Source organism: Prinia subflava, chromosome 5, assembly GCF_021018805.1.
Source record: "Prinia subflava isolate CZ2003 ecotype Zambia chromosome 5, Cam_Psub_1.2, whole genome shotgun sequence".
Classification (NCBI taxonomy): domain Eukaryota; kingdom Metazoa; phylum Chordata; class Aves; order Passeriformes; family Cisticolidae; genus Prinia; species Prinia subflava.
The window spans coordinates 53,571,464-53,625,044 of record NC_086251.1 but is presented as its reverse complement, the minus strand read 5'-3'; the positions used below and the strand labels follow the sequence as shown (position 1 = coordinate 53,625,044).

General features: G+C 46.2%; 1 protein-coding gene across 2 annotated transcripts; it reads left to right on the top strand.

The window, feature by feature from the left end:
• The first annotated feature begins 14,916 nt into the window (after positions 1-14,916).
• LOC134550631 (exocyst complex component 3-like) lies at positions 14,917-38,931 on the top strand. 2 transcript variants are annotated; one of them, XM_063397363.1, is made up of 12 exons: positions 14,920-15,467; positions 16,803-17,397; positions 19,062-19,179; positions 22,730-22,804; positions 24,901-25,001; positions 26,016-26,108; positions 27,420-27,552; positions 28,487-28,597; positions 30,217-30,372; positions 33,391-33,512; positions 34,984-35,169; positions 36,976-38,931. In XM_063397363.1, exons 1-11 carry the CDS (start codon positions 15,182-15,184, stop codon positions 35,162-35,164), a joined length of 1,971 nt encoding a protein of 656 aa, XP_063253433.1. In that variant the 5' UTR covers positions 14,920-15,181; the 3' UTR covers positions 35,165-35,169; positions 36,976-38,931. The 2 variants fall into 2 exon arrangements, 1 of the variants encoding a protein (XP_063253433.1); XR_010080381.1 differs by lacking the exon at positions 33,391-33,512 and having other exon boundaries at positions 14,917-15,467.
• The last annotated feature ends 14,650 nt before the right edge of the window (positions 38,932-53,581 follow it).

Here is a 53,581-nt window from a genome sequence, read left to right as displayed (position 1 = left end):
TCCATTTCTCCCATTTCTTGCTTAGGTTTATGGACATGAGAAAGAATAATGTTAGTAACACTTATGAGTCACTTTTTCCATCTACACACACCATGCTTAACCCATTCATGTCCTTGTACAGCGTTGACTCCAGTTCACTAATTACTCACATGAATCAATCAGACTGATTTTTGCAATGCCCTCTCACAGATCATCTCCTAGGTGCTAACAGAAAGCCCTGCTTTGAGCAGCATATGATCCGAATGGATGCCAAGGAAAAACAGATGGAAAGAGATGGGTAAGGGAGCACAAAGAATTAGTGAGACATCGTTACTCAGCACACAGGCAACGGTGTCAGCACACCAGCTGCCTAATGCTTGGGACAGCTTTTGCAGGCTATGTGGTGCGTTCTTGTTTTAGTGTTGGCTGGTTCATGTAAATATCGTCAGCTTTCAGCCATTGAAGAAAATGTGGGATGGGGTAACCTAGATAAAACAGATTCTGGCTTGTACAGGCTATGGGATATTTAGGAAATAAGAACTTAGTCAGGTCTTCTACAGGTGAAAGGGTTGTAGGAAACCTGCCAGTTTCTGTCCTGAGCTTTAACCCAAATGGGTTAATGCTGGGGTGAAAGTGGGGCAGAGCCCAGGGGCTTGAGTTCCATGTGTGGTGTTGTGGTGTTTTAGCTGTGGTTACTATGGGGAGGGAGTGTCTGGTTAATCCCCAACCCAGCTAATCTTCCATAGCTAACTGAAAATTGAATACACTTCATTTTCTGAAAAATCTGGGCTTTTTGAACACTCATTACCAAGTATAACTCCACAGTCATCAGTGGAGTTCTGCACTAGATGCAAAATCATGGGAAGACGTGCCTGATCTGCTGCCTGTCTTGTTTTGCTTGTATATCTATGCCCCCAGCATTACCCTTGCCTGGGTTTGCTTATCTGTGGCCTCCAGAGGCCTTGCAGCAGATAGGATGCTCTGCTAGACCTGCCAAATCTCTGCTCACATCTGTGTATTCCAAACAGCCTGCACGGGGGGGCATTTCAGTGGGACACATTGCAGACAGGAGCTGATGCAGCAGATCTGTCTCCTCCAAGGCAATGCTTCAGGACAGGCTGTGTTTCAGGCATGGTCAGAGAGAAGGGATTGGCCTGTGAACAACATTAGTCAGACACTGTGCCAGGACTCCTGGTGGGATGTGCCACATCTTCTGGCTGAAGGAACAGAGCTCTGAGGACTAACGAGGAGATGTTTAAATATGTTGTGGGATGGAGCTTCTGTTATGTAAAATTTATGGTGCTGGCAGGCCATTTTTAATAAATAATTACCCTCTCTGAAGAGGACAATGTCTTCATTTCATGCTTGTAAAAAAAGAAAAATGAAAGAAAAAAGGGATATTTAAAGAATGAGTCTGATGTGATTTAGAACTTGCTCTCACAGCAGCTTTGTACTGGAATGCTACATGAACATTCCCACGAGGAAAGGTAGCAGTGAGGGGAACATCACTTTGGTGAGAGGAGGAGATGACTGGTGTTTTCTGTTTAGCAGGAATAAAGGAGTTGCATTTCTCACCTCTGCAACACCTTCAGCTTCTGGGCTGGCTCTGTGACCTTCAAAGATCTCATGCATGGTGCTGGTGGGACACAGAGCAGGCCTGCACCAGCTCTCCTGTTACAGCACAGCTGATAACCCAGCTCCCATTACACCTTTCCTGCTGTTTTTTGTTGGCCTGTGCCTGTTGTCCTGCACTCATTAGCACTACTTCTGTTACCAAGATCAGACTGTTTTCCTTTGGGCTACTCATAACTTGTGAATAGCGAAATTTCTAAGGGACTTGTGAAAGTCCTGTGTACCTTGAGCTAGTAAAACATGATGATGTAGCCCTTCCTTTGTAACATGAGTTCTTCCTCTTGAGGGAAGTCAGATAAATGAAGAAGAAGCTATTGTTTGTTGTTGTTACAAAAGGCTCTTGAGCTAAATGGGACTTTGGCACCAACCACTAACTGCGTAATTTCAGGAGTGTAACTGAAATGGCTGGAAATCAACCTGGTTTTGCTGCTAATGAGTGCAGTGAATAATTCTACTTTCAGTTCTTTTTCAAGGCAGTATTAGCTTGCTGGTTTAGACATTAAGATAGAGAATGCATGTGTCAGGGACTCATTAAGTATATGTGGATTAACTGACCCCCCCTCAAAAAATGGTTACAGAAAATTCACTGCAAAGTTACATACGAGCTGTTGCAGGTTACAGATAACAGAAGTGATCTGTGTGTGAGTATTATATTGAGGGATGGAAAAAAAAATTGGAAAATTTGGGGTATAAGAAGCTGTCTTCATAATGTTTGTCTCAAACCAGTGGTTTCCCTGGGACTAATATTAGAAACATATGGCATATCAATGTCAGAGGATGAGGCAGTGAGGCATGGCTAAGCCTCCAGCCAGCTTGTATCAACCAGACCATTACAGCTTTTAGAATATGTCCCATGTTCTTAAAACACCTCTGAGCATGCCTGAGTAGCATTCTTCCTCTCTGTGTCCTAGACACAGAGCTGAGTTCCCATGCTATGCCATGTGTAACAGGCCCTGTCCTTTCCCTGTTCATTTGTGCTGCTTTTGTTTCCAGGAGAACCTGCTGTTGCCTGCCCTGCATGGAAGATGTAGTTTGTGTAACTCCATCTGCAGGCTATACCTGATGCTCTTGGCAGAACGGTCTTGCTGGAGAAAGAAATGTTATTCAGGGTTTGGAAGGTGAGTTGGATCTGCTCCAGTTGTCTTTGTCTTTGCCTGTGTTGCTTCTGTTGAAGTTCTTGTTTCCTTCTGCAGGTACCTGGATGGTACCAGCTGTTACCTAAGGGAGGCAGGATGCTTGGGATGGGAGATTTAGGGCTTGAGATAAATTTCAAAGGACAGATGAAAGCAACTTCAATGAATTTTAGTGTCTGCAATGTGTTGGTGTATTGCCAAAGAGGCACTTGAGATCCCAAAAGGGCCCTTATTCTGGGGCAGCAGATCTTGGGCAAGAGACAGAGGCAGAAAAGTTGTCAGCAAACACCAGACTCTCCCAGCCAGCTCCACTTTTTCCCTTTTTCTCTGTCAGGAGAAGATTGTCCCCATGCTTTCATCCTCTCAGCAGCACATTCCGATGTTCCTTGTGCAGCTTTGAAGCCAAGAACCAGAGGTGTTTCCCAGCTGTACAGAAGCCCTGGGCTGGTAGTAGTGTTCTGGGGAGGTGGGCAAAGAAGATTCTGTGTGGAACTTCCCTCCTGCTGAGGTGACTCACCATAGCAAGCAATTTTTGCCGGTTCCATTGCACAATCCGCAGCCCATCATGGCCAGGACTCATCAGCCATACAGCTGACCCCATGCCCTCACAGATCATACACATCAGTTTTTTTCATGTGAGTGGAAAGTCAGAAGACCTGTGGGCCTGGAGATGGGTTCCTGACATTCTTTGTTGTAGTTAATTTCTGGAAATTTAGGCTGTGGTTCATCTGTTCTGACATACACATATCAGTGCCTGAGCTACTCATTCTAAACTCTTTCTGCTGCTGATGAAGAGAATGAGCCAGTGCTGGTGTGCTGCTGGACAAGCCTATTTTAGATATCTGCATTCACTTGGGAGGAAGGACACTGCCTAATCCTGTGTCATTTTTCTGCTTATAGAAGCAATCTGGATTATCCACAGAGATGTACACTCCTTCACACCGGCCATGCAGTTAGTGGAAGGACTCACCTCCTCAGGACTTGGATAGTCTGATGACTTAAGCACTGGGCAAAAACTCTGGACTGCCCAGATAGCCCAGGTGAAAGCCAGGCAAGTAGAGATCTGGACACAGAAGGTCCTGGCTACAGGGGCCCTCTCCTCTGGCTTCTTTGTCTGATGGATATCTGTCAGGGTTGTGACCACTAACCTGCTGAATGAAAAGCTGGTGCAGGATTTTGTTTTTCACTAGTTTTGTTTGTGCCAAGGAGGTAAGAAGAGCTCCCATGAAATAAACTTGAGTCTCTGGACAAGTTTTCTTCTCACTGAACTGGGGTCTCCTGCTGACTTTTGTCTGATTGCTGAGGTCTTGGGTATACCCTTTCAGGAGTTGTGAATATATGCATTTTCTATTATCCATCCAACTCTGCTTGATTTCCCATCTCCCATAACCCCAGTATCTTTTCTGCTCCATATCCCTTGTTACCTGTGTCACTATCTTGCTTTTTCGTATTCTCTCCGTGCTCTTGCCTGGTTTCATTTGCTCATTGCTGCCTGTCATTTGTTTCACTGACTGCCAAGGCATGCAACCTGCAAGGTGTCTAAATAGTCTGAATTTGCCTTTTAAAAAGAGGCCCAAGATCTCAGCAACCAACCCAAAGAAGTGTAAAAACAAACCATCCCAAACAAGACAGACAGGAAAATATACAGTGGATCTTTCTCTGTGCTCATAAATAAAAGTCAGACAATCACATGCTCTTCTAAAAATAACACCCATAGCAAGTGTTTTGGTAGGAATAATACTGACCTAGTTTGCATGTTGCCCACATGCAAAAAAAAAAAAGTTGGCGAGGAAAACCCACTGCCTGACAGGGTATTTGCATTTACTGAACCAGATCTGAATTAAGAGACTGACAAACAGCTCTTTTAGTGCCTTCTTTGGACAATATTCTTGGGGATGTCCTGTGCAGGGCCAGGAGCTGGACTCCTTGGATGATCCTTGTGGCTCCCTTCCAACTCACCATATTCCACAATTCTTGGTGGCCCCCCTGGAGGTTTCAAAGGAGAGGGGAAATGCTCACTGGCAGCATGGCCCACAGCAGTCACTTGCCTTTTGTGTAGGCTGGATGTGTGGGCTGCACCCATGTGGTACAGGCAGTGAGGGTCCACATGAGCAGAAATCCTCTTCTGCAGCCTCAGCCTGGTATGTTCATGTCTGGAGAATGGACAGGATTGGACTCTGTGATCTGTGAACCTGAATTTGTTTGAGTTTAGCTTTCTGTCTTCATCTGTGGCACAGATTGAAACATTTTGGTGTTGAAGGAAATGACCCTTGACTGCCCAGCTCCTGCCCACCCCACGGACTCAGTCTGTGCTCCTGTCCTTGTCCCTGTGCCCAGGACTGCAGCATAGCCCTAGGGCAGCAGCTGTACCTTGGGGCATATGAGAGAGTTATCCCTGTGTGCCAGCTCCTTCTTGACCCTTCTGAGTGGGTATTGTTCAGGTCCTGGCCTGGACCTGGAACTGTTCTCTGTGGGAAGCTCAGCATCAGTGACAACAGTGACAGCTGCCATCAAGGGCTGGTATCACGGTAGCATCCCTCACAGTGATGGACACCCTTGCATTTCCTGGAAATCACCCTCGGAGATCTTTTGAGTATTGTTGGTTACTATGCAAGATTACTGAGATGGGCATATGGGGGGCCTGACGGGATCTCAGCGAGATGAGGGCCAAGTGGATCAGCAGCAGAAGCTGGATGAAAAGGTCCTTTCCCTAGGGCTGACCCATCTTTCTGCTCCCCTGAGCCTACCACTATCTTTACATTATTGAATACCACAGGATGTGTTTCCCACGTGTTGGAGAACTGGCAGAAGGAGAAAGTGTCCTGCATGGCTCATTGGTTGGTCATGGCATTGCTTTATTGAGGCCCCCCTAGCTTCCCAGGGGTGATGCATGTGCTGAGTCTGCAGCTGGATCCCACCACGACCCGGCAGTGCAGGGCTCAGCAGCCCTTGCTGGCTCATTTCCTGTTGCTGTGACATGAACCAGCAGTCCTGCATCCAGCATGTCTCACTGCTGGCTCCGAGCTGCTGAAAGCTGCAGGTGGCTCCGGGGCAGCGAGCTGGCCGCCCTGCTGTGCGCTGGTGTCCTCCTCAGCTTTGGTGCATCCCAGCCTCTCCAGGAGCTCTGGTCACCCTGCTGTGCACTGGTGTCCTCCACAGCTTTGGCACATCCCAACCTCTCCAGGAGCTCTGGTCACCCTGCTGTGCTCTGGTGTCCTCCTCAGCTTTGGTGCATCCCAGCCTCTCCAGGAGCTCTGGCTGCCCTACTGTGCTCTGGTGTCCTCCGCAGCTTTGGTGCATCCCAGCCTCTCCAGGAGCTCTGGCTGCCTGGCCTGTCACGTGTTCTGTAAGGAGCGCTCTAGCCCTTTGCAGACTCTGAAATGAGAGCAGAAGTGTGTCGGGGAGTGCTCTGTGGGGATATGGATAAAGTTTTTATGGCAAATGGATGCCATCACTTTCCCTTAAGATTATATCCTCTTCCTTACTTTTCCCGTCTCATGAAAAGTGATACATGAATTTCTGACTCTGAGCAGCCTTGATGCTGGGAATGCTCCCATTCAAGCAGAGAATCTAGGTCAGCTGTTCATAAGAATAGATCAAGCCTTCATTGAATGCAGTGGACAGACCTTCAGCGGGATGGGTTTTTCCCTGGCTTGTTTTGCTCATAGCGAGCTCCAGAAGTTGACAGGCATTTTGTGGACAGAAGCTATAACATCCTGCCAGCAGTCTCCATGTGAGCATTACTGAATCAGTGCATCACAGAGGAAAATCAATACTATGAGGTATTAATTGTGATTTTATTTATTTAGCCTAAGATAGGGGACTCTAGTAATGAAGATCTGTACTATGGTGAAGAGGATCTGATTTGTCAGAACGTATATTATAAAAATGGAGTTTGAACTTTTTCTCTGATTTCACATCTATAAATAACTGCTCTTACATATGGCATCTAATTATTTAATTGTATATGCAGATTAGACAGTCATTTACATGCTGTCATCAATGACAGCAACTAATAGCACTGGCAGTTATTTCCAGTAACATATGGTAATGCCAAAGGTTTTAAATATTAGTCAGTATCTGCCATACATATCAATATCTCTCCCGATCTCTTCCTTCCAAAAATGTTAGAATAAATTAATAATCACAGGGCGCATCTGCTTCTTCTTGGAACTAGTTGCACCACAGATCTGGTGTATTATATATTTCATATAAAATTACAGTCCAGCTTGGAGTTCCTGATTTATTGGGGTGTGATGACTCCTTGAGACTGGGAAGGAAGAGGAAAGAAAATATTAATATTCTTTTTCTCCATTTTATTTACATATGCAGCAGGTGGGAGAAGACAGTTGCAGATACTCAGGTCCCACTGGTACAAAGTGTGATCCATAGACATTTTTATCCAGAAGATATTTTACAGCTCTTTGGCCTTGCTTTTGTGTAGACTAAATCGTTACCCACGGTAAGGTTAATAGGAACCAGGAGTAGGGAGTGCCCAGTTCATCTTCTTGTCCTCATCAACAAAATCAGTGCAGTCATCTTTTTCCTGATGTAAAACATGTTTTGAGCATGAAAGCTTATATTTTTGCTGCCATTTTACATGTTTTGCCTACATGTGTAAGGTGTATTGAGCTGTGAAGAGTGGGATAACAGCCAAGGAGACCTCAGTGAACATACAACCATTGTTGGGCTTGGAAGCTCCACATTAAAACCTTGTGCAGAAAATCCCATTATTGACCCATTTATTCAAACAGAAAAACTCCAAGGCAGCTGCCTGACAATCCAGTGATTCTATGCTGTGTCAAGATCAGCTGTGTTAACTTGGTTTGCAGTTTGTGTGATTTTCAGAGGTTATTGACTCCAAGGCATTTGTTGTCATGTAGACATGGAGCGTACAAACACCACTCTGCATCACTACTTCCTGCTCACTAAACAGATGTGTACAGTTAAGAGGCTGAATATTCTCTTTGAGACAGAAGGAAATTATCAGTTACTTAAAGCCTTTGTTGCAACGTGGCCTTAATGCTCCTTTTTTATTAATTTTCAAGAGTCTTGGCTCCTGACAGCCAGTAAATAATACCTGCAGGAGATCTAAGTTTGTAACAGTGCAGATAACGTGCTTGTTCACGATGGGAAAAAAACCGATTCCTTTTTTGATTTGCTTGATAGTTTAGAAACATACTTACAAGTCACCTAATTTTGGTTCCTCGAGGACCACATCTTCCTCCTTTACACGGAGTATCTTTCTGTGAGCGATGAAGGCGGCAGAGTGGCTGTGAAGGAGGCGGCAGGGGAACAGTGCCAATGTGCTGGCAGTTGGTGCTGTGCAGCTCTTGGGAGCTGGGGTAGTGTCTCTGGATCTTTATATAGCACTTCCTCCACTCTGCTGAGACGTGGGAAGCGATGGGAAGATGAGATACATCCTGATACTGACAGCAGATGCATGCATTACAAATACTCTTCCCTTTCCTTTACCTTGCCTGTTCCTGATGCCTCCCTCCCCAGTTTTGCCCACCTCTTGTTTTCTTAGTATTTCTTTCATTCCTGTAACACAAGAATGGGTCTGAAAATGTTGAAGACCTTCAGGCAGCTCCAACATAATGAAAAAGTGCTGAATTTTCTAGTGCCATTTCTCTTCTAAATGCTTTTCTGGTTTTGGAAGAAAACCCGGTGATGTAGTGTAAATGTTTTATCACCATGTATTTGGGAAGCCTGTTTTATTCAGCCTGAACTGATGCTAATAAAAATTTAATGCTTCTCTTTGTGCTCATGAAGAGTTTCTCCCCAGGGTATTTTTCTGAAGTAGTTTCAGAGGATGATTGGCTCTCTCCTAGGAGCCTTTTGGGTGCCTCTTGCTGTAGCAAGTCCCTCACTGTGGCTCGCAAGCTCCAGTGCTAAGATTGGAAGAATCTTTCAAAATGGACCTCTTAACAGTGTGATTTAGCATCTTGGACATCCTGAGCTTTACCAAGGCTAGTGGCTAAACCAGGTTGCTGCTCACTGTGGGGTGGGAAGGGAATTCCTGCTCAGGTTGTCCAGAGGTGACAACGGGATACACTTGGTGCTGAGCATTTCTGAAGATTAAAAGCTGATCTCTTTTCTTCTACCTCCTCTCCTAAATAACCTTTTTAGCCAGGATGATGAGGGTCCTGAGTAGTGTTGTTAATATACCCCACCCCATACTAATAAATGTATTAATATATTGATATACTACATTACATATTATGATATATTTCATAAGAAGTGTCGATGTGGTAAATAAGAATATATATTTATTTAAATATATTAATATATCAATAAGACCTACCCAATAGCTCCTTTGGCAGTGCAAGTGCAGGGGCATTCCTGCCTTGGTTTCTATCCAGACACACTTGTACTGAATGTTGAGGGGAGAAACAGTTGAGTTTTGACATTTTGTTAATATTGAAATATGCCTGCTCCTGTCAGAGGTCTCGAGGTGTCCTGGCAGCTGATCTGTAGCTATGATTTTTAGCCTCCAGATGGTGTCTGGCAGATGTGTCTGTGGAGCCATGACAGTGCACTGGGAGTGAAACACTGAAGACTGGAATTTAGACAATCACTAGCCTCTCATGGCAGCAGAAAATGCATGTAAATGATGTCATGTGGATTTTCAGTCCCAAATCTCTGCATATGCTGCTGTATGTAGGGTTGTTGGTACAGATGTGTGTAGGAAGTTTCCTCTGAAGTGGAACCTAAAATTTTTACTGCTGGAAAGAATTGATGTAAAAATGCACAGAAGAATCCTGTTGATCTGAGGCAAATGAAGAGACTCAAAATTTTAGGCTTGTCTGTCCAAATGTAGATGGAATATTCATATTACAAACTTTCCCCAAAAAACCCTCTGGATAAAATCATGGATCATCTTGAAATGAGACATGGTAGTGGTTGAGGTAATGCATTCTTCACCACACTAGCAAACAATATCCATGACTCATTTTTTAAAAAAGTTCTTTCCATTCCTGGGAGACCAAGCAGCATTTAAGTTGTAGATTTCCTCTGACAAAGCTGCACTTGGAGCCTTCCTTGGGTAACTGAGATGACTCATAAGACTAGAAACCAAGCTGTTGGACTGCTCTTCACCTTGACTGGCAGCCTGCAGTGCTGGGGTGTTTTATGTGGCAGAAAACTTTGCTGAAGACCAGGTTGCTACTCTGAAAAATGTTGTTTCAGTCTTCTTTTACTATGTGAATTAAGATATTCTCAATGCAAGGATATAGGGCCACTTCAAACACCTCTATTGCTTGATTCTCTATTGTTCATCATCAAAATTTTGAAGATTGTGGGTTTTATTTATTATTACTACTATTGCAATTTTTGTCAAAAGGGGAACCATATTCCTTAAAACAAAGCTTGTTCCATTCTGACAAGAAAAAACAGAATTAGGCAAAATCCCCAGGAATTAGCTAAAAATGTTCTAAAGGAACAGCAAAGTGGGTTACTAATTATGTGAAAATTGAGGTCAGTTTGAAATGGGGTCCTCACAATCAGAGGGAAAACAGAGACAGTGCAAAATTTTATATTACATCCAATGTTTCGTTTCAGTGTTCAGGCCAGGAGAAGGAACAGTATCCAGTTCTTTGGGGAACTTGTCCTTATGACTTTAGTGTGGCTGCTGAAAGTGCTGGCACCATGGAGTGTCTCTGTCAGTCCATCTGTCTGTCCTCTCCTTGTAAACCAAATTCCTCCAGTTTCAGACAAATCCAGAGAAGGACAGAAGTCTCAGATTAACTCTTTCAAAATGGGATAAAAATCAGTGGCCAAGCAGATAAAAGCTCCTCAAGCAAACACACTCAGGAAGAGAAAGGAAGAAGCTTTCATCTTTCCCTTCTGCTCCAATATCTGTGGCCTGTTCGGGGCAGTATAGATCTCAGGAGGTGAGAGGTTGCAGCCTGGGGCCAGGAGTCCCTGTAGGGAAGCAACTATTGTTATAGGAAAGGCTGCCTGTATTAAATATTTGTGCTGCTTTATTTGCTCTTGCACATGCACAGAGGTGGTCTGGAGAGTACAGGGGATTTGGTGAACAAGAGAGGCAAGGAAACCGTGTTTGTGTACCTTCAGACTGAGCTGCCAGGTAGAGACTCTGGTGTGAAATAAAGGCTGAGTTCATGCTGTGTTCTCCTCCTTTGCAGGGGCAGTGAAGGTCTACCCTCTCCTCAGATGTGTATGTTTATGAAGTGTGTAAGGATGTAATATTTTGTGTGAGCGACCTTCTGTCAGTTTGGTTAAACCTGGCTTTAAAATTGGTTAAAACTCACTTAAAATCCACTCTTGTGCATTAGGGCAGGGGATCACATGAACAGAGATACACACAAGCTCTGGCTGTGTTGTCATGTTTCCTTGGGAAATGGAGTTATCCTTAGGAAATAAGAATTAATACATGCTTTCCACAGGATGATAAAGATCTGACTCTGCAGAACAGGCAAAGTCACCTCTTGCATACGACTGTGATGGCAATGCCAGCTGCAATGCCAAATGTGAGGGGAAGGTGCTTTTGTTTAATTTCTTTGTTGGTTTGTTTGTTTTCTCTCTCAAAAAAAACCCCCTACCTTGCTTGGAATAGAGACTTGCTCTTCTTTGATTGCTGATGAATCAAAGGTGCTGTGTGAGAGTGGAGGAACACATTGTCAGACTGCAGCATAGCTTCACAGAGTGGATTTGCATGGATTAATATCCTAGGAAGCCAAGATCTTTCTGTGCCATACTCTGCATGTTTTATCATCGTAGTTAATATTCCTTTCTGCCATGTTTCATGCCTTTGGTTCAAACTGGTGGAAAGTACCAGCATGTTCTGGAAACAAAAGAAGGAGGTGAAAAAGCTCTCTCTCCATACTGCAATCCGCCTGCCTGTTAGGACCAAATGTATTTCATATAACAGATGCTACTGAACACAAAGTTTCCCTTGTCTATGCCTGGCTGTGTTCATGTAGTCTCCCTGCAAAGCAAGCAGGGGCATCACTGCATTGCTGGAATTGGAATATTAATGTAATTGGACTCTTGCAAAGTCATTTAATTTGTAGTGCTAATAGTCTGATTTCATCCAATTAGCATTAACGCGAAACAGCTATTGTTCAAGTCAGGCACACAATCCACTTGTTATGAAGAGATTTTATGTATAGGTGGAATAACTGGGAAATAGCAAGATAAAGAGTTAAGTCAATAAAGAAACAATATAAAAATTTATCCAAGGTGTTCACTTGTTTAAATGGAAAATCCCAAAGACAAAGGAGTTGCAGTTTTTCTGAGATAGGAAGATGGAGTCTCAGTGATGTGGGGAGGCTGTGGACTTTTCCAGGAGCTCCAGGAAATGAGAGAAACTCCTGAATGCTGGGGAAGTTCCTAGGAGACAAATTGCTTCTCTTTCACAGTAAACATAGCAGGGGTCATGGCAGAGAGAATGACCCTGCTAGAGAATATCCCACTGTGGATAAATGGAGGCATTGAGACACCAGGAACAAGGAGAGGGCTGACTTCCAAGCAGTAGCTTTGGAGGAATAAGAAAGTTATTTGGTACACCTGACAAAGGAGTTTGTTGAGAAGCAGAACTATCCTTGTGCTTGGTCTCATGTCTTTGTGGTTTCCTATTGCCTTTCTTTCCTTGGAATGGCTCCCCTTGGGTGAGCAGCTCAGCAGCCCATGGAAGGAGCAGATAAAATGTGGCTGTGCCCCAATTCCTTTGCCCAAAACAATCATTTTGGGCAGCAAACAATCCCCTTTGCATTATGTAAACTCTGTGAAAACCTCTGTTCTAGTTTGGTCTCAATACTTTTATGTAAAAGTGTAGCTTTCCTGTGAGCTTTGCCTGTCTTGGCACAGCACCATCCATGGGAGCACTGTGGTGGATGATGTTCCTAGAGACTCAAATCATCCCCACGTATTAACTGCAGAATTTTACCCTGAGCAGTGACATAGCATTAGAAACAGAGGGGAGAGACCTGTACACCCTGCATGTGCTGTTAAGGCCCAGAAAACCAGGCTGCTGGTGGCCTCTGGGCAGCTCCTTTGTGGCATGTCCCCTCTTGCAAGAGTGCATTCCCCTCAGAGACAACGTCCTTCAACCCAAAGAAATTGTGGAAAGGGGGTGCAGAGTGGGTGACAATGGACTGCTGAGGCATCACCTCCTGCTGCTGCTGCTGGGCTCAGCACCCTTGGTCAGACTGACCATCCCCACCCTGCTGTCCCTTTGCAGGGTGCTCCTGGTTGCCTGCTGCCAGAGGCCATGGCCTGTGTGCCTCTGGCTGAGGGGAAGGCAGGACAGAGGAGCCATGCTGGTTGTTGGTGTTACAGTGCTCGGGTGGACTGTGCCCTGAGGACACTCACATCTTGGGGAGTGCCTGACATTCCCTTGATGGAATGGGTCAAGTGGGCCATGGAGTAAGAGTTGGTCCTAGCCTCAGGACATCAGTTTGTCTCTGCAGTCACTCCCTGTTTCCACAGGCTTGTATTGTACTCCCTTGAAAGAAGCTTTCTGGGAAAACACAGCAATTCCCACACATCATGCTGCCACAGTTCAGGGCACGATCTGCAATGGTAAATGTGTTCAAAATCTGTGTACTGCAGAGAGTCTTGCCTTCAGGACTGGCACTTTGACATTGAATTTCCTTCCACAGAGAAGTCGAGGGAAATGTTTTTTGTTAGAGACAGGCTTGTTGGAAAAAATGCTGATGAAGTGAAACATAAACATATTGTGTTGGAATTTTCATGGGAAAATATTGCTGAAGGCTTTCAGCATGCCTGGAATGCTTCTCTCAGTGCTTACCCTCTTATTCCATCTTGTATTCATATACTGTGCAGCTATAACACTCCAGATGAAACATTTTAACTTCAGCCGATTAAAAATTAAGGTCAAAATGGAATGTGTATAAAGCCTCTCAATTTTCGACTTTATTCACAAGCTGGGAAAACACGGTATTTTGCAACCTCAGTATTTCCTACTGGCAGCAGCTCAAATGTGTGACCACTGCTGGAATTTCTGTTTCTCTTTCCAAATGAAATGTATTTATTTCCTCCTCCCTATTGTTACTAATGGATCAAACGGCTTTGTGATAATATGCTGGTGGAATTAAGCACCTATAAAAGAGCCAGAACAACATAACATTTACTTGGTTTCCAAGTAGGAAGCTAGTGGAATTTTACTATCATGAAAATGTAGAAAATCTTGGAAGAAACTGCAGGCATTAAACCCAGAAATATGAATTAACATATTTGAAACAGCCTAGATGATGTGTAGAAAAATCACCCCTGAAATGCATTCCCCTGAAGTCATTGTTGCATAGTGTATGGTTTTGAATCAATATAGCTTGTAATGATTAATACAAACTGTCCTCAGCTGATGAAAATCCTCAAGTTTTGGATTTAATCTTCATAATAATGGAATGGAGAATTAAACGCAGTTTGTAATACTCTTGCAAGAAGGGTGTGGTAAGGACAGCATTTCAACTCTTCTCCAAGTTCTCACAGCAGTGTAGGGACTTTAAAAAAATCTATTTTAAATGCAAGCTGTTGGATTTAAAGGATGCTTTCTGTGGAGGTATTTTTTCTGTGGTTTATGGTCAGAACCTTTGGCAGCCCAATATGGACCTCGTGCTAAGCAGACACACACCTCCTTTTCCTTCACTCATGGATATTGGCTGGTGAACTGATCCATATGTGTGCATACATGTATGAACACACACACATATACATATATAGGGTGGATTGCTGCAATGTTATGCCATTTATATCCGTGTGTGTGCTTAAATTTAAAATAATACATAATAGAGTAGGTAGTTGCCGGAATATTGCACATTCCAGAAGGCTGAGATCGCTCTTATCTCCTCTGAATGGTGTTATTAAAACATGGAAACCAACACCCATTGTCTGGGCCTTTACTTCCCTGGTGGCTAGCACTAGGCTTGCTGGGAGGTGAGGGAAAACTTGGCTCCAAACCCAGATGTGAACTCCCAGCCAAAGAAAAACTCAGGTGCAGCTTGGGCATGTGAGGTGGGTGGAAAAGGATGTGTGCTTCGTAGAAACTATTACTAATCAACTCCCTTGAACTAATAGGATTGTCATCAAGATAACTGGCAGTGCAGGGATATTTTAATGGTTTAGAAAACGCCAAAAATCCCCTTGGCTTTCCCCTAGTGATTGTGGTTAGATTATGTATGAGGTTTTTGACATTATTTACCCAGAAGAGGGAAGGATTACATAAGAGGCTGGGAGCCTATAAAAGTGTCCTCACTTGGCACAGACAGGAACCAGGTTAGACTTTTGCAAAGGCAGCTGAAGCCTGTAGCTGCACAGAAAAAAATAAATCAGAGGAAGAGAGAACTTCTCTAGGAGATAGATACTAAGATTACTTTGCATACAACTGTTTCTCATGTTTTCTTCTGATACTATTCCCAGCTGGACAGAAAGCACCTAAATCTGCTTGGATCATGAGGAAGACAAAGCATTCCTGGACAGCCTTTGTAGGAGGAGGCCACAAGAAGGGGGAGAAAATGGCTGGGGAAAATGCAAGAATCTTGCCCAAGGCCACACATGAGGAGAGAAAGAAGCAGGAAGCAAAGAGGAAAGGGAAATTGAAAACCCTGGCAGCCAAATTGCTGAAGACTGTGGTTGGTGGGAAGGAGATGGTGGAGATGGCTGATGCTGAGGATGTGGCGGGGAATTTGCTGAAGAGGCCAACCAGTAGGAAAGGAGTGGAGAGAGGGACGCCTGCAGGTAACCTTGAAGTTATCTCTGGGTGCAGGCCTGGATCTTCTCTGCCCCTCCCATCCCACAGGCTCTTGTTTTTCATAAGCTTTTGGATTAGGTACTTTCCACTCCTCCTCCCCATCCTTCACCTGAATCCTTGTCCCTTCTGAACCCTAGACTTGCTACTCTGTCAGTTCTGTATTTCACTTTTTATTTGCCTCACAAACGTTTCTCTTTACTGTTCTTATTTTTGTCTTTGCAAAGACTCCTGATGTGTCTTGTGAGAAAGATGATGTATGTGTGACTGACACCCTGTCCGTGTGACTGTGCTGTTCCTCCACAGATGGGAGGGGAGGTGGGTTGCACACAGGCTGGTTGTGCCAATTAAACATTTCCCATGTGTTGCATGTATCGAGGCAGGACGGGTGCAGCTTGTAGACCCTTCCTGAATAACTTGCCAATTGCTTTGCTGAACATCCTTGCATCAACCCTTCTCCATCTCATGTCATGTTCCTCCCTACAGTCCTTTTCAATTTAATTCTTACTTCACATATGAGATGTTTTCATAGAGGAAAGGTAGGAAGGATAGAGGAAAAATATAGTGGAAGTTCATACTCCTTTCATTCTTCACTCTACATTCAAAGGTGTATCCTGAATTATTTAAGTCCCACTGCTTCTGGCTTTATTTAACTTTCCCTGCATTCTCATCAAGTTTGATTTGTCCTCTGGGCTCTGCTCCAGATACCTTTGGACACAGCTTAACCCTTCATTGCTCAACCTTGTAATCTATAAAACAATGGAAAAAACTCTCCAGCTCTGTACATCTGTTGTGAGAGTACATTTAACTATTGTTGGTTGGTGGGATGTGCTAGGAAAGATAACATCAGAAACAAACAGCACTGAAAATCTTCCTTCCAAGGGAGCTTGCAGCACTTTGGTCCTGCCAGGGTTCTGTAGAGGAGGCAGAAAATTCCTTCCGGGCTTGACTTTCAGCTGTTGGCTTGTTCAGAAGGTGTCCTTTCTTTAATGCTTTTCTTCTGAACAGAAGGTACATATCTTAAGGAAAGATTGTAATTAATGAACCTTCATTGCTCACATAAGGTAGTCTGTGGAATGATGACAGAAAGCGGCAGACCAATCTGCAGGTTTGGTTAACCTGGAGGAGAAAGGTTGGAAGAAATTTAGAAACAAATAAGTTCTTGCCCTAAGGAAACTGAGAAATGCTAGTGCTAGACCTTAAGTGGGCTGATCTTGAGTTGATCCTGAGGAATTTTGGAATACATATGAACTAGATACCTCATAACTAGGATGGTCCTATAGACAAATGAACAAAGAGCAAGTTGTGTTCTTATTCTGTTGCAGAGGAAACCATCTGCAGATTCATTGAGCAAAGAAAATTTTTGGAAGCTTGTGATCAAATTCATAATGTGGAACATTCTGGAAATGATGGTATGGGAAAGTCTGAATCACTTTATGCACTGCTGGCTGAACGAATGTGGATTGTAGTGGGAGAAGCACTCAGTGGAAGTGATAGGATGCTCCTGGAGCCTTTGCAGTCAGTGGGAGAAGCACTGAAGTGGGAGAAGCAGAAGGAAGCAGAGAGGCTTGGCAATGGCCTAGAGACAGAGTGTGTTTCCACCTGGAGCCCAAACTTCTGGAGAAAAGATCTGGAGGAAAAGCTAGTGCAGTACATGACCGCCAAGATTCCCCTGTTTGATTCCTCTGCTAACACAGGGGAGACTGCACTAAAACAGCATCTGAGTCACCTGGAAATGACATTTCTCCCCAACCTGGAGCATGGAAGTGATGTCTTCAAGGAAGCAGGATTGCTCACCACCTATGCCCGCTGCTGTCACGCCTCTTTGTGTTCTCACCTTGCCACACTTACTGACAGTAACTGTTTCAGCTTCAGCCAAAGTCTTTTAATTCATGAATGGAGCATTAAGATGTACAATAGGTATGTCTGAGGCACTTCTTTTCCTACATTTTTCTATAAGTCTATTTTTTGTTTCTGAGAACAGTTCCTGCTTCCTGATAACACAATGATGATCAGGACTTTTGCTGAGTTTAAGTTTGCCCACTGCCTCTTTTATCTTCTATGCTCTCAGAACCAGAACCTTTTTTCTTTGCAATACTGCCTCTTTCTAAATTATTAATACCAGATTCAGGGGCTTACCTGAGATGGGCAGGTATTTTTCTGCTGGACTCCTGTTGGATATGCACAATTTTCTGCTTCATTGAACAATTTATTTCCTCGCATCAAGCCTTTTTTAACAAGATCCATAATACTCCAATTACCCCAGAGTAATTTTCCCTGGCTTTTATGCCAGCATGGCGCTCTAGGGATTTCTCTTGTTCCGCCCTTGGTTCTCCCACTGCTTTATCTGGCTTGTAGCTTTCCCAGTTGTTTCTGTATTTCCTTCATTAGAGTTCAGATCACAGGAAAAACATGTAACAGATCATTAAATTCCTGCCCAAGTTTGGGGAAACAGATATGGCTTTCCCTCTGAAGAGCTGCACATCTGGGACCCTTCGGCCCAATGTGAATTCAAAGCCTGTATGTGTCATCAAAGCCTGAAACTTTCTTGTGATTTCTTTTTTTATGGTGGGTGAAGCATTTGATGCTCTGTGTCCATGGTTTAATTGCTACTTGGCAGCTCCAAACTACTTATGCCCTAGTAGATCTGAGTGTTTCTGGATTATTTGATTGCTTTCATCCAAGCCTACAGCTTCTCTGTTCCTTGTTTTAATTACACTTATAAATGCTTGATCAGCTCATAAGCAGTTCCTCAGGTGGGCTCTTCCCCCAGCCAGCTCCAGAAGGAGGGAAGCAGTGCAATGAGTGCACACTGGCCATCATCAAGCACATGGTAAATGTGGTCAGGAGGCATCCCTTTTACTGCTGCTTTTAAAATGGTAAAACTTCTGAGTAATGGATTGATAAAATATTGAAAACTTTCTAAAAATTGGAAGTGAAAAATTATGTAACTTAATTATATAAAGAAAAGTCAAATATAGGTAAAAAGTATTATATAAATGCAGAATTCCTTCAAGGAAAAAAAAAAGACCCAAACAAGTAAGACCAGTGACTGTATTAGTCAGATGGTAGTGAAAAAAGTGGAAATGAAAAGAGCAGAGATGCCAGACTTCAGCATTTAATTTTTTCTCTCTTTTCCTCTCGCAGTTACAACCTCTATAAAAGCTCATGCATAGACGCAGTTGTCTTGGTATATAGCTGCTTCTTATTCCATTCAGAAAGAATATGTGACACTTGCAAAATTGTACATTCATGCAAGTGTGCTTGGGAGACTGTCCCCAAGCTTGAGAAGAAATTGAGCAGCAGTGATGGGAGAGGGGAACAACAAGCAAAAACCTTAACTTGGGCAGCTAACGTAGGAAGAGGGAAAAGAAGCAGGACAAAAGAAAAGCTGGCAAAAGGCCATTGTAAAGATGATTTACTGTGCTGTGGCTGCTCAAGCATGGCAAAGACTGCTGGGCTCTTGCAGGACACCCTGTTTGCTTAGTGTGAGGCTGCAGTGCCAAGCAGGGGGTGCCAGGCAGGCGACGCTGCGGACCCGTGGGCAGCTGCCCCTCCGGCTGAGCTCTTGTTTCTGTACACAGAGGCAGCCAGGCATGTGTGAGACCTGGGCACAGCCCCCAGCACAGCCTTTCCCTTGGTGCACAGTGCCTCGTGTGGATTCCTTTGAAGACTGAAGAAAAGTTACTTGCAATCACACGGGTAAGAACATGGGAGTTTTACCCCAATCTGCCTGTTTTATTGCCATGGTTTTAAATTAAGGGCTGCCCTTGTTAAGTAGCAGCTCTGCTCAGCCATGTGTGAGTCTCAAGGTCTCCATCTTGACCAAGTTCCATTGCAGAGCCCAGATGTGAAGACCCATGATTGTCTGCTGCCAAAGGGAGGCTGCCCTTCCTTGCTCCTTAGCAAGGAAGTGCTGGGACATTTGCAAATCTCTCTCCATCCCATTGCTGTATATTCAGAGAGCTGCTATCTGCTCTGTTCAGAAGCCCATTTATCTGGAGGAAAGAGAGACTATGGGTGAAACCCACTTCCTCATTAAGGGCCATTTCAAAATATTGTTCATCCTCTCTCTGTCTGTTAATGATTCCACAGTGTGCAACAGTTGCAGTTTTTTTACAGCCCCTTTGCCTCAGCTTTGCAGGATATTAAGGCTGCTAAGTTTGTCTGTGTGTGAACCCCTCACAGTCCTCTCCAGACTGTTGGTCTGACACTGCTGATGTTAGAGCAAAGATTATTTCCAGAGCCCAGCACAGGAAATGTGCAGCTGGTGCCCACCCAGCAGCCCTCCACAGAGAATCCTGCCTTGTGATCCCACAGGTGACCCCAGCCCTGTGGCTGCAGCATCTCTTTCTTTTCTCAGCAAAGCTCCCCCTTTGAAGAACTCTGTTGACACATGCAGAATACAAATGAAACAGGGAAGATGTGTTGTAGCAACGGGGAGTTCCAGGGGAAACCACGTTATTTGGAAAACTCAGCAGGGCCTCTTTTATTCAGCTAAAGCTGAAACGAAACAGCAGGAGTTACCACACTCAGCTCTCTTGCTTTCCATTTCCACCAGCCCTTGGGGAGGAGAGGAGGGGAAATTCCATGGCAAACTGCTGAATCATCCCAGGGAAAGTACTCTAAATTGCAGAGAATTCCTCAAGAGCTATTCCCTGAAGGGGAACATGAAGGTAGTCACAAATATGGGAGTAGAAGTGCCAGCTGGTGACAATATGCTTAAAGCCTACTGGTTTCAGTATTTAAATATCTTTATGGGCTGTTTCTAATCATTACCCTAGGGAAGACCATGTGTTCTTAAGCTCTTTTTTAAACTTTTATTTCAATGAAGGAAGTGACTTAATTCAGGATAGTGCCACTGAAGTTATCCTAGAGCAAGTTGCTGAGTCATTGACAAGCCCTCAAAGAGGTTGACTAACAGTGACGGGAAATTTAACTTTTTTTTTTCACTTCCCTCTAATGTAATAGCTGAAGAATGCTTTTGCTTAACCATGGGCTTTCTGTTTTCCTGATACACCCTATGCTGAGCAGGTTCACCTCAATGTGGCAGTGGTTATGAGCTTTTGTGCCTTGCTGCCCTGAGTTTTCATGCCATCTTGGATCCTGAAGCATCACAATTCTATGTGGTGCTGAGAAGTACAGAAGAACAAAGCTGGAAGTGCTGGACAGTGTAGCACAGCATTGCCCAGCTCACTTCAAACCTGGCCAGCTTGGCAACAGCTCCAGAGTCAAGCTAAAGGGCTTAAGTGGACATAAGCTGACTCCATATGGAAAAATTATGGCTGTCTCTTCAGCTCAGAGGCACAGCTTATGAAACCTGCTTTATTCCTCTATTTCTGCTTCTAGGGTAATTCAGCCCTTCATTATGCTAATATAGAGGAAGTTGTTATTGAGCAAATATCCTGCTGCTGTCTCTTAACAATTGTCATACATTGTTGCCACTGAATCACATGGTGTATGTTTTGCCACTTCAATGGATGACTACATTTTTCAGAATGAGAAGGTCCTGACCAGAATAAGCCATGATCTGCTTTGCTTATGAATACCTGGCTTATCATTGGGTGTGGCAGTCTGATATCTGTGCAAGCTAAAAGCACTTTAAACAGAAATGAGTGGTGAGAACTGTGAGCATATCTGAAGGTGCTGAGGGCCCAGATGCCACGCGGGGTTCAAAACCACTTTGAAACTGCAGTGTAGGGAACTCAGTCAGCTCTGCATTCTCAGTCTGGACACACCTGGGGCAAGGAAGCTTTGTGCCTTTGAGGTAACAAAAGTAGTGAACTGAGAATGCTGATGCCATTGATTGGGTTGAGTTTGTCACCTCTTGTGGCCCTTGCTGTACTGGGGAATTTGACGAAAGCACAAGGCAGACCTTCTTGCATGATGCCAAGGCTCATTCTCACATTCTTTTACACTGACCTGCAAAGGATCACTTGGGTCTGTGTCTTCTCCTCACTACCCCTCTATTTTTTCAAGTGGACAAAAGGAGGACTGAGAATTTTGTGCTCTGCAGTCATCACAGGTTTACTGACCATCCACAGATCTGAAGCCTTGCAACATTTTGGTCAGAGAGGGAGAAACAAGAAGTAAACTGGGCCTGTTTATTACAGGCAGAAGTTTTGGTCCTCTCCACATTGGGGCTTTGGTGCCTGACATGCTGGCACTACAAGAGCTACAGACAAGCAAGCTGTTTCTAATTCAGACACATCATCTGATCAAAACCAGCTAAGTGCTGTCCTCAACAAGTTATTAATTGCCTTGCAGTTCCTCACTAAGCCATGCTTTGTCCCATTGTGGGGGGCAGGCTTGAAGTGTTTGTGCAGCTCAGCTGGGATGTGCTATCTCAGCATATCGTGTTCACACATTTGCTCACAGTCAGGTGATGGCACTTGTGAGGAAAGAAATTTTTCTGGGTTGTTTACAACTGCTTATTTGTCTTTGATTAACACTTTTCAGTGAATATGGGAGAGCAGTTGTTTTGAATATACTTTTGATGAAATTCTTCAGCTGACAGCCACAATTTTCTTAATTCATCAGCCAGAAAAGAACAAAGACTGAAATGGGAGATCAGACTTTATATTCCTTGGAGGAAGATTCAGAAATGAAAGAATAAATAAACAAGCCAGACTTTTGAGTTTAAAGCTTCTATAAAGGTCAGATCATGTTTTAAGCAACAAGCCCTTTCTCTTCAGTGCTAGTTTTGTTTTTACAGCCATTCAAACTAGCATAAGCCAGCCAAGTCTTGGGAAATTTCCCATTGTGCAGCCTCATGGGGCCCATCTCACCATGACAGTAGCTCTAAACACTAACCCAGCTCCTCTTTGCACTCACAAGACCCTGGATCAAGCAAGGGAATGGTTTTAATTAATGCTGGCTGGTTGGAGAGAGGAAGGGTGGAAAATCTCAGCTACAGTAGCTGGCAGCATGGAGGTGTCTAAGCATTGTTTTGCTGTGTGGGCGCCTTCATTTGAGCTAAGCTAACTAGGGAAGACTGTAGATAACCCAAGCTGACACTGGGATGAAAGAAAGCTGCAAATCATTTAAACTCAAACAAACAGTGTAGAACAAAACAGAAAAATGTTATTAGGTCAGCTGGAAAATAGCCAGGTTTTGGGTTAAATGAGACAGCCAAAAAAATGGAGGCAGAAATTCATCTAGTCCAAATGGATAATGAGAGGCTGGGAAACGTAACTTGTTATGAATGCCATTGTATCTTAACTGTACTTTTAAATTCTCTTTTATCTTTTAGAAGGAAGTAGGGAAAGCACTGAAAGAAGCCTTTGATATTGGGAAACCCCCTTGTGCAGATGCTGCAGTCATTGAGGTAAACTGGGGGGGGAACTGAAAAGCTCCCATACTTTGGGGCAGTCATGGTTTTGTACACAAGTTTGTGGGTATTTGGCAAAACCCAGCTTTGCATGTCTCAGTCTCAGCTCAGTGTGTTAAAATCCTGCAAGCTGGCTACCATACTTAAGCTGTGTCTGTTCCCAAACCTGTTTTTGTCCTGGGCATACATAAAGAAAAAAACTTCTTACTAAACTAAGGATAAGCCTGAGCTGATTCAAGCTGAAGCTGCATTTTCTTACATGCTGCTGGATCTTTATGTAACCTTTTGGGAAGTCATGGTGTGTGTTACCCTGTGAGGTCTGTGTGAGCTCTGCAGACACTTTTCCAAAAGCAGGGAGAGCTGCCGAGCCACGGCAGGGCCCCGTGTCCGGCAGTGCACGATGCAGGCAGGCTGCTCCCTGCTTGTCCCTGCTGCCCTGGAGGGTCAGGCAGTGCGGGGGATCCTGCAGAGCACAGCGAAGGCGAGGGCTCCAAGGGCACTGCAGGAGCACACCCTGCTGATTTGTGAGCAGCAGATACTGTGGGCAGAGGGTGTTTGGATCAAAACCTGCAGGAGGATTAAAATAAATCCTGGAGTTTATATGTGGGCTCAAGTGATGCTGGAGATCAGGGGCAGGTTGTGGGCTGTCACGACTGTATCTTCTTCTCTGCTTCCACCACCCCAGTGGCAGTCGTGTTTCAGGTCATGAGAGAGGCAAGTATCTCTGTGGTCCTTTAGGATGGCAGACAACCTTAGGCATTGGAAGCATTGCAGATCAACAGCAGCTGGTTTTCCTTGTGAGGATACAGCTTTAGCTGGCAAGAACTGGCTTTTCTGGCCCATCTCAGACCCAGGCACCAAATGCAGAGCTTACAACAGGGACTGTTACCTCCTTGCCTTGCCCTGTACCTGCTGGAGCAATGGAGCAGTGATGTGCCCAGTGATGTACCTCTGCTAGGGTACTTTTAGCTACCAAGATGGTTTTTCCTGCTCCTTGTTCACAGTGGAAAGTTTTCTAACAGGAACTAGGACAAAGCATGGTTTGAATCCCATAGTCCTCATATCTGTAACATCTGGCCATGCTTCAGCATGAGTGGATTCACTCTGTTGTGTATGCAACTGACAGGTTTGAATGCTCTGGGGTGGGTGATGGAAAAACCTGGATTAATAGGAAAGCCTTATGAAATTACCACCTCCTTAATTTTCTTAGGCTGACACTTGAGATAGAAAATGAATAAGGTGTCATGGAAATTCATCAACTGTGGTTTTCTGACACTTTGGGGTGGCATATTTTATCCTGTCCCTTTGGGTGAGCTTTTACATCTGTTATGAGCAGTGGAAAAACCCATTCATGATGTGAGTCACCCTTTGTCTCTGGCTGATGAGCACTGTGAGGGCCCAGCATATGGGTCCATCTGTCTCCTTTTATCCATCTGGCTCTCCTCCCCTTGCAAGTTTTTGTTTCCACAGAGCAACTAATGGGCAGCATTAAGTTGCCACCTGCTCAAGCCTGCCTGATAAGGGGTGAATTTTGAGCTGTCTGGCACAGCCCACCTCCTGCAGACACCTGGGCCACCCAGTGGGGTCAGTGGGGCAGGATATGGGCTGTAGGGTTTAACACACAGAGCTGTGTCAGGTGAGAGTGGTGGTGCCTTGCAAGGTGACACCTGCCCTCTTCAGGCATCCCATGTAGAGACCCTGGTGGTTAGGTCTGCATAACTTTTTAGTGGCTGCACCTAAATTTATCTGTGGGGGTGAGTCAGGTAGAAGCACAGGTGCTGCTGCAGATGGTCTATGTGTAAGCTGAGCTGCCAGGCTGCAGAGAACATCTGCAGGGGAAGGCTTTTACCCAAGCACAGGCCTGCTGACCACAACAAAAACAGTGGTAGCAAAGGTGTTGGGTCAGGCATTACAGTCAGACTGATAAAAAAAATTACATTTATTTCCACGAGGACTCTCAAAACTGAATCAGAAGTTGGTGCCTAGAGGACAGAGGGATTTGCTGCAGGGTGAGCAGTGGGATACATTCTTGTTCACTGCATAGGGAACAAATTGCTTCGGCCAGCTCTCATCTCACACATTGAAATTTACAGATACTAACAGAGAAGACAGAGACTGCCAGGCGAGTCAGCGAGAGCCTGAGCGAGAAGGTGGAAGCTGAATGCCTGGAAGAGTGGCTGAGGTTCCTGGAAAGGTAGGAAGGATGCTGTTTTCGTCCTTGGTAACATTCTTAATGCTCAAAAGAAAGAAATCCTGATGAAGCACCTGGTGATGCTGTGTTCACCTGGATCTTCATGGCTGTTTCCCATCAAGTTGTTACTGGAGATACAGCACTTCACTACTGTTTGTGTGCTCAGCATTTGTTGTTGGACTAAAGTTGAGGGAACAAAGTGCATCTGGAGAAGCTGGGACAGGATAAAGTCTTAGGGGGAGTTCTGGAGATGGTCAGACCTTAGACACCCGTGGGAAGTGGGGCAGCCATGTGTCCAGTGCCCAGACCTGGTCCTTCCTACCTTGGCTGTGCATCACTGGCACTGTGCTTTCTGCTGGCACTGTGAGAGGGTGAGGAGCTCTGCTCTGTCCTGGTTCTAATAGGAGAATGAATGTCTTCTCATCTGATCTCTCACCACTTCCTCTGACTCCCTTCATCTGCTTTTTGTTCTTGGGTATTTCTCTCCCCATGTATCCCCTGCAGCAGAAAATGCCAGGACTGCTGGCTGTAGGTAGTATTTCAGATGGAGATTTCATTTAAGATCCTTGGCCCTCCATGTGATGAGAGGAAGGAAATTCCTATAAAATGGAGTCCTCCAGAAGCCCTTTGTGAGACTGAGACTGACAAAGCAGTTCAGAGACGTTCAGAGCACTTCAATGGGTTATTCATATACACTGAGACTTTGTTCTGCAGCTTTATCGGCAAAGCCTGAGTTGCTTCCCAGAAGGAAGTGTTGCAAATCAATCTCCTGCCTCTTGGTCCCTGGCAGAGGTACCCAGGCAGCTCAAGGGCTCTCCCTGTTGTTCCCGTGTTTTTCTCCCTCACCAGCTGGGCAGGACAGAGACTGTCTTTGTCATGCTGTAGATCCCACCTGGGGGATTGAAACTGTGAGATAAAAAGACAAATAATCACAGAATATTTCTTCAGTATGCTATTGCTGTTAGATGTGTTATGGAGCATGTCAGATTAAAGGTACTTCTTCCTGTTTTAATTTAGCTATGAAGATGAAGTAAGAAGCTTTCTCCACCTTGATGGCTGCCCACAGATCTGCAGCAGTTTACGAATCCTGGAGAATTGCTGCCTTCTCAGGTTAGAAAACAGAGCCTCATGACATGGGGAGCAAAACGAGTTTTCTGCTGGTCTGATCTCATTCTGACTCTAGTATGAAGCCAACCTTGCCTCCAGCTGGATATGGTCATCCAACCCTGTGCACACCAGCCTTTAAGCATGGAGGAAGCCAGCTGCTGTCAACAAGACCCCTTCAGAGCTGCCCTGGCTGCCCCAGTGAGAGGGAGGCTCAGATGGGGCTGTGGCTGAGGCAGGGCTGCAGGGCTGTATTGCCACTCTTTGCCTGCTCCCAGGCCCTGCAGGTGCAGGGGCTGCAGCCATGTCCCCCTTCCTGCACTGCACAGGAGGCAGGCAGCAGTGCTGTGTCATGTGTGGGGACACTATCCTGGCTAATCCTGCTGTGGGTTGTGATGTCGTTCCTTTCCCTGGCCTGATTGTCCTCCAGCAGGAAAGCCTCACAAAGGTTATGCTGAGATGTGTGTGCTAGTGCACTTGGTAGGTGCAATCTTAAGTGCTTTGCTGAATGAAACCCCATGGAATATGCCAGGCTTTCCCCGGGGTTGCTAGGAAGAGAGAAGTAATAAAACACAGAAGGATGGAGGAGGATGTTTGCACCTAGAAGCTAATTTCAGAAGGACTTGCAGCAACAGAGAAAACAAGGTTGCTTTCTTTCTTCCTGTATAAAGTTATCCGAGGATCTCTGGAGTCAGCAAAATGCCAAAATCCAACATATGCACAGTGATTACTTGACATCACAGCCTTGTGTTGAGACTAGGTAGCTGCTTTGTTTGTTGTATTTGCAAGTTGCTGATGCTGGATCCTAGACTGAATACTTATGAGTCTCTTTTATGTAATCCTTTACAGCTTTACTGAGAATGAAGTTGTACACTGAGCTGTTCCAGAATGTAAAATGTCTGGTTTCAAGATGGTGATAATTTTAACCAGGATTTGCTGACTGGAAGACTGTTCTGATGGAAGATAATTGTTTGTCTTGTATTTGTAGGTAGTCGAAGGCATACAGGATGCTCACCCAGACTCTGTTTGCCAAGGCTGCTCATGCTTACTCAGTTTTGAAAATACTGGAATGTTTTACTGATCTGATCTCACTAGTGATGGGTACAAGTGGCATTTGCATGCACTGAGCTTTTGTGCCCTTGTGGCAGTGTCTTAATAAGTGCACAAATGCGGGTTACTGAGCCAGCTTTGGACCTGAGCATGTGTCTATTCAATTATCCAGGCAGTTGTGTTGGTTACAGTAGAAGGAGTTTTGATCTGAGAGAATAGCATGGTTTGATCTGATCAATACTTTCCATATTTATTTTTTTTTAACAGAACTGTCTGGCATAAGCTAACATATATTTACAGTGTCAGCTCTGACCAGAATTTTAAGGTAAATGGATTTCTACACAGGATAGAAGATGACACTATGGAGCATTTTCTGCAGACCATCAGTTCTGAAGTCAAGGTATGGAAGACTCATTTTAATTCTGACAATTTGCAGACCATATTGCTGGCATGCATTTCCCTCTTTCATGTCCTGATTTGGAAAAGGTGAAGCCACAGTCTGGCCTTCAAGCCTAAGACTCTCATCTGCCTTGTCAGCATCTGTATATGGACAGCTTCACCTTTCTAGTTTTGGGACCCCCATTTCACTGTTTGTAGTGTTTGCTGTTGTGCTGCCCAGACCCCAAAAGTTGAATTTCACCTGGTGCCTATTCATTCCCAGCAGCTGGGCATCTTTTTAGGACAGTGATAACTCACACAGCCCAGGGCTGTTCTGGGTAGTCAAGATGTAGAGAAGGCTGACCAGAAATGTGTTCCTCCCTTGAGATAAGGTCGCCTCCCTTCACACTTTCTAATATTAACCTATTAGCCCAGACACCCTTCACCCTTGTGTCTGGAAAATACAGAATTCCAGGCTCCTAACAGTGTGTGATCCTGTGCATTTCCCTTGGAAGCTCCCCTGAGCATCTTCAGCCTCATTGCACAGGCTCCCTCAGGCATGCTGGAGGAAGCAAAAGGAAAATGACAAGAGAAACTCTGGCTACACTGTGCAGTTTTGGTCTCCAGAGATCATTGCCAGCCTGTCCCATGGGCCCACACATCTACATGGGAACTGAGGGTGGTTCTGATGGAGCATGGGCAACCCTAGGGGGGAACAGGAGGGTTAGGATTCAGGTTTTTAGTCTTCCAGGTTTGGGCTTAAAACTTAGTACATCCTTCCTGAGTTGGAATTGTTTCTTTCATATTTTGATTTTCTTTGAAATAAAGGCACAGGATGCTGCAGTTTGTGGAGAAGTCTGTTTCCAAGAGCAGAAAGAACAAAGGCACAATAAACTGTGGCTGTTGTTTGTGTGGTGTCTCTACATGTGCACCCTTTGTCTGTTTCTTTTCCTCAGGGAACATTGAAGGACCACTTCAGAAAGTGTGATAGTGGTTTTCACCACATCCTTGAATCCTTGAAGCAAAGCTTTTTGACCTTTGGGAAGAAAAAAACAGATATATATGAGGTAAGAAATAAATAAGAAAGTGAGAACAAGATGTTACTCAGGAAATCATCTTACAAGAAAGACGGAGAGGGATTTTTTCCAAGGGCATGTAGTGACAGGAGAAGGGGGAATGGATTCAAACTAAAAGAGAGTAGGTTTAGATCAGTTTTTCTGAGGAAGTTCTTTGCTGTGAGAGTGGAGGGATGCTGGAAGAAGTTGCCCAGAGAAGCTGTGGATGCCCCACCTCTGGAAGTGTTCAAGGTCATGTTGGATGGGGTACTGAGCGACCTGTTCTGCTGCAGTTTTTTCTGTTTGTCAAATGGACTTTTAAATATCTAGTGTTCTCAGTCCAATACCTCTACCCACCAGGGTTGGGTAGTGACAGCTGGGACCTTCCTGTAATTTCAGTGGAGAAACCAACAAGTGAAGAAATGGGAAAACTGAATGTACCTCCTAAATGCAGAGGGGGATGTTGGGCTCCTCTCCTACCATTGCCCAATACCATTATATTGGAATTCTTCTCAGCATCTAATGTGCTTCAACTTTATTTGTAAGGATTATTGATCCCTTTGATGTAGAGTGGACACAGAGGAGTGAAAAGTCAAGTTTCTTAAAGGGCACAGTGCCTCATGCAGAGCATTGGCAAACAACCTCACAACGTACCCAAGGTTTTTCACCTTTACAGTAGCCTAAACAACTTGTCTAGGATCTTACAACAACTTTGAGTCTATCTCTTCAGCAATGAGGTTGGTACCTGGGGAACCCTCTCTTTTGTGCAGGCTGGATTTGCTGCTGCTACGTGTGCCACGTCCTCCTAAGCACGGGACTCCCAGGTCTGCAGTCTCTTTGTCAGTGATTATTTTAATTAACATTTTGCAATACGGAAAAAGGTAATGGAAGAGAAAAAAAATAGGCTCTATTCTGCTGTTGTTCAAAGCCTGTCACTGGACATTATGTCACATTAGTGCTGGGGCAAGCAGCAGCTCAGTGGTGAAGCACTGTGCCAGAGCTCTCTGTCTCTTGCTTTGTCTGTTTTGGACAGAGCTGGGGATTTCCTGTACTTTTGGACTGCAGCCTAACCCTGCTCTGATTTCAATTGGTAACAAAATGTGGTTCTTGTGCAGCAGCCCACCCTGCATGAGAAACACTCACTGTCCCTGTTGGGCACTGCATGGCCTCTGCACTGGGGTTCCTCAGCAGGCAGTGGGAGCTAAGAGGGAGTCTCCCAGGTGACCTCTCTGTGCCCAGCCACAACCCTGTGCCCAAGGCTCCTGTGTCAAGTGTGGATGCTCGAGGGAGGCTGCATCTGGCTTTGTCTGCAGCCCAGGCTCTCCCCAGGTGATGTATTTGTTAGCCAAGCCAAGTGTCGCTGCAGGTCTGGAGTGTGAATGACCTCTGGCTCTGCTAACTGGTCTCATTGCTTCTGATTTGATGTCTCCGCTCTTAGCACCACGGCTTATGTCATCCACATGCAGCTCAGAGGTAGTCAGAGAGTTAGATCAAGCCTTTTAAATTAATACTTAAAGTAATGGGAGAGCCATCTGCATGGGCAGAATGTCTGCTGTCTGCCCTGGTACAGGCGTGGTCTGAACCTTGCTCAGTGCAGGGAAGTTAACCTGGGTATCTTTGCTCTGGAACAGGCTCTCGTCAAGGCTGCCAATGCCATCACTATTACAGAATACATGCAGGCCCTCCTGACCACTCCCAGGAAACCATCTGCTATGCAGAGGAGGAGGATTGTCAACAAGATAGAAGAAGATCATAGGATGATGCAAACCATCTTTAAAGAATGCTTAGTAAGTCTTTGATATGGTTACAGTTTTGCTTTCTGTCATCAAGAGCAATACCAGCAGAGGAAGAGGCTCTGAAAGCTACAAAAAAGCTTAAGAGTTTTTACCACAGGGGTATCAAGCTTCACCGAAATGACAGTCAGATGTGCTGACATCCCTTCTGATCTGTCAGAAGCTGTTAGTTCATGGTTTTGAAATGTGTGACTGGAGGAGGCAAGTTTTGCACTGCTGCCACTGACACAAGAATGAGGTGTGCTCCTCTGAGCTGGTGAAGACAGCTTCAAAATCGCAGCTCCCCCCATCAGGCTGCTGGTACATGGCATGAGGTGGCAATGCTTTCCCTTGAGCCTCTGGAGTGATGGACCAAACAAGCTGCTCCACATCTCCTGCTGCTCTGTGGATTGCTCTGTAAGGCTGCTCCTCCCTGGATATGGGGTATGCATTGCTACCCCTCAGTCCAGCCTCCTCCCTTCCCACAGGCCCTTCCCAGCCCCTCAGAGCTGGCATGATGGCTGCCTGAGCCATTTCCCTTTGCTGTGGCATTTCCTCACGGCAAAAACATGCTGATGCTGTTGTGGTTGCTGACGGTTGTAGGGAGGAACGAGTCTTCCTGCAGGGGTAAACACCTCACACCATAAGGAGGTGAAGGCTCGTTGCAGAAGATCGGGTGTAAAAGAAGAGCCACACCTCTGAGTAGAACTGGTGCAGAAGTTCTAGTTCTGATCTGCAGAAACAACTTCAGAAGCTTTAAAAAGCCTCACCTCATAATCTGATGTAATTGGCAGTGCTGCTCACAGCATCTGAGGATGCCACCAGGCTGTCACATGAGTCCCTTGATTACCCAAGGGCAAGGACTGCACTGGCAGTAGCATACCCTCCTTCAGCTGGTCCAGTTGAAGAATCACTGCCATGCAATGTCCCTGGTCCCTCATTAGCAGATGCTAATTAAATGTCCCTCATTAGCAGATGCAGGCTGAGAGTGCCCAGCCATGATGCTTCATTAGGGGCTGGGCTGAGCAGCACAGAAGTGGTTGCAAAGTCATTCTGGTAACAGGACTCAAATGTGACAGCATATAAACCCCCTTGACTACACTGGTTTTAATAATTTCACAAATGCTGAGTCATTCTTACAACTTGTCTGTTTAAGTGCTAGGGACTGAAAATCTATTTTCTCACAGATGAGTCCCTTGCAAGCTTTATGTCAGCAATTATTACCTTGTCCAACGAATAAAATGAAATAAAAAAGATCATCTGTAGGCTTCTCTAAAATCCTCTCAGACCCATTAAAATTAATGTACTGGTTTCATGGTGGAAAGCTGGAGGCTGGCAGCTGCTTTTAGCTGAAGATCAACCTCTCTTGGAGTGATCAATCACAGATGAATTAATGCTTTCAGCAACTGAGGCATGGGGAATATCAGGAAGGTTCTCTAATCTTAACTCTGAAGTTTACCAGTAATGCCGTGCTCAGAATCAGCTTTGGAACCTAATGTGCATGGAACAGTGCAAAGGAGATACAGGAAATCTAATTATCTATTAAAACTCTACACTGGGTGAAAAAGGCTGCATCTGGTTACAATGGTTTCTCCAGTGTCCCAGATGTGTGTTCTGTCTTACTTGATGTGAGAGCACCGAAAACCTTGGAGGTGAAATGCACAAGTGATTTGCGGGGACAGCCTGCTCCTCAGTCATGAAGCTCAGTTATGCATGCGAAATATGAACCCTGCTGCAGCCTGAATCTATCATGCAGTTGCTGCAGAGGCTGCACCTGCTCTCTGCCCTGTTCTGCCCTCTCTTTGAGCTCTTCCTTCCCCTCTGTTCTCAAAACACATTAGGAAATACCTTGCTTCTCTCCTAAGAGCAGTATGTGTCAGAGGCACTTAAACACTGCTGATGGAACACCTCTTTTTTTTTCCCTTTAGACTGCAGGCTGTTTACCTCTGACCTTGTCTGCCTATGTAGTGCTTAACTAAATCTGACGCCTTCGAATTAATTAGCATTTTGTAATAGTGAGCTTGCCAAGTGTGAAGCTGTACAGTACAAGTGTCTCAGAAGCTGAGTACAGCTTGTGCACTAGGCAGAGTTAGACGTGCTGTGTGCCTGCAGTGCAGGGGGAGAGGGGGAAGGCTGTCTTCAAATATTATTATGTTTTAAAATTTATTTTCAATGCAGAGGTGCCACATGGAGAATGTGACCTGCTGTTTCTAATACCCCTGGAGATCAGGGGAACCTGGGCTTCTCCTGCCCCAGTTTGGCAGCCTGCTCCCCAGGTTTGCTTTGTCACAGAGGCTCTGTTGACGTACTGGCATCAATAATTCAGGGAAGCAATTTAACTGCATTACTGCACTGATGAAAAATGTGAGCAAGACCTGAGGCTCTCTCTCTTGGTGTTTCATCTGCATTCTGCTTCTCCAGCTCTGCTAAAGATGCTGTGTGTTTTTTGATGAGACTTTTTTCTCCTGTGTGCTCCAGATTAGAGGGAGTTGATCATATGCAACATCTACCAACCATGTAATATTTTTTTCATTGTCCAGCCCTGTTTCCCACTTTTTTTCTATTAGAGTATCTGTGCACCCTCATCTCTCCCTAAGGTTGTTTTTCTGTCCCTGGGTTTGCTTTGGGGCAGCAAAATGCCAGCATGTTTGGCCAACATACCTTGTTTTCACTTAGGTCAAGCAGAGGGCTGTGCTTACCTCCAGAAGCAAAGCACTTCCCAGAGGGTGAAATGGCCCTGAAAGGACAGGCAGTTTAGGAGAAAATGGGGTATGTTTGCCAACTTTGCCAAAGGAGGTGCAGGAGGGGATTCTGCACTGCTGAAGATGATTGCCCAGCCACCATGGAAGCAGTTGTGGCTACTGCCCAGGTTCTTTTCTGCAACCCTAGGGGAAAATCAGATTTCTATACATGCATAGACACTCTTGCAAAGCTCCTAACGCACACAGAGAGATCCTCAGTCTGACATGAGTCCAGCTCTTCAGGTGCTGTGCTGTTTCCCCTGCCCTGAACACAACATTGCTCTCTCCCCAGGGTCCTGCAGCTGGTTCTCTCAAGGATCCCATAAAAGCAATTTTAGAACTTATTCAAACTTCTGATCCTGAGGGGATGAAAATAGCACTTCTGCCCATTCTAAAAGAATTTCCTGACCTCAGGTAATGTCTTTGATTGGTTTGACTTCTGTATTTTTTTACATGATTACTTGACAACAGAAGACCTACAACAGTATTGGTTCTTTGATGCTTTTGCAATGTGTTGGGAAAGGCACAGTGACCCTTTGAATGTACTCACTGGTGCCTGGTTTATTTCTTTGCCAGACATGAACTGGTGAAGTTGAGATGTCCTTCTGTAAAGGCAGAGGATAGATGAAATTGCTGTCAACAAAGCAGAAATGCTGTGGAAAAGTACTACCTTAATGCAGAATTTACAGGCACACGTGTCAAGCATAGGACACGTTCAAGAACATCTTTAACTTGGGCATTTCATAACTTTGAAACACTTGGCTTTTGTCTTTAATACTTCACCAAACCTTGTGTAACTATTTTCACAGATTTCTAGGTGTATTCAGCAAGAATATACACTTGCATTTCTTAAAAGAATTGAAACACAGCTTTTACTAGGAAGGAAAGATCTTAGCTAACTGCATTTTTCCCCAAGCCTGTGGTTTATTACATCTATCTTTTGTTCTGATGTTTTTTGCCTATGTTTTTCCAACTTAACATGATTGTAGTGTAGAGTTCTCTGTCACAGGATGCTGTGAAGGCCAGAAGTGTGAATACCTTCAAATGTGGGGCAGACAATTTGTGGTAGATAATTACTTCAGTGCCTATTCAACATGACAGTCATGATATAAACCTGTAGCAAGGGAAGTCACTAGACTTCTGTAGGAAGGACTGCTGTAGGCAAAACAAAACAAAACAAAACAAAACAAAAAAAGAAAGACAAAGAGATTATGTTATGCTTCATCTGTTTTCTTACTTATTTTTTTTACTTTTGAAGGTGCTATAGAGCTAAAAAGCTGCTTGTCTGATACAGCACAGCAGTGATATATGTATATATATTGTATAGGAAGTGGGCATAGAAAGTTCCCAGGAGACCCAGATCTCAGAGGAGGTCATCCTGGTGTGAGTAGATGCACTGTTCTTGATTACAACAGATTTCTTTGTTTCAGACTGTTTGGCTTGGATGCATTTGCCTTATATCCAATACAGTATTTCCCCACTCAGCAGAACAGTGCTCTGGAGAACACAAATCCTGTAACCTTCCAGACAAACAAGAATTAGCTCCATTTGAGGAGAGCAAAGATATCAAAAATGCTTCCAAATGGTCAAATGTAGAATTGTCTAAAACCTATTTTGATAGATACAGATGTTTTTCCAGGAATAACCTGAGCTGAACATTTTAAGTGCTTTACAGGGATGCTCTGTGCCCTGGGCTTGGGACCTGTGAGCTCAGCCCTATCCCACACAGCTCTTGGGATAGGGCCTCCTCCTAAGGTAGCCAGAGGGTGTCAAAAAGCAGCTTCCAATCTTTGGTCTGGTCCAGCAAAACTGAGGAATAGACAACAAGCTTTTCTTTTTTTACCTTGACTCATTCACTTATCTGTCCTCTTGTCCTTTTGGAAAGGAAGGAACATCTGAGTGCAGTGCTGGACATCAAAGATTCGCTCAGCCGAGAAGACAGAGCTGCTCTCTTGAGGGTATTTCACGATAATTGCTGGGAATCAGAAACAGAAGCAAACTTGCTTTTCGCAGATATAGAAGTAAAACCTGGGAAATATGGATTCTGTGGCTGCCTCTGCTGTTAGCAAAGGTGGGTGTGTGTGAGTGTGCTTGTGTGTATACATTGCTCTACTTTCCCTCTCTCTCCCTGCAAACTTCCACACCCTGGACGATCCTGTTGTAGGCAGTACAAGGTGCTGAATGCTTAGATGAGTGATTCAGGTTACAGCAGGGACAAAGGAGAAGAACAGGGCTCTTCTTCCCCTTCTTTCACTCCTGTCTGTGTCCCTGCAGCAGGGTCTCTCTGCAGCATCCCCTCCCTTCCAACTCTTACCCTCTGCATGGGCACGGTCTCCCTGGCAAGTGCTGTTGCCTCCTAGCAGGACAAGCCGGGGAAGATCCTCTCAGTGATTCTCCTGCTTTTCTGGTGCTAGGGGGAGGGATATGTGAGCCCCACCACTGCCCCCTCCATGAAAGCTGCATTAGTTAAACTAGGCTTGGCCCCATTTAGGTGACTGTGCTGTGTTATGAGAATCAGAGGCAAATGTGCCCTACTGTGTGCTGGCAGCAGCAGCAGCCGATGTCAGAAGGGAGGAGGGTTGAAATCAGAGGGATGACTGTCACTGTAAGGAGTTAAATCCAATGGTGAGAATTGCCAAGGCTCATTTGGAGCACTTGCAATCATCTTTCAGTCTCCCAAGGGACTCCTCTGTAGTCACAAATGGGCATTTTTATTTTGAAGGGGTGGGGAGGGCTAAGTTGCATCAGATTTCAAAGTTAAGCAGTTCCTTATGGTTTTAAAATACAGAACATGCAGTTATTTTCTTCACTTTAAATAATTGACAACTTCTTGTTAATCCAAAGTTATCCAGCTCAGAGGTGGAGAATTTTTTCTTATGTTGGTTTGGCCAGAGCCCTCAGCTTTCAGAAATAGTCCCACTCAATTAATAACTACAGATTCTCAGCAGTTACCTTCTGTTGTATAAGCTGACTAGACTGAGTTTGAGAAGCACAGTCCCTTTCCTCCCTCACTCCCAGGTGTCACCATTTATTTATAGTTACCCATGTTAGCAGATCAGGGATGAGGTATGCAGGACTCTGCCCTCCAGGCACAGGCAGACAGCAGGCTGCCCTGGTAGCAGGGAGAGAAAGCAATTAGAGAAACAATTAATAAGCACAAAGCTTTCCCTCCTAATGAAAACTGATTCTGATATAATGAACTGGCTGTCAGCCACCAGTGTTTATATCCTGCTTAAAATAAATTACCCACAGTGTCACTTTTGCTTTAGTAAAGATATTGAGGAACATGTTTTTAAAGCATTGTGAGATGCTTAATCTCTTATTTGCTGAAATCCCCATGGTAAACAGGCTCCCAAATCCCAGCAGACCCAGCTCAGTCTGCTGGGTGGTGGACACACATGCCCAACACCATTTGGTGGCCTCACCTGAGTTCAGGGGTGTCAGTAAAGGTGAAATCAGTTACGGGATGTGCCACCTTCCTCCTTCCATCCCAGCCCTGTGATTTTGCTGCCATGCTCTGGACTGTGACCTGTAGGCTCTCTAGGAATCAGCTGCTTCCTCTTGGCCAGGAACACATTTCTCCTTCCTGTATATGGAGGTGGCAGGACTTTGGAAAAGCACTGGTTTTGGTTGCTTCATGTTAGCATGAAATGTCCTTCCAGAAGAGAAGTGAGAAGGTTTGGCTGGGGAGGGCAGGCAGCAGCAGGGGTGCTGCCCATGGATTGCTTAGCCCAGGAAGTGGAGGAATTCAGCAGGTAAGTGTCGATACAGCTTCATGCAGGAGTGTGCACAGGATGGGTGTTTCTGCTGGTTGACTCTTGCACATGTTCTGACGGGTGCTATTTAATTACCCAGCTTTTTTCTTGCCTTCCCTCAGGTCTGCTGGGAGAAACATGAGGCTTTGATCCCCTGTGCCAGCATCTCCAACCACAGCTCCTTGAAAGCTTCACATACAGCTGGATGTCAGCCAAGGAAGACAAAATCCCTTCACTTTTTCAGGAAAACCATGTGGCTCAAATCCTAATATTGTATGTAAAGTCCAGAAGGAAAATGAATAGGATATGGTAGAAAGACATTTCTTCAAAATCTCCTAGAGAATGCCATTCAGCTGAGTCCTGGTGGTTGTTCCCAGGATGTGGGAAATGTCCCTTCGCCTAATTCCTCTCTGTTTCCATCCCTCATTCCGTGAAATCTCTAATGAAACCATGCTGCACCACATGGTCTCCCAGCATTGCAACCTCCTGAGGGATCCAAGACCTCTGTTAGGGAATATTCCCTGGCTGATTGTGCTGCCAATGCCTGCAGGTTTGGACACCTCAGTTTACCCATCAAAGACTGACCTGCACCAGGAGGGTGCAGACAGAGCTGCCTCTTCCCTCTCTCATGAAGCTGTGATGAGGTGTGGGATGGGAAACTCTTCCTGTATTTTACAGCTGGCTCAGAAGCATAGTCTTGCATTAATTTTTATACCTCAGTTACTGGAAATTTCCTCTTGGAGAGGGAGGGAAAAACCTCATGGCAAGCAGGCAGTTAAAGGAGCTGTTTGTCCCAGCCTCCGGGCAAGGTCTCTGCTAGTTTTCAGATGTAAATAGGCAGTTCTGAAGGAAAAACACTGACTTTTCTTCCTGGTTATCTATGGACTGGTCACAGCCCCCAAGCTGGATGTGATTCAAGGCCTTCCTTTGCTATTGTGTGAATATAGGCCATTACTACTCCTCTCTGACTCCATAACCAAGCAAAAAATTCTACCTCAGATGTGCCAGTGCTTTTATGAGAAGCCATTTCCCCCTCAAGTCTTATTCCCTAAAAAGAAGAGGGAAAATTTGTGCATAACCTGTCAATGTGTGTAGCAGCAGACATGCCATGCCCTGGTACCCTGAGAAATGCAGACCCAGCTGGGCACTGCCACGTGCTGCAGTGCTGTGCCATCACCCCAGGGACACAGAGCCCTGCATGCAGATGGGGTCCTGTGAGCTGGCAAGGAGTCATGGCAGGTTTGTAATTGTCATTAGCTTTGTTCCTGGTGCAGCTAGGACCAAAGGAATGCCAGCTGAGAGTGGATGAGTGTCAGAGGAGACGGAAGAAACAGGTTGCTCCATCTCCTGGGTGTCCTCTGTGTGCTTTCAAGGCACCAGGAGACCTTGGCACTGTTACACTTCATCCCTCATGTCACTGAAGGGCAGAGAGAGCATCCCATGGCCTGCAGGCCCTTCCTGACCACACAGCTGCTCAAAAGGCCAGTGTTACTGTTCCAAACACTTCATTGCTGTTCATTGTGACAGTGAGGCCTTCCCTGGGATGTAGGAAGGCTGGGGAATTTGGGGGAGCTGCAATCTGCCTGGGTGGTCATGGGTTGGACTGCAGGGCTGGATGAGCACCTGCCCTCTGAAGGTTGCCAGCCCTGCCAGGCACTCTGGGCCAGTCACCCTCCCCTCCTGCTGAATTGCACATTTTTTCAAGGGTGGGAAGGGATATCAGACCTGGATGACAGACCCTGTTGTGACAGCAGGGTCAGGGTCAGCCTCTGCCAATGGGGACTTCAAGCAACAAGCCTTCCAGAGAAAATAAATAAAATCCTCTCTGACATTTCCATCACTGTCGGGCTAAAAATAATCCTTCAGCATGTGGACAGCTCTGGCCATGCACACGTCGATGTCTATGTGTGTCTGTGCTGTTTGACATCTGCAGCCAGACAAGGGTGTGTTCTGCTTGGAATCAGCAGCTGGGAGCCCTGAGGGACACCAGCCTTGCCATTCCTGTGTGCAGATCAATAAGGTTTTGTAGCAGCAAGTTTCTGCACCATGTGTGAAGCATCCACTCATGGAGAGATCAAATAAAGACTTGAATTTGTCCATGAGGTTTAATGAAGTTTTCCAGAGGCAGAGGGCCCAGGGATGTTGGCTGGGGGAGATGGGGAGAGTCAGCCTGGTGTGGAGGAAGATGGTGTGGGAGGGATGTCCTTGGGCACCCACAAGTGACCTGTGGATAGCAGATGGTGTGTGGGGAGGCTCCTGGCAGCTCCCAGGAGGGGAGGCCATGGAAAGGGAATGCTAGGTCAGTCCCTAGGACTGACTGAGGTGATCAGAGAGGGGAGGAGAGGCTGCAGGGAAGGAGGATGAGGGATTTTCCTGGTTTGATGGAATGGATGAGGGATTTTAACCCACTCTGTTGTGTGACCTGAGCTTCCCAAGTGATCCAGCCTCCTCCTTTCTAGCTTTCACCCTAACCTGGGGTTAAAGCGCTTGTGTGGGATTTGTGCCACTCTCTGCAGAGGGCTGGGAAGCAGGGTCACACTCAGGATCCTCCTGCAGGATTACCTTGTGTCCTTGGGATGTGGGCAGGGACAGCCCTGCCATTGCCATCAGCCTGCCAGCGCCACCATGAAGATGTGCTATGGATCTCTCATTTGGCCTTTCTTCCAGTGACTCCACTTCCACGAGCAGGACAGGATCTCTCAGAGGCTCCCTGCACAAAGCCCCTCTCCCACTCCCTTTGTACCTAAGGTTTCACTGGGATCCCCTTAGCACAAGAGTTGTGCCACTGCCATGCTCACCCATCACCCAGACAGGCCAGGCTTGTGATGTGGGCAGGAAGGAGTGACAAGCTCCTCTGGCTCTTTTGGAAGCTGTGCTCCATCACCTCTGCAGCTCTGCTCTGGGCAGAAGGGTTGTGTGATGAGCAATGATTTGTCACCAGAGTCCCCCACACTGCTTGGGGCCAGGGTTTGGCTGGCTGCTTTGAAGTGCTGCTACAGAACCTGTCAGCCAGTCCCCTCATTTGCCTTCTCTGCCTTCTCTGAGGGTCACCTTCAAGGCTTGATGCTGAGGGCAGTGGAAAGCAGATGCTCCTTAATTATGCTGCAAGGTCTGAGGGAAGACCTGACATTTGCTGAGGTGTCGCCTGTGCTTCCCTGGTTTATTTAGTGGCTTTGCCAAGGATGTGACAGGGACTGGAGAGCTTGATAGGGAAAAACAGTATAATATAGGTTATACTCTGGAACATGCTGAGCTCTGTTGGATATCAAATGTGCATGAGGAGAATCAATCCCTAAAACTGTTACATCTCAGAGAAGGCAAACCTTCTGATTGAAAAATTATGTAGTGAATTGAGTTTTATTCTCGTCCCTCCCAAGAGGAGCCTGTCAATGATGGGAAACTCATACGTTAATCCCAATATTAATCAGAATAACTTGCACCCCACCTTTGAGGCTTTCCTCTCCAGCACCCAGCTGACAGTGATGCCAGGTCCACGGGTGGGGAAAGGGGGTGTGTGTGACAGGCAATATGGCAAAAGCTACCACAAGCTATTCCTCCAGGACATCACTGAAGGTTGGATTTTAAGGCTGAAATGCCTGTCTTTACCGCAGCACCCCACGGTCCATGAAGAAAAGACGAGGAGGAGGCAGCGGCGTGTGCTGAGGCTCGACAGCACGGAAGGGCTGGGCTGAATTCCCTCAGTTTCCCCTGTGGCTCTGGGAACACCCCGGCGGGGAAGGGTACACTCCTGCTGCCATCTAGTGGCACTGGGACATGGAAAGGGCCGCAGCTCTCTTATGTTTATTATTTGCGTTATTACTATGGGGCATTACAGGAAAATATGTCTACATGATGTATCAATTGTGTGGGCTGTGAGTGGCCCCTTACCAGAGAGTGAAGCTTGCAGGACAACAAAAGGCTGGGAACTCAACTCTACTGTAAAATAGGATTCACTGAGCACTTAGATAGATCTTCCTGCCAAATAACCAGCAGGTTTATGGGAAGATTGTGAAAGACAGTGATAAGCAGGATAGGCAGGATGTGTCCTGTGCTGTACAGAAAGAGCTGGAGCTTGTGAGTGTGGAGAGGAGAGGTGGAGGGGCCATGATGCAGAGCCAGGACCCAAGGACCTCATTTCTTCCCACTCCACAGCAGCTGGGCTTCCTGCTGTAGTAAACGGCTTTAGGATAAGGCTTTAAATGGCTTAATCTGACCTAAGGCCATATGGGCACCTGAGGATGTGTTTCTGCCCTCACCCTTGGGTGCCTCCCCACCACCTCATCATATGGCTGCACTGACAGCAAATTAGCAGCCAAAATAAATAATCCCGCATGGGTTTGCCCCTCCTATTTGCTTTTCAGGAGCCTTGGTTCCATATCTCTGAGCTCCAGCTGCCACCTTCGCACCTGCTGATTCTCCTATCTCTTTTTGCTATCCTGGTTTTCAGCTCAGTCCCAGCTGCCCTGCCCGAGCTGCCTCCTTGCATGCTCCAAGGGCTGTGGTAGCCTGTCCTGCCCAGCTTGGCTCACGCAGCCTGTATGGGACTATTGCCCCAACGGGGTGTTCTAAAAGGGGTGGCAGTCTGCCAGCAGTTTAAAAAAAATGGACTGAGTTTAAAGCAGCTGCTGGGAAATCCCCTGTGTTTCAGGAATGGGACAAAGTACTTGCAAGAGCAGACTGTCTGGAGCTGTTTGTTATATCATACACCATTGCAGAACTTGGAAAAATTGTAAAGCCAACCTTGGTTCACAAATGAGTATTAGATTTTTTTCTTCACTAGATTCTACCCTCTGAACTTCTCCACACTGATCTTTTGTGCCTAACAAGATGGGTGTATGCTACGAGGAATGATGTAATTTTATTCCCTTCCAGGCTGCCCAGTGCTGAGAAAGACTCAAGTTTTCATTCCCAGATGCTTCCTACAGCTCCTGCTGATGGTGCCACATGGTCCATGGCCCATTTTGCCCATGTCTGCTGGGGTCTCATCCAGCATGATCCTAACTTTGGAGGGAGAGGAGGGTCTGGGAAGGGGAAGGATAAGCCCAGACTGAGGTGTTGCGGCTCGGGAAGAAGCTAGGGTAAGAAGGGTAGATGTTAGACATGGATTTTTCACTGAGAGCTGTGTGGGATAAGGGATGACCCCTCAGCCGTGCAGAGGGCCCTCGCTCAGGGCAGCCCCCAGCCCCTGTCCTGCCTGTGTCACCTCGGCCCCTTGACTGCGAGGGGGTCTGACTGCCCGGCCCGAGCCAAGCTGCGGACCCCGGGCTGCCTTCTCCCGGCTGCCCAGCGTCCGTGTGGAGCCGGGATCCGCCACTAGATGGGAGTAAAACCTGCGGGAAGAGCCGGGCCCACGCGTGAGGCGGCGGAGCGGGGATGCCCCTCAGGGAGGGCACGGGAGGGTTTCTCCTTCCGGGCACGGGCCCAGCGCCGGTGCCGACTGTCGCCCACTGGCAGCTGGTGGCTGATGTTCCTGAGCCCTGCCCCACCGACTTTCAGCTGAAAAACTCAGGACAGCGGAGCTGGGCTCGCTTGCGGAGACAAATCTGCCTCCTCTGCGGACCATCGTGAGTCCTGTTCTAACACACAGCTGGGCTCTGGGGCGGTCCCTGGTCCCTCAGCCTGGGGGCCTTCCTTCTCCTGTTGTGTTTACGCTTAGGTCGCCCATAAAATCCCTACCAATTTGCTTGTCTTTCCTCCTTAGTAGGTCAGCTCTGGCAAAAGTGCTGTGCCCATCCTTGCTCTGCCTCCGTCGCTGCCATGGGGAAAGCCCTGCAGCCAGGATCCCCTGCCTCAGCGGGGTTTGCTCACCCCGGGCTGCTGCAGCTCCCAGCTGTCCCTGGCTCAGCCCTGTGCCCAGAGCCGGTGTCCTGGGGACTCCTGTGACAGGAGTTTGTGCTGCAAACTGGGAGCTGTGAGAATGCCGTGAGGAACAGCATGCACTGTGTCATAGCTCAAACCTGTGGTGGTTTCTTTATAAAGGTTGTTGTGGGCTGGTGGGGATGAGCCTCCTGCTGTTTCATGTCCTGCGTGGTCATTGAGAACTGCCCTGTCAGCAGCGCTTTCTTGGCTCCTTCTTAAACCAAACAAGCTCAGGCTGGTGCAGCTCAGGCCACAAGTTCATGATCAAAAATAGTCATGCCTGAAATGTTTTCCCCAAGAGTGCCTGATAACCACAAGGGCACGAATTACTGTGGACATAGTGGGAAATGTCTCTGCATACCCAACACTTGCTGCAGGGAGGGAGAAGTGGCAGTGGCTGCAGGAGTCAAGTGCCCACGTCCTGTGAGGCAGATTGAGGCTCAAGGAGCAGAGCTCGGGCATCGTCTTCCCTACAGCTTACCTAAACACCAGGACCCTGGAGGAATGTGGAGTTGCCAGCAAATCTTGGGCATTCCAAATATGTGAGGAAGCGTGAGTGGTTTCCTGAGACTGATCAGGGAAGAACAGCAATCACATGTCCAGGGCCTGGTATCAAAGCCATTGTGGAGCTGAATTTCCCTGAAAACTGCTTTGCCTTCCCTGCTTTGCCCTTCCTGCTTTGCCTGCCCTGCCCTGCTTTGCCTTGCCTTCCCTTCCCACTACTGCATTTCTTTCTAGAAGTAATTTTTACTTCTTTGAGGACCAACAGCTTGTCTAGGCCTACTTTCTTTTTAAAATTAGGCTGTGTTGATTCCTTCAGTGCTTTCTCAGACGTGACATTTCTAGTCTGTCAGTCATTCTCCCTTTTGCCTTTTGGTCTCTGGAATGCCAAGAGTGGACACTGCACAGTAGCCGAGCTCTGGCAATAACAATACTCCTCTGGAGTAGAGGAGTTCCTTTCCGTGCTGTCCTGCTGTCCCTCCTTTTTGCATTTCCCAGCTGGAGGCTTCCTTTTTCACAGCAATGTGCTGACACAGCCCATTCATGACCTGTCATTACTCCAGAGTGTTTGAATTTTTGCAGAGTTATTACTGAATGGGCAATTTCCTCCCTGTGTTTGTACAGTTGTTTACTTCTGTTGCATTGCTGTATGCTGTTCTTGTTGTGTTTGAACTGCATGCTATTGGTTTTCTTATTTCCTTGGATAATTCTGGGATCAAATTCTATCCCCTATTTCTGGTCACTGTGCTTGCAGTTCCTGGTTCTGTTGTAAGCATTCTCTGCATTTCAGCACTCAAATCATGAATGAGTCCGGCTCAGGAGACTCCTGTGGACTTGCACTCAATACCCCCTGCAGTTTTGCTCTTATCATGGATCTCTATCCAGTTTTGTGCTGCTTCCCAGAAGCTTTGCAAGAGCAGACCCCCAGCCCAAGGTGTGGTGCTTCCCAGACCTGTGCCAAGCCACAGTCAGCCCTCACTTATTTACATAATGGTACTTGTGACAGTGTTAAAAACCTCGTTAAAGTCAACAGCCCCAACCATCCCACCTGACCATGAATAAGAACTTTTTTACTGTGAGGGTGACTAAGCACTGATTTTCAAAAGGAGCTTGTACACAATCCTGAGTAACATGGTCCAGGGGACCCTGCATGAGTAGGCAGATTGGACTGGATGGTCTTCATGGTGCCTTCCAACATTACCCATTCCATGATTCTGCAAGCCACAACTGCTCTGCTTTCAGGGAAGTGAAACTCCTGCCCTGGAAGGAAAGCAAATAAATTTAGGCAGAACAAATTTGATTTAAAGCAGTCTTGGTGTGTTGTCTTGGTATCATTCTCATGCTGAAAACTCTTTAATTCTACTGCTATTTTCCTGGGAAAGGTCTTTTAAGATCAGCACTACTTGCTCTTGCCCAAGGAGCCACCTCCCTCTTGGCCATTGAGGTTGATGGCTGAAGGAGGGCTTTTCCAAATATGCTATGCTGGGACCAGTTGGCTGAATGAAATACACCTTTGGAAGCCTCTGGTTTATTTAGGCTGCAATGGGTGCACAATATGTTGGCATTATCTTACTTCTTTTACTTTTTGGCAGCATCATTGACATAAGCAGCCCCCTGTGCATGTGTGACCTCCCCTGTGCTAGTGCAGCTCTTGGGGGCTGGGCAAGTGATGAGGGGGATGACAGAGACTACTTAAGACAAGGTTGCTGCTGGAGCAGATGCACCTCTGAGCACTTAAAATTGTGTTCCCATGGTGTTTCTGATGCCTCAATACTGGCATCTGTGTTTCAGCTTTCCAGTTTCTCCCCAGATGCCTGTGCCATGGTTTTACATTCATCTCCTGGTATTTGAATAGCTTGTCTTGTTTAAGTAATTACTTCTTAAACTTCAAGGGATTAAGGAATTTATGATTCAGCTGAATTTTCTACATGCTGCACATCCTCCTACTGCAGTGGGAGGTTTCTTCATGCCTTTAATATTATGTCCTGAGGAACTGCCTGGTCCTCTAAATTCCTCTTTCCTCTTAGACCAACCTGCCCCAGCGTCTTCCCTGTTTTATCTGTGTCTGTAATCTGCCCTCATTTACTTATTTTTTTCCAATTCTTTCTGTCCTGAGAACTGACATTTCTCTGATTTTCCCATGCCTGGTCCTGTTTTCCTCTGCCCAGAGCTGGATCTCTTCTCCCACCCATGAAGAGGGGGATCACAAAAACAGTACTGAGCCCTGTGTGCTCTGTGCAGGGGTGAGGGGCACTTCCCAGGCCATCTGTGGAGGCTCAGGCTCACAAGAGTGAGCCTTAGAGTTCTTTAGAGTTGAAGCAGGGCAGCCCCCAGGTACAGCTACATTGAGCATCTCTGGAAGGAGTGAGGGGGACAACAGCAGAGCAGGGGATCCTGGAAGGAAGGTGTGGTCTCTTCAAAACATCAGACTGGGGGATATAAGAGGTGTGAGGAGGAGGACAGCACAGAGGCTGAGGGCAGCCATGCCTTACCCACATGGATGCCTCCAATGCTGACAGGCTTTGCCCAGCACAGGGCTCTTTTGGGAATGGGAACTACCCTGAATGGGTGAACTCCAGATGAACCACTGCTGCAGCTGAGCTTCAGACTGAAAATTCCGTGGGATCCCTGGGGACCCTAAGGCATATGGCCCTGGGCATAGCTGTCACACATCCATGCTGTGCCTCAGTTTGCATTCTAAAGCTGCAGTGCTGCTGCTGCATGTCCTGCTGTGTTTTGTCAGGTGTGTCCCTGCTGTGGGAAGGTGCAGGGGATTTGTCTGTGCTGTCTCACTGCAAGGCCCTGCAGGCAGACCTGAACTGGTGTCTGGCTCATTTGTGTCCTAGTCTTCAGCAGAGTCTGAGCTGCCAAAGCCCTGGGGTTAAGGTGTGTATTTAGGGCTGTCCCTCTCCAATACCAGCAGAATGCTGGGGCTGTATTGAAGGGCTGCAAGGATGCAGGAAAAGAAGTGATTCTGGGAAGTCACGTGTCTCAAGGATTTTGAAACTGTCCAGGCTGCCAGACATGACACAAGCTCAGATTTCAGCATGCTTTAAGCACCATGTCAAAGCAAGGCTGTAGCTACCAACAAAGGCAGAGCGTGGCCTGAGTCATTTGGTTGGAAAACCCAGATCCCAGTTCCTCCATTTGTGGACAAATGACAGAACACTGCACTGGAGGAACAACACTCTGGGTTCATTTAGATGCCATCTGATTTCTATTTTCATAAAAGCAGAGATGTTTATGTTAACTTCACATGTCTTGCACAATGCTGGGCTGCTGTGGTTTCAGCACTGATGAAATTTCCCTTTCTCCTCAGATAGGGTGCAGCTGGGTGCCTCTCTCCTGGCCATAAGTGAGGGCTGGGGACAATTCCTGTGCTGGCCAGGTTCTCCTGGGTCTGCCAGGCTCTGCCAGCACAGGCAGGGCAGCACTGCCATGCCGCTGAGGTGCTGAGACTTCGACAGCAAGAGTAAAGGCTGTTCTGCAGCCTGGGCTGACACCTCCAGCATCTCCCCCAGGGCTGTGCTCAGAGCTGATGTCAGGAGGCTTGGACAAAAGGCCAGCAGCCTGTCCTCTAACAGCCACTGGTTTTGGAAAGGCACTGTTGTTGGCCAGAAGAATCTCCACTGAAGCCTCCACTCTATGCCTGCATGCAGGAGAGACATGTCCCAGTAATGGATGTGGGCCAGTAGAGGGTTCAGCGGATGGGTCTAGACCATGAACAGAGATTGCAGAAGCTGGACTTGCTTAACCTGGCAAAAAGGAAGATAAAGGACAATTTGACAGCAACCCACATGAAAGGTGGTTATGATGGTGACAGAGTCAAATTTTTCTCAGTATCAGCAGGTGATACACCAAGGGAAAATGGGCACAGGTTGTAGTTCGAAAGCTCATGTTCAACAGCAAGGAAAAACTTCTTCTCTAGGAGAGGATTCAGCCCAGAGGTGTGGCAGACTTGCTGCCTGAAGATTGTTCAAGACTTCTTTGGGCAAAACCACAGGATGACCTGAGCTAGTATTTGCAATGGTCCTGCTTTGAATGGGAAGGGAGAGTGGAGCCTCCAGAGCCCCCTCCCAGCAGTGGTGTCATCCTGTGAGCCCTGTGGCCATGCCAAACTGACAGCTTGTGTGAGTGCCTATGTGTAATGGAGCATCACTTCTCACCTGCCTGACAGTAAACAGGAGGGGAGGGCTCTGTGGGCTTTGGCAAGTTTCTTCCCAAGCAGGGTGCAACAGGGAGGTGGGTGGAGCAGAGGGCTGGGGTGAAAGACACATCTGTAATTTTGTAACATTGGCCTGTTGTACTAAGACAAAGGGCAAACAAAGAGAGGGAGAACATAATAGACTAGAGAGTTTGCATCTCCTCAATGGCAGGAGTCTTTTTCTTCGCCCCTCACCAAGTGGAACAGAAAAAGTCCCTACCAGAGACCAGATAAAAGCAGAATAGAAGGACAGGAATTTCCTTGTGTCACTGTATGGTCCTTCCCAGTCTGAAGCCTGCTGGCATCAAGGACCTTTTTGTCCTTGCTTCCTAGGAATCAAGGCCTCCCAAGAGGCTGTGGCAAGGCTGGAATTTCCCACAAGGCCCTGCTTTCTCAAGTCATTGAACCAAGAAGTGGTGCTTGCTTGGGATGTTTGTTCTTGTTGACATGACTGAAGAATAAACACATGTCCCAGCTGCACACAAGGACATGAGGCAGAGCTCCAGGCTCCCATTAAGTCCAGAGAAAAACATTTTGGGAGTTTTTTATGAGGTAAAGTTGACTGGAATTAGTAAATGCAATTTATGGAATTTATAAAGGGTCTCTTGTAATGACATTTTCTATATTTAACATAGCATTGCCTTTGTTTTGTTTTTCTACTGGGTGACAAGAAGAAAGAGAACAGAAGATGATTTTTGTGAAAAAATATGAGAAGACTGATTTACCAATGTGACTTCTTACACTGCTTTTGGAATTGAAAATGAGGTTTGGCAATGTCTGAGGGTGACCTTTCACAGCGTCACTAACTGCTTCTCTTGAATCTCTGGGCACTACACCAAAATTATTAAAATAAACACAAATTTCAGATATTGTGGAGCCAAATGACCCAATCCACAAACCTCAAACATCTGGGGCATCTGGAAGCGGGTGCAAGATGGCAGCATGGCTGAAACCAAACATCTCTCCAGCCCAGCTCTCCATGCCAGTGTCAAGAATAATGCCCAGAGATAGCTGGAGTGGTGGGAGAGGCACAATCCACCCTCTTATACTCTCTCATACCCCAGCACTTTTCAGCTTACACATTTCCCAAACTAGAGCAGTGTTTGTATTTGAGAGCCCTCAATGTTGTTTTGTTCCTCTTGTCCCTTCTCCATCCCTGTCTGTTTCCTGCTTTCAGTTGAGCTTTTAGTAACCACAGCATCCTGCAGCAGGAGGTGCTGCAGCCTAATTACACCTTGTGCAAAAAAAGCTTCAGTTTTCTGTTTTTGGGTTATGCACCTACTGTCTTCATCTGAAACCTCTTGTGTGGGAAGAGACAATTTTGCTCTTTCCATCCTTTTTAGTCTTCCACTATTCTTCAGAGTCCCATCCTCAGCTGGCCCATTTCCAGCCTGAAGAGTCCTGTCCTGCTCATCCAGAAGCACTGCCATGTCTCTGCTCTGTACCTTCTCCTCTGCTATCACCTCTTTAGGTGGAGGGACCCAAATGGCACAATTTTTTGAGCTGGAGCTGCCATAAGTTTTTGTTATGATGAAATAATTTTCTGCTCCAGATTTGTTTGCTTTCCCCCCCTCTCCTAGTAACTCCTCACATTTGAGTTGAGGTTTCTTCTCTCTTCCTTGCATTAGGTAACATTTCTGCAGAGCTAGAAATGTTACCTAATGCCCAGGATCTCATTTGGCTCCCCTGATTTGTATGGAAAACAAGAATTTGCTTCCCTTTACATAATCTCCTCTGTCACTTGAACACCTGTTTACTAAGCATCATAAGGTCACCTTTACTGCCATGAGCCATTTGGTGTCATCTGCAACAGCTGTCACCTGCCTGTCCACCTTGCCTAGGTTTCTGCCGACATCCCAGCACAACCCTGCATAGAAGAACAGCCCTCCAGTACAAAAATTGCCCCTTATTTCCCATCTTAGCTCTGTTACTTGTCTTTGTGAGAACCTCTCACTCACCTATTGCTTCCCAGTTTCTCTCCAAGCCTATGGCACGAATTTTCCAAATGCCTTTTGGAAACCTGAGTAGGCTACAGGCTCTTCCCTGTGCTCCCTTGCTCCCCCCATAGAACCTCTGGGGGTTGCTTAGGTGCCAGCTGGGCTGGTTCTTCCCCTGTGAATCACCATGAGACAGAAAGCTGCCTGCCAGGTGCTTGTGACACCTGACACAGAGCCCAGACTCTCTGGGTATCTTCCAGGGTATTTGAAGGCATCCAAGGGCTGCCCTTGCTGCAGGGTCTGTGCCTGCCACCCTGCAGACCCTGATCTGGAGGGAGCTTGCTGGTCCCTGCTCCAGTGAAGGACACTTCCTGGGCATGAAGCCACACTGCAAAGGGGGGTACTGATACTCTGTGCTTCTCCAAGGCTCACCCAACAGGTTCATGCCCTTCCCACTTCAATCTGCTGCAAAAGGAGACAGATCTGCCAGGTTTCCTAGGTCATTGACATCTATCTGTCCAAGCATATCACAGACCCTCTCTTTCTCCTTCCACACATCACAATTGAGCTTTGCATCTCAGGGCACACGGTTCCCTCCGTGTCATCCCAGTGTTTTGAATTTTGTTTCATGAGAATCACAGAGCAGCAGATGGGGACTTTCTGGTCAGACTGCTGCCTCACACCATGGATGTCCCAGGTGTGGTCTGGAGGACAGCCCATGGGGAGCACCCACAGCACCCATGACTATGGCATTCCTCCTTCCTTCTGATGATCCTAGAGGTTGTTCACTCAGTTTCAAGCAGATAGGCTTTGAAGCTAAAGCTGTGAGCACAGAGGGGTCCCCAGCTTTAGATCCTGTAGATGCCTTTATCAAATTCTGAAATCAATATGTGAGCAGAACATTGTGGCAGAGAGTAAGCGTGTCTGTGGAAATGACACAGGGATAATAGCTGAGGAGAACAGATCACTTTCTGGGGTTACTTAATGGCAAAACCAGTAATTTTTGTTGTGATGGGGGAATGACCCATTTGTGAGTGGGAGGGAGTGCACCTGCTTGGGTGTTCATGTGACAGTCACCCTCTCTTGGTGTGTCCCATGTGGGGCTGGCCCCCACTGTTGGCTTACAGCAGTGCAAAGCCCATGGGCTCCAGGGAGGCCTTCCAGAGTGAGATGCAGACAACTTTGAATATAGGAAAGTGATTTAAATTGCCAGATATCCAGGAGCCCCCAGAAACAAAATTGTTCCAAAGCTGTAGAGTTTCTTTGTGTGGGTCCTGAGGCCCTGAGCAGGAGTGGAGCTGGCCAGCTGCCCTGGGGCATGGGGTGGAATTTGGGTTATTTCCTCCAGCCTGGCTTGGCTGGGTTGTCCTCCTTGGCCAAGGACACAATGATCTTTCTATGTCCCTTCCTTTTTGTAAGGTAGTTAAAAACTTGCTTGTTCCAGTCCGCAAAAGCTAAATTAAAATTGAAGTAAAACCTCGAGGGCTGTGACACCAAACTTTCAGCAAAACCAGCCCTTTTCTGGAATACACCAAGGAGCTCAGGGAAAAAAAAATGCCTCAAAGCATTGACTTCCTGGAGCTAGCCTTCTGTAGGAAAATGCAGTGTTTCAAGACCTAATGGCCTTCCATATCCTGGTCTCTTCCCAGCACAAATAGTTGCCTCATGTTTTCTGGCCGATTAACCTGTGCTGATTGAGATGCAGGTTCAGCTTGTGCCTGGCAGCCCAGGGAGTACCACAGCCATCCCAGCTCAATAGGAGCAGACATGGTCAGGGAGAATGGAAAATTTGATGTTAAATCCTGGTGGTAAGAATTCACTGACTTTGTTCGAGGTTGGAAACTTTCACATAGAGAGGTGAAACTGGACCGAGTGAAACTTTTTTCAGTGAAACTGAAACAAAAAGAAAAATTTGATTTACCCACTGAGCAACAGGGAAAGTATGGAGCAAGTGACCTGTTTTGACAGAGCTGTGGTCTTGCTGCAGCAACAAGATATTGCAGGATCTTTAATCTTCTCTCATTCCTGTGTCCATCATTTCTGTTACTCCCTGGATATGAATGTTTTTAAAGCTGAAGTCTGGCACCGGGTAGGCAGCAGAGGCATGTGAGACAGCAAGAGCAGAAGGCAAATATTATCTCTTGATCCTTTTGCAAGGGTGGTGAGGTGTGTTTCATCATGCTGGAGCAGGAACGGCCCTTCCAGGTGGACTCTTCATTTTTCACACATATTCCATCATGCATCTAGTCAGGGATAATGATAGAGGTGCTGGCACAATAGGAGAGAAACTAGAATGGTGGCAGTGTATGGTAACAGCATTGTCTGATGAGAGCCTTGGAATGGCTGTGGTCCAGAACAACTGAAACCATCCATGAAGTGTGCTTAGAGTGCTTTGCACTATTCATGAGCTGTCTGTTCCTCAGTGCTGTCCCTGCTACATCAGTTTTTCAACTGAGAAAAAAGCTTTTTTTTGAAGAAAAAAGCAAACAAATTCCAGCCATTCACAGTGGTCAGGGAAGAAATGTGAGACGCAGAATTTCTCCAGGGATGCTCTTGGCCATGTCTGTGCCCCAGCAATGTGCAACGCTGGGACTTTCCAAGTCACATCTTGCATCTCCTTGCTGAGGCCGTTGCATCACAATGCCCCAAGTGTTGCAAAGTAGATGTCAGAAGGGAGGGTGGTGGGAAAGTTTGCTCCATTTCCAAACTCATTGCCTTAGCCTGGTTGAAAATCTAAGCTGGTCTGGTGGCCAAAGAGTGCCCAGGGACCTTTGGGCCTGGGCTCAAAAACCAGCTGTGGGACCATTACATGTCCTAGGGCTGGCCACATCTGTGTTTCATGTTTTGCTCTTTAAAATGCAGAACAGCCCCTTTTCCCAGTGCACAGAGAGAATAAGCACTCGTCATTGAGCTCTGATCCTGGGCACGAGGGGCCATGTAAATACATTGTTGGTCCAAGGAGGGATGAGGGCAAGAATCTCTTCTGCTATGGAAACAGCAGAGGGGTTTGAGTTGGTGGGAGCAGAGTGTGATTTCTGCAGGGCTATTGCTGTGCATCTGGTCTGAAAAAAGGTGTAGTCCACTTCTTGAAGAATTTTTTGGCTTGGTTGGATTCCATTTACATTGGCAGCTGAAACACGTTTCAGTGGTACCAGGGAAGTGCTTTGCACTGGAGATATAAAGCAGGCAGCACCTTGTAGCAAAGATTTTTAAGGCAAGTCCTGTCCAGATTATCTATGAGCTTAAATCTATGCAGAAATAAAGGACTCAAAATCACTTGTGTAGCTAAAACCAAGTATAGGTATAGAAATATGGATTGTATTATATTGAGCCAACTTGCAGGTTTTAGACTGAGCTATACAGGCTGTTTGCATCTGATTTCTCCCACCCATTGTTAAGGAGACTTGAGATTGCTCAAAGTTCTGATGTTTTCTTGTAATTAGGGATAAGTTAAAGCAAACAAACTCAAAGTGAAGCAAACACAATTCAGCCGTGTGGAGGAAAGCAAATAAAAATAATGCTTATGTCCTTATTTTTGGCTTGACGTGGGCTGACCTATTGGACACACATTGTGATGTCAGCTGGACTGGGACACGATGATAGATGTGTGACTGCTCTGCCAGAGACACTGAACAGCTCTGTTTGTGCTAAGAAAGGTAGCTTGGCTGGGGACCAAAATGACCTCTTCCCCACAGATATGGCCTCTTCCCCTCAGAGATACAGGCTAGAGAGTGTGTTGGACAGGAAAGGAAAGTGAGAGAGCAGAGAAAACATGAGACCAAGGGCTAAGAGGGCATGTGCATTCCTGGGCTGACGAAATTGCCATCTGTCTTGGTTCTCTGCAGGGTAAACACAGCGCCCACAATACCAAAGAGGCTGAAGACAGCAAAAGTACAGCTGCTGTTCTGAGGGATGTTCAGCTGCCATGGGTTCCCTGTGCACCTCTGAGCTCTGTTTGTCCATCATGGTCTCTCTAGGTAGCTCTTGGGAGAGGTTTTTAGCCAAATGTCTGATTGCCACCCAGGCTCTGACTGCGGAGGTTTCCTCCTCTTCACAGCTAAGAAGCCACATCAGGAATTTGAAAAGTTCACACCCCTGATGAATTATCTGTTTCCTCCATGTGATAAATGATAAAGTTCCTGCTTTCCAGAGCTACCAGACTCCCAGAGGGAATCTGCTGGTCCCAGAGGACAACACTGTGTGTCCCTGACATCAGCTTCAAGAGGC

Coding starts and splice junctions, on each gene's coding strand:
- LOC134550631 (XM_063397363.1), top strand. CDS start 15,182: ATGAGGAAGACAAAGCATTCCTGGACAGCCTTTGTAGGAGGAGGCCAC. Junction 19,180..22,729: donor AGTTACTTGCAATCACACGG/GTAAGAACATGG, acceptor TTTATCTTTTAG/AAGGAAGTAGGGAAAGCACT. Junction 30,373..33,390: donor CCATCTTTAAAGAATGCTTA/GTAAGTCTTTGA, acceptor CTCTCTCCCCAG/GGTCCTGCAGCTGGTTCTCT.